The 72,089-nt window shown below is 39.5% G+C and overlaps 1 pseudogene; it reads left to right on the top strand.

Moving 5' to 3' along the window:
- The first annotated feature begins 45,121 nt into the window (after positions 1-45,121).
- On the top strand, positions 45,122-49,676 carry LOC148017891 (uncharacterized; annotated as a pseudogene).
- Positions 49,677-72,089: the final 22,413 nt, after the last annotated feature.

Raw genomic sequence — 72,089 nt, 5'->3', positions numbered from 1 at the left:
GCAGATGCGGTTGGTACACCGCCCATGAATAATAGCTAGATGACAGCTATCCTTATCTACTCTAGTTTGTGGCTCAGTTAGTATGCCACCTTAGTTAGTTGAGTTTGGTTTGAGACCCATATATAGGGTTCTTCTATTTCTTTGTATTAGACTTCTTTTTGGCTTACACAAATAAGAAGAGAAAAACTATTTTCAGCCTCCATCTCTATGTGTATTCCCCCATTGTGCAAGCAAGAAAGCTTCAAGTGAGACTCCTTCCTTCTCTCCCACAATCTTGACATGGTATCAGAGCCTTGTTCGTGGTAAGGAGCTCAAGAAAGCAAGCCAAGCTTGGGGTGTTCTGGTAAGAGGAGCAGTGTTGCTTTCATTTTCTGTTTTGGGAGCAGATCTCTGCAGGTAGCACAGCCGGAAATTGCAAGAATGCATTGTCTCAGGTTGAGACGCCCTTCGCGGTGAAGCAAGAGGGCAGTATATGCTGCGGGAGACCCTGTTTTTTTTATTTGAGGCCATTTCGGGGCCTGTTTTAGAGGCGGAAGTTTTTTGCACGCACTCAGGAAAAGGCCCAGTTTTATGCGGTGCGACCACTGTTTTATAGGTCGGTGAAAAGTTACTCTAGAAATTGCATCATATGCTTGTGTGCAGAGACATTGGGAGTTACAGAATTATCCTTGTTGCCTGTTGATGCAAAATCGTCACTAGGAAGTGACTGTGTGGTCAAATACCACTTTCGTCAGTTTTGAAGATTAGCCCTTGTGAGGCTGAAGTGTGTTCTTTGCAGTGACAAAACTTTTTTCAGTGTTCTGTAATGGCATCTGATTCTCTCTCACAGATTGTCACTGAAAAGCTTGACAAGAACAACTTCCAAGCATGGAAGTTTAGAATGACGAATTTCCTTATGGGAAAAGGATATTGGGAATTTGTTGCAGGAAATGAAGAAGAACCAGTTCTTCCTGATGTTCCCAATCAACAGCAAATGCAGGCATTTAAAGCATGGCATGAGAGAGCCAGGAAAGTTATGTACTGGCTGTCTATCAGTATTTCAGACTCTATGATTGTGCATATTCAGGATGCAAGTACGCCAAAGGAGGCATGGGATACTTTGTCAAAAATGTATAGCACAAATACTCAAGCCAGGAAAATGCAGCTCAAGCAAGAGTTGCATAATGTGCAAAGAGAAAATATGAGCATCAATGACTATCACATGAAGGTGAAGAAGATTGCAGATGCACTTGCTTCCATTGGGTCGCCAGTGGAAGATGATGATTTAGTTTCTGTGACCTTGAATGGTCTAGGAAAGGATTATGCACAGTTTCGAACATCCATTTCCGTCCGTGAAAGATTTCCTGATTTTGAGGAGTTGATTGCTCTTCTAATTTCAGAGGAGTAGAGAAATGGTGGTGCATCTTCTTCAGGAGGAACTTCAAAAGAAGCTATCTTCTACTCAAATGCTGGAAGAGGTAGAGGCAGAGGTAGAGGAGGCCGATCTGGAGGCCGTGGTAGAAATCAGAATATGCAGCAAACTCAAGAAAACCAGTCCTATGGAGGAGGATGTGGTAACTCTAGAGGCAGGGGGAGCCAAAGAGGTCGTGGTGGATGGCAAAGAGGCCAAAATGCAAACAGCAATGTTGAATGCTACTACTGTGGTAAAATGGGTCATATGGCTAAAGAATGCTATAAAAAGCAGAATGACATCATGAATGGAAAACTGCAACAAGGGAATTATGCATCTTCTAGTAGACAGGGTGATGACAGAAATGAGAATTTGTTTATGGTGCAGCACATGAATAATTATGTGACAAGTGTAGAAGAAAGCAACGATGTATGGTATGTTGACTTAAGTGCATCAAACCACATGACAGGTCATGTAGAATGGATGGAGGATGCAAGGAAAATGGAAAAACCAGGATTTGTGGAGACTGGTGATGATACTGCACATCCTATTGTGCAGATTGGAAAAATTCCTTTGTCTATACAGGATGGAAAAAAGAAATACCTGTCCGATGTATTTCATGTCCCGAATATCACCAAGAATCTGGTTTCTGTTGGTCAAATGGTTGAGCAGGGCTTGCAGGTCAGATTTAATCCTCATGGATGCTTTGTTGAGGATATGAAAAATAAAGGTCGCTTGATAGCAAAAGGAAAGAAGAAGGGCAGAATGTTTACGTTGGATGCAGACATGTCTGAATTGAGTGCAGCAATGTTTGCACATGGAACCGGTGTAGTTGCAGATATTGATATCTGGCATAAACGCATTGGTCATGTTAATGTACAATGACTTAAATCAATGCAGGCCCAAAATATTGTTGCAGGATTGCCTAAATTCAAGGTTGCAGAAATGCATAAGGTATGTGAAGCCTGTCAGTTTGGAAAACAGGCAAGGAAACCATTTCCTAGACATGTTCAAGAGAGTAAGAAGCCATTGGAATTAATCCACTCTGATGTGTGGACTACTAAAGCTGCATCTCTTGGAGGCTGTCATTATTTTGTCACTTTTATTGATGACTATAGCAGAAAAGTTTGGGTGTATTTTATGAAAAAGAAAAGTGAAGTTTTTGGGCATTTCAAAACTCTTAAAGCTATGGTTGAAAAAGAAACAGGCCTGCAAATAAAATGCCTAAGGTCAGATGGAGGGGGAGAGTACCTCTCAAATGAGTTTGCAAGGTTCCTGCAGGAGCATGGCATAAAGCAGCAATATTCATGCAGTCATACCCCACAACAAAATGGAATTTCAGAAAGGAAAAACAGGTATATTGGAGAGGTATCTCGCGCCATGCTCAATGAAAAAGACTTGCCAGATTTTTATTGGGCTGAGGCAGTTGCTACAACAGTCTATATAATGAACAGGAATCCCACTGCAGCAATACATGGGATGACCCTAGAGGAGAGGTATACTGGTAGAAAACTAGATATTTCTCATTTGAAAATTTTTGGTTGCATTGCCTATGTACATGTGCCAGATGAGTTGAGATCCAAGTTGGATCCAAAAGCTGAGAAGTGCATCTTTATTGGTTACTCTCTACAACAGAAAGGGTATAGATGCTATAGCCCTTCTACTCGTAAGTTTACAGTGAGCAGAGATGTTGTTTTTGATGAGATGAGCAGCTGGTATAAACTAGTAAATGTGATTGATGATGTAGATGCACAAAATGGTAATGCTGCACAGAATTCACAACAGCAGTCACAAAATATTAGTGGACCTAGAGCGTCCTCTAGCAGTGGTTCACATTCTTTGCCATTGACAGGCAGATTGAGATCAGGAGAATCTTCTCAAAGCAATGCAGATAGTGGTATGCAGGTATCACGAAAAGGAAAAGAGAAGGTTGATCAGCCCATGTTTGATGTGAATGCAGGTCACTCTTATGTGGATGGTGAATCCAGTGGCTCAGAACAGAGCATTGATGATGAGTTGGGTATTCCTTCTATTGTTACACCTGGAGTAAGGAAGACTAGGTTTGTTTTGAAAGCACCTGGGAGTGAACCTACTTTGCGCAGGTCTACGAGAGCTAGGTATCCTGTGGATAGGCTGAAATATGATGGATTTACAGCCATTCACTATGCATATATGGTCAAAGTGATACAGGAACCAGAACCCACTTCTTTTGAGCAAGCCATGGGAAAAGAAAAATGGGAGAAAGCCATGGATGAAGAAATGGATGCCTTGGAAGCAAATGCCACATGGGAATTGGTACCTTTGCCTAAAGGTAAGAATGCAATTGGCTGTAAGTGGGTTTATAAGGTGAAGCACAATGCAAATGGTTTTGTGAACAGATACAAGGCAAGATTAGTAGTCAAGGGGTATGCACAAACATATGGCATTGACTATGAAGAAACATTCAGTCCGGTTGCAAGGATGGCAACCGTAAGAGCAGTCATTGCTATGGCTGCATCAAAGGGATGGTCTTTACATCAGATGGATGTAAAGAATGCCTTCTTGCATGGTGATTTGCAAGAAGAGGTCTATATGGAGCAGCCACCAGGTTATGTGCATGCTGTTCATCCTGAGTTTGTTTGCAGGTTGAAGAAAGCCTTGTATGGCTTGAAGCAAGCACCTAGAGCATGGTCTGACAAGATAGGGCAGTATCTTGTCACTATTGGCTTTCAGATTTCCAAGGCAGATTTCTCACTTTATGTGAGAAAAACAGAGAAAGGTATTATGCTACTTGTCATTTATGTTGATGATTTGATTATGACAGGTGACAGTGATGAAGATATCCTTCATGTGAAAATGCTATTGAAGTAAAAGTTTGAGATGAAGGATTTGAGAGCTGCGTTATTTCTTGGGCATTGAGGTGATTAGATCACCAAGTGGGATACAGCTCTTGCAGAGGCAGTATGGATTGGATATGCTGTCCAAATATGGGATGACAGGCTATAAGCCTATTTCAGTTCCTTTGGAGCAGAATGTGAAGCTGAGCGCAGATGGAGGTGAGCTTCTGGAAGACCCTACTATGTACAGACGCATAGTAGGAAGTTTGATTTATATGACTATTACCAGGCCAGATTTGAGCTATGCTGTTGGATTGATAAGTCAGTTTATGCATGCTCCAAGGAAATCGCATTTGGATGCGGCTAGACGCATACTCAGGTATGTGAAGTCCACATTGCAGTATGGACTATTTTATGAGACTGGGGTTCAGATACAGTTGCATGGATACACTGATGCTGATTGGGCTGGTAGTATTTTTGATAGACGATCTACCAGTGGATATGTGTTCTCTTTTGGGAGTGCTGCAGTCACTTGGAGCAGCAAGAAACAGCCTACTGTTGCCTTGTCCAGCACAGAGGCTGAGTATAGGGGTGCAGCAATGACTGCATGTGAGGTAGCTTGGTTGCATAAGCTACTTTATGATATGCATCAGCCTACAGATGGGCCAGCTGTCATTTATTGTGACAACATGAGCAGTATACACTTAGCAAATAACCCAGTCTATCATGCTAGAACAAAGCACATTGAGGTGCATTATCACTATGTGCGGGAGAGGGTTTTACTAGGTCTTATTGATCTAGTTTATGTCAGCACAGAGGATCAGGTAGCTGACATATTCACGAAGGCATTGGGCGCAGAGAAGCTGCGCAAGTTCAGAGACCTTCTTGGTATGCAGGAATTGGGATTGAGCTCGAGGGGGAGTGTTGAGATATCGAGCTCCACTCGTGATATGCCAGGGTGAGCTTTGTGCATTTATGTCACCGATGTGTTAGTTGCAGATGCGGTTGGTACACTGCCCATGAATAATATCTAGATGACAGCTATCCTTATCTACTCTAGTTCGTGGCTCAGTTAGTATGCCACCTTAGTTAGTTGAGTTTGGTTTGAGACCCATATATAGGGTTCTTCTATTTCTTTGTATTAGACTTCTTTTTGGCTTATACAACTAAGAAGAGAAAAACTGTTTTCAGCCTCCATCTTTGTGTGTATTCCCCCATTGTGCAAGCAAGAAAGCTTCAAGTGAGACTCCTTCCTTCTCTCCCACAATCTTGACACTATGTCTCAAACATGCATCTTGATTTCACTGACCATGATATGTTTAAAATTCACTCCCGTCTAATCTTGTGGAACACCACATAGTCACATTTTCCTTATTCTAAGGTATTTATATATATTCCACCTATTAAATCAATTGGATTCCATTTTATGACCAATTCAAGCACTTTATCATCGACTTCTCCATTGCTTCTTGTTTATACGTATAGTTACAAATATCTAAAACACCCACATCATAGTCCCCTTTACAAAACCCATCCATATTGAGCTGGATCCCCTTGTATTGGCAAAAACACATCTACTCTGACCCTACTCAACATGCACAAGCTTTTGGTCTCCACCTTGGGGACAAAGGAAGGACATGGTACACTAGTCTAGACAATGCACAATGCCACAACTTCAACAATCTAAAAAGTCTCTTTATCAAGAGATTTGCTACAGTAGGGTACTTGGATAACCTTATCCTCCCACTAATGCATATCAATCAAAAAGACAACAAGGATATTCGAGATTATGTAACCCATGTAGGGAGTCTCTTTAAGACAATCCCATCCTGTAGAGCAACCTAGCAAGCGAGTGGTCTCTCAACTCTATTCATAAGTAGAATTATAAGTGAAGAGCATTACAAGGCCTTGATGAGCAACTCAAACCTGCAAGGAGACCTGCTAGTTAGGGTCTTCCAAGAAGCCATACACATGGATGAACTACTCAAAGACAAAGGATCAAGGGCCACAAGCTGAGATAGTGTAGCCTCTTGAACCTCAGAGAGAGCTACGATTGTTAGTGAGAGATCTAGCCAAAGTAACTAAGAGAAAGGAAAGAGTGTTGAGTTGAGCTAGGATTTGGCAGATATAAAGCTAGAATTGGCCAATATCCAAGAGATGATAAGAAGACCTAATCCATCTCATGTGCAATGCATGTATTGCTAAGGGAACCACCTCTTAGCAGTTGAGTGCATGGATGATTGATCCAGACCTTATGCTAATTGTGGTAGGTTCGGCTATGATGCTATGCATTACCATTTATCGATATTACCATAGCCACAGCCATATAGCCAGCCATACTATTTAGGAGATAGACCACTACACTTTCGAAGGGGAGCTCCCTCAGCTCTTCCAACACTTAATGATGCCAAGCCATCTATCCCTAGGATGGACATTAATCCCACATGCATACCTAGACCACATGGAACCTTTGAAACCCACCCGTTGAGTGACACTTTGATATACTATGTAGAGGAGCCGAACGAGGATGACACATATGTAAACTTGATATCCCTTAGGACACAACCTCATTTTGATGGCATTAGGTCAGGGAAGGGGTAGAGGCCTAGGAGGACAAAACCAAGAACCAATCACATGCTAGACAACTTGCATCCACACATGGCACATCTCATCTAACTACCTTGAACGAGAGCAAGCCATTTGAGAAAAGGCATACCCCAATTGCCCTCAATATGGAACCACTCATTTGTATGTGGAATGCCCCAAGTGAAAACCATCCAATTGCTCTCCGCTATCATGCCATCCATACCTTTGGGACTATTTGGAGTCAAAACACTTGATGGTAAGGCCATTCCCATCTCATTGAATGTCATGAGTACAGCATAAACAAAGTACGCCGGCATTTTATTGCCAAGACCTAGAAATCTAGATGAAGCCTCAATAGGAAAGAAGACTAGGCGAAGGAAGAAAAAGAGGGCCAATGCCAAAATAACACTAACAATGGACAATGGGACCATGCTAATGAGAGAGAAGTGAGTCCTTGATGGAGAGGTTGAGACTTCGGCACCCAGCACAATAGAGAACGGGAGTACTAATATTGGAGAATATCCTAATCCAAGGCACCAATTAGAAGTGGTTGACAAGGTTAAAGAGTGGGTGAGAGAAACCCAAGAGCATCTAAATGATGCCGAGCCTGTCCTAGAAGACAAGATTGATGAACTCTCTAGTGTGAGCACACATATCTCACTTACATGCATGGAGTTAAGAGATGCATCCACACCTCATGCAGCACCATGAAGACAAGACCTAGATGCCATAGGTAGGCAAACCACCCAAGATTAGTGGCAAAAGAGTGTAGGGCATGATGAAACGCAAGTGGCTAGTAGTCTCCTTACAACATTGATATCAACCCTTGTAACTTTGCTGATGGGGGATCTGCTTAGGCAAAGTCTCTCATTATGGAAAGAGTGAAAGTAATGGGTAGAGGAATCTAATGAGTCGAGAGTAGCTGACTTGCACTCAACTCAGTGCCTAAGTCCTTGCACGTAAATGCTTTCTAGGAGGGCATAGAGATGCATGCTTCCTACTAGTGGTAGTAGTAGGAGACGCAACCAAAAAAGAGGATCCTAGGAACATGAGAAATGGGAGTCAATTTGCTTAGCTATGTAGTCCTACAAGCTTGGGGTAATCCACCAATGGTGGAGACAACAAGGTTTAGGGTTACATTGTATTCAGAGTATTTAAGGACTAGCCCTTGAAAATAGCATGTGTCTAGTTCTCAGTGAACTTCATAATTATAAAGGGATTAGATTATGATATTTTGTTGGGTCGAACCTAGATGCAAAATGCACAAGTAATCAAAGATTAGGGTAATGGTCTTATATTCCTAGGTAATAGATCGCATGTAGTAAGAGTTGAGATGGGTACCCGGAAGACCATGCTGATCGACTTAGATGCCATCTCCACTATCTTGAAGGGAGACTCACAAGCCAAGAATTCTTATGGATCATTAACGTATATTCCATGCCTTGAGGATGAGTGAGATTGGATGCATGTGCTAGCCACCATCGACTTGCCATTCTTCAACAATGAATAGGATTATAAGCATGTTGCAATGACAGCTAGTGAGTCCCATAGAGTTACCACATCTCAGCTAAGGGAAAGACCCTACCATTAGTGCCACTTTGTATGATGGCCAAAAGCACTAGAAAAAGACCAGCACCTACTCCTTTCCACATCATGTCTAATAGAATTAAGCTCTAGGGAATCCTTGAGTATTTGACAAGGGAGCTAGCTAGTCATGGATCTGCCATGGATGAATCAGAATAGTGATGGAATAAAGTGCATGACCTAAACCTGATGTACAACTAGTCATGGAGGAGAATGGAGGTCTAGACAACAATAGGGAGTCAAAATGCAGTAATTTCAGATGACTAGTATGAAGATGAATGAGGATAGTGAAGAAGAGGTTGAGATGATACAATATGACATAAACAGCCAAGTGATCAAACATATAAGAGTGGAATTCAAGCCATGAAAAGTCAATGCCTTTAGAATCAAGAAGAGAGACTTCATAGCAAAATGCGATCGCAATTGGTTGGATCACTTAGGTGTGATAGACTATGAGCAAGCAAGATTGGTCCAGCCAAGCGATGGACCTCTCCTTTGAATAGAATCAGCCTTAGAGTTGCAACTACTAGGGGAAACTCTTTCCTCTAGTGAGGGTTGCAAGTTTAACTCAAATTCTTTTGTGCCTTGTTTTTATGATTCTTTTGGTGTCATCATATTCCTCCCACATTGAAACGTGAAGCATCCTCGCAAACCTTGTTAAAGAAGAACCACTATCTAAAAAAAACACTTCCAAATTGTTAATAAAACAACTCTAATCACAAGGCCTAGCCATGGTACGGTATAGGGACTCCAAACCATGACCACCAGAGTAAGAAAACTCGTGCCTCCATCATACTCCCACACTGGAAAACTTATATACTTGTTGAAGGATATTGTTTAATCTTCAATAAGGGATCATGAGCACAACTCCTTGGTCCAATAGGGAAAGAAAGACGATCTTATCATGTAGCTTCAAACACACTTCAAGTTTTGTTAGCATTGTTATCTACAAGGATAAAATTGTTTTAGCTAGTTATCCCCTTGCAAAAGGGTTTGCATTGTGATTGCTAGTGATAGGTATCACAAGGGTGTGTTTTAAAATTTTAGAATATGTGCTTAGGTTTGATACTTTTAGCTTTTTGTTTCTTTGATAGTGTTATGTCTCATTTTAAATTTGTGTCATTGTTTTTGTCTTTAAAAGGGACTTGAGCGTTGGCCATGTGGACATAAAGATCAAGAAGGAAAAGAGGGGTTGAAACCATGTTAGGAAAATGAGAATGGGGAGTATGTGAGGTCTATGGGAGAGGTAGTTAAGGAGGAGGTAAAGCTAGTGAGGGTTCGTAATAGGACGCTTTCGAAAAAGTTTTACAGGCATAGAGTAGAGCATGGAAACAACCCTTACTAAATTATATACATTAGTTACTTAAATGTTATATTTTCAATTCTCCCTTGGTTTCTTAAAGGATACTTTATTAAATTAAATGCTTATGTTTAAGTTCCTTTTTTTTTGAAAAGGGTAAGGATTAAGATAAAATTTATTTCTCATGAGGTGTACGGATAAGGTAAGAAATTTGTGGTGCTGTGGCTTCTTCTTTGTCTTCATCCATTCTTTCTCATCCTCGCACCCTCTCTTCTTCTTTTTCTTTTTCTTTTATTGTTTTTATGATGATACGTTACTGAAAGAGAGAGGCAAGCTGGGAGCACCATGTGGAACCAATGGGAGTGCTTCTGGGGCAAATCATACAATTTTCCAAAGTGGGAAATGAAGCGCCTAAAGAATGACTTGGTGTAGCCAGCAGTGGCATGGAGGTCGTCGACAGGTAAACGTGATGATCTCAATACAATGTGTTTGGCAAGATCCTTGAGCAAGATGAAGTGGATGGCCATTTGGATCTCGTGAGATGTGATGGTGGGCTGCTTGTAACAGGCGAGGCAGGAGGCCTCACGAGAGAGCTCTCATTCTTCTTCTTCTTGTTCTTTCACAGGGCCAAACAACATAAGCAGCTCACTCAATGCATGAGGTACATCAATGATGAGGGTTTGTGCAGGCTGCAGTTGTTTCTGGTTGTGCCCAGCGCTCCTCCATTTTCAAGACACCAAGCTCTTCTTCTCCGATGATTGCATCTATGCCAATTGGGGCCCCCCTCTTCACCATTTCTCAAACTCTCTAATTTGTTTTCTTCAAATTTCTTGGAACTGGTCATCGATTCATGTCTTGGATCGTGTTGACTTACTATGACTTACTGTTCAACTTCTTCATCTGTTACACCATATACATTTGCAAATCATCTTTTCCTTTTGCTACGATTTCACACAATGCAGAAAAGACTGCATTTTCCATAAACAATGTGCCTTTAAGAAATGCATCACTGATGATGGATGAAGGTATCAAAAAAGGATTAAAGGCGCTGGTCTATTTTCCAATATCTCTCCTGCTGCCTTCTTGCATCACCAATCCTTATCATCTGCTTTCTCTTCTTCTATTTCATCTTCTCTTATCTCCCTTCATATGTTGTGTTGTTTTCTTCCATATATACTTGCCTCTTGCATGAAGAAAAATGGATTTTTGCAACATGGAGGCAATGCCACCATTGCTCATGCCTCTTTGAGAAGGGTCAATAGGAAGTAGGTTCTTGAAATTTAATTGGAACCACTGCTAGTGCTTATTGCCAAAAATTTACGAATCTCTTGCACCACCATTACAAGTCTTGAGATTAGCCTATTCCTGCGGGTGCGTACCAAAATGAAAGCAACCCTCCCATGAATTGAAACAACCACAGAACCGAGGAAATAGCACACAAAATCTATGTATATGACTCTACCATTAATCTCAAAACTGAAAAGAAACCATAAATCTCTCTCTTAATAATGAATAGAATCATCATCTTCATATTCATCCTCCATAGCTTCAGTTATACGAGAGAACAGAGGAAAGGGAAAAGATGAATTTATGAACAAAAGAAAGAGGAAAGAAGGAGAGAGATAGATTGCCACCATCCAAAAGGAGAATGTATGAGTCCTGGAAGAAAGGAGAGAAAGAGGTACATAATCAGTCGTGCACTCCACCCCACCTTTTCCCCAAAAGACACATAAACCTTCATATTTTTATTATTTCTTTGATTTTTCCAATGCTTGTTTCCACTTGGTTTATAAGTGGTGGAAGCTAGACCACACAATTATACCTCAAAAACATGGCTTGTATTGAAATGTTAGGTGGCAACCATGAGGAGAAAGGCTATAGAAATTGAGCATGGACTCGATCCTGGACTTGTAGCTTGTTTTGTGTGTGATCTACAATCAATATCACATGAGAATCTTTATTAATGATAAGCCTTCATTGGTAGATGAAGAGATGGACAACAAAGGCACTCTCTCACATGCTAAATTGATACCTTACTTCACTAGCAAACATTCTTATGTATGAGGATTACTGTTAGAGAAGGAGAAAGTTATGTAGCTAACTAGAGTTACCATCAATATTGGTTCTTATTTATATTGAGTTATTTAGAGTTTGAGTAGAGTTTCCTTGAGGCTAATTTCCCAGAAAGAATTTGAGAGAAATCCTAGTTGCCTAGAGTATTTCTTATGAGTTTTGAGTTACTTGCTCATAAGATCTGACAAGGTTTATATTCTAGAGTTTCTCTAGCTTTCTTTTCTTGATGTACACAAGTACCAGCTCCTACCTTGCCATACTTACTTCATAAGAGGCCACCTCTTTTTTGCCATTGTACGCATAGTGCTCTAATACCTTTTGTGAACCCAATGAAGGTTTTGGTGTGACATGTTCTATGGATACAAATAAGCTTTCTTTGGAGGATGTACAATACGTATTGGATTATAGTTTGTAGATGGTTGTTGAGCTTGGGTATGCAAATTTCGATTGTGTGAGGAATCTTTTAGATTCATGTTACAGAATGGTTTCATTGCACAAACAAAAAATAGATAAACATTAGGAGGATGTTATAAGATTGTAGAAAGAGGATGAAATAGGAATATAGGAAGAGGATGCTAAAGTTATTGAAGAGGCACAAGATTTCACTCAAATTACACTATTTGCAACCAAGGTTGAGATTAGTTAGATGGAGGATACCTATGTTAAGGCTTCTAAGGTAGTGATTAGCAATATAGAGGATGCCTATACTGAGACTATTGATGCTTTGAATATCCATGTAAAAGATGTCTTGGAGGATAATTATATAGACGATACCTACATTGAGGCTACTAAGGTAGTGATTAGCCATACATAGATTAGTTATATAGAGGATACCTATGTTGAGGCTACTAAGGAAATTCTTAGCCATACACAAATTAGTTATATAGAGGATACCTATGTTGAGGCTACTAAGACATTGATTAGCCCTACTACAGAGAGGATGCCTATACTGAGACTATTAACATTAGTTATATAGAGGATACCTATGACGTTGAGGCTACTAAGGCAAAAGATGTCTTAGAAGAACTTGAAGTTGATGAGACTCACATTGCATATGCACATTTTATGAGTGCTTATAAGGAAGCCTATGATGCTCATTTGCTACTTGATTGAATGAAATAGAGAGAGATTGAGGAATTGATGCATGGACATCATACGGAGGACAAAATTCCAGTCTATGAGACAACTCAAGAGCTAAAAGATATGCACACAAAGAGACATGGATGTGATGTTACATAGTTTTAGAATGTGTCATATGCTTTGACATATGAAAGTGTGCCCTCTTCTTATCCCTTGATAGGAAAGCCAAATGTGCTTCAAGATAGTGAACGTCTAGATGCTTTCAACATGTTGGATGTAAGTGATACTTTGAATGTGTTGGGTGTGGAAAGAAAGTGGAAACAGGAGTAGCTTCTAGTGCAATGGATTAAAAGAGAAGAGGAACATTGCTATGCATTTGTTTATGGGCACATTGTAAGCATGTATATGGAGCTTCTAAAACCTCAAGCATATGAGATCCAAGGGAGGCCTTATGATCCAGGAGGGGTTGCTTGGTCTAGATATACAATACAATGTCTGCTTGTCATTTTCTTGTATAATCTAGGTGAACAACTAATTTTGTGCATGTATGGCGAAGAGCTACCTATTTGATTGTTTGACTTGAGTGGTTTCCTAGAGTGGCACATTCGAAGGATGTGCAAATTCACATGGGGTCGATGTATCATGTGTTGAGTCAATTTCAAGATGATGGGAACAATGCAAAAAAAAAAATCACTTTTAGTTATACTAAGTAGTTTATGTAAAAAAACCCTTGATTTAGTACACTCAGGTTCATGTTAGTTGTGAAGGCTACTATTGCACGAGAGTAAGAGAGTAGTTGACATTTTATCTTGCATCATTGGACCTACCATGTAAGCTAGAAAAATGGACCATAGGGATAGGGTTCACATGGAAGAGGTTTGCTAGATATGCTCAATGCCCCACCCTCATAAGTGTGACCAATGATCCATGGTGCTCAAAGTTGTAAGGCCCCCATTATGAGGAGAAGCCAAATGTGAGCCCAGATATTGGTTGAGTTCTGACTTGTATATCATATGAGGTCTATGTGATCGGATGGCAAAAAGGTGACCATTGTGGTTCTAATATTTGGGTTGGACTAAGTAGTTAAGATGGTAGGAACTCGAGGCACATTGCATCGAGTTGCAGGGTAAGGGAGTTAAAAGGGGCCCCTATTTTGGGGTCCAGGAGCCGCGAAAGCGACCCCTGGCATTGGCCCCTATGGTGGGGGTCTAGGGGCAGTGCCCCCGTCCCGACAGTAAAGGGAATATTCCCTGGCTGACTAGTGGAGGCTCATATGGTAAGTTAGTTAGGCCGACCTAATGGCCTTCACAGGCTATAAAAGCTAAACCCCTTCACAGCCCCATCGATCATCTATCTTTCACCCAGTCAGAGTTGTTCCAACTAGCCTTAAGCTCTTCACCTATCTTCTTGCTAGATCGTCATCTAAGCTTCACTGTGGAACCGCACAGGTGGATAAAGCTATCTCTGTATCAATTGTTTGGAGCTAAAGAAATTTTCTAATTCTCCTCTTATATGTTGTGTACTCTCTATCTCTATCTCTTTCACTGTGTCATGTAATTTTTACATGGTATCAGAGCCAAGGGGGCTCTAGAGATCGAAGAGTGCGCAAGAGGAAAAGACTTCAACAGCAAAGAGGAACAATTTCGTCTTCCAAAAGCTGTTCTGGCACATCAAGAATCGATGTAGGAGGTGGTTCATCTATACCAACTATTCAAACACTGGGCATTCATCCACCAACCTTCAGCGAAGGAAAGTTAGATGGTACAAACTATCCCTTGTGGAAGTTCAAAATTACAACTATCATTGATTCTTATGAGCTTTTGGAGATTATGCTGGGGATTGATGTAAAACCACAGCCTACCCCCGACCCATCAAATCCTAGTGTGATGATTCCTCCTAATGCAGATCTTCTACGAGCTTGGAAACGAAGGAATGTGAATGCATTGTGTGCCTTAGTTACAAGCTGTTTTGACACTATTCTGACTTTGATTCAACATCATACAACCAAAGCATCAGAGGCTTGGAATGTACTAAGGAGTCTGTATGAAACACGAAACCAAACAAGGATTCAAAACTTGGAGAATCAACTAGCAGCGGAGAAGTTTGTTGAAGGAGAGACAACTGAAGCATTCATCTCTCGGATTAAGAATCTACGCAACTAGATGGCTGGTGCTCGGATACAAAAGACTAGTGAGAAGCTAGCTCAGAGGTGTCTTCAGATTTGTCCACAAAAGTTTGATGGAGTAGTAACTGCCCTTAATACTCAGGTGAGACCTCAAGCTTTGAGTTTTGAGGAGTTGTGTGCATTATTGCTAGAGGAGGAGTTGAGGCTGAAAGCCCGAGAAGGAAGCAACAATGGAGATGTTGCATTCTCCACCAATGCAAAAGGCAAAGGTGGTTCCTCCACCAAAAATGATGGTGACAAAAAGAAGAAGGGCGGTAAGAAGAAGTTTCAAGGAGAGTGCTTCTACTGCAAGAAGAAAGGATATGGATTCGCAGATTGCCATGTCAAGAAGGCAAATGAAAAGAATGGTACCCTTAAAATTAAAGGGAAAGAGATAGCCAATACAGATGAAACAGAGTTGGATTTATTCATGGCGACCATTGAGGAGTTGTGCTCCTCGGCGCAATAAGAATCTACCATTGACTCATAGGTATTGGATAGTGGGGCCTCCCGTCACATGACAAACAAGAAAGATCTATACAGTTCTATGCAGCCTCTATAAGAATCCATCACTGTGATGGTTGGAAATGATGCAAAATGCCTTGCTGCGGGCACAAGTATTATTTCATTTGTTGCTGCAAATGGTGATGTCAAAATGCTTTCAAATGTATTGTATGTTCCCGAAATTACGAGAAATCTATTTTCAGTTGCTACCACAACTGATCTTGGTCATGAAATGAGGTTCAAGAAGACAGGTGCAGAAATTCTTGACAGTGATGGCAAAGTTGTTGGCAAAGGAGAAAGAAGGAACAACCTATATGAGCTAAGTGCTCTTACAGCCACCGTTGGAGTGGGCACAAGTAAGCTTTGGCATGGAAGGTTTGGACACATTGGATTTGCAGTGTTGAAGGAGATGCACAAGCAAGGTATGGTTGCTCACCTACCTGTAATGACTGAATTGAAGGAACCATGTGAAGCTTGTATGATGGGCAAGCAACAAAGAAAGGAATTTCCATAAGAAATCAAGAATAGAGCACATGCTTTTCTAGAGTTGGTACATGCTCACTTTTGCGGAAAGATGCCTATACAGGCCTTGGGGGGATCTTCTTATTTTGTGTTGATTGTCGACAACTATAGTAGGAAGATGTGGGTGTACTTCCTTCGTGATAAGGCTCAAGCTTTTGGTAAGTTTAAGGAATGGCTAAAATTTGTTGAGAATGAAACAGGGAAAAGTGTGAAGGAATTTAGAACAGATGATGGTGGTGAGTTCAACTCAAAGGAGTTTGAAGACTTTTGCAAGAGCAAAGGGATCGAGTGTCAATTAACAACACCTCACACACCTCAGCAGAACGATGTTGTGGAACACAAGACTTGCGCCATTGTGGAGATGGAAAGATGCATGCTAAAGGGCAAGGGATTGCCTAACCATTTTTGGGTTGAAGCTCTTAATACTGCAATCTACATTTTAAATCAGAGCTAAACAAAGGCTCTCAAGGGAAAAATGCCTCATGAGGCTTATACTAGTAAGAAACCATCTGTCTCACACTTCAGAATTTTTGGATGTGAATGTTATGCACATATTCCATATGAGAAGAGAAATGAGTTACAATCAAAAGCAGAACATGTATCTTCTTGGGTTATAGTGATGAGCAAAAGGCTTATAAATTATATGACCAAGAGGCAAAGAAGATCACCACGAGCCGTGATGTGGTGTTCAAGGAGCAACTACATATAGTGGAGGAGGAGAAGGCAAGTTCTTCCACTTTATCATCAAGCGAAGAAGTAGTCCACTATGAACCTATCTCGAGAGTTGTCCCTATCCTTAAGGAGGAGAAAGCATCATCTTCAGATGATGAAGAATAAGTTCACCAACCTGACATCACCCCACCGGAAAAGCCATTGCCGCATTGGGTGAAGTAGCTCTATGACCACAATAATCCTATGCCCACATTTGTTGAGAAAAAGGCAGACAAACCAAGGAGGTCTCAGAGAATAGAGGAGCAAAGGAGGGCTTCTGCTCACATAGTCAATATGGCCTTGAAGATTGAGATTATGGGAGAAGTAAAGGAGCCAATTGACTCAGAAGAAGCACTTGCAGATCTAGCATAGAAGTCAGCTATGCAAGCCAAGTATGATAGCATAATGAAGAATGACACTTGGGACCTAGTGGATCGGCGAGCAAAGCGCAAGTTTATTGGCGCCAAGTGGATCTTGAAGGTAAAGTACAAGGCTGATGCTACTTTAGAAAAATACAAAGCTAAACTGGTTGCACAAGGTTTTTCACAGGTTGAAGGGTTTGATTTTCAAGAGTCATTTTTCCCAACTACCAAAATGACCACTATTCGCACAGTACTTGTAGTGGCTACCCACAAGCAGTGGCCAGTCTACCAAATGGATGTTAAGTCAGCGTTCTTAAATGGTGACCTCAAGGAGGAGGTGTACGTGGCTCAATCACTAGGGTTTGAGGCCCCCCATTCTAAGAACAAAGTGTGTAAGCTGAAGAAGGCATTGTATGGGCTGAAACAAGTCCCCCAGAGCATGGTACCAATGGATAGATAAGTTTTTTTAAAGCTTAAACTTCAAAAGATGTGCCTCAGAGTCTAGCTTGTATGTTTACAGGAATGGTGAAAAGTTTGTAGTGATTGTCTTATATGTGGACGACCTTCTTATTACAAGTGACTATGAAGATATGATCAACCAAACTCAAAAGGCTTTGAGTTCTGAGTTTGAAATGACAGACTTGGGCTTGCTGCACTATTGTTTGGGAATTGAAGTCTGGCAAGAGCCAGGAAAGATCTTTATCTCTCAGAAGAACTATGCATGGGAGATCTTGAAGTCATTTGGCATGACCGAGTGCAAGGAGCTAACTACACCTATGGAGGTGAACGCAAAGTTATCCGTTGAGGATACATCAGCACTGGCAGACTTTGGGAGGTACAGGAGGATGGTCAGCATTCTGATCTACTTGTGTAACACCAGACCAAATATCAGTTTTGTTGCTGGTGTTTTGAAGAGGTTCTCAAACAAACCTCATAAGACTCATTGGAAGGCTAGGATGCGGGTGCTTAGATACTTAAAGGAAACTATTAACTATGGTATCACATACAGTTCTGAAACTTCTCTTGTGGGGAATTGTGACTCAAATTAGGCAGGAGACAGTGATTCCAGCAAGTCAATTTCTGGTTATTTTTTCTCTTTGGGTTCAGGAATTTTCTCTTGGATTAGTAATAAGTAGCCAATAGTGGCATTGTCTTCTACCGAAGCAGAGTACAAGGCAGCTTGTTTTGCTGCATGTGAAGTAGTATGGTTGAGAAGGATTCTATGGCATATGGGAGTGCAGGATGAAGAACCAACTGTGCTGATATGTGACAATCAAAGTTGCATCACCATTGCCAAAAATCCAGTGTTTCATGCACATACCAAACATATAGAGATCCAGTATCACTATGTGCATGATTTTATGGAGGATGGGATAGTGGAACTAGTCTACTGTCCAACAAAGGAGAATGGAGCGGATATCTTCACCAAGGCACTTACAAAGGATTTGCTTCATCTTCAAAGACTTAGCATTGGGCAAAGGAGATAGTTCATCTATGGGTGGACATTGAGGGGGGATTTTAGTTTTGCTCAATGCCCCACCCTCATATGGTACGACCAATGATCCATGGTGCTCAAAGTTGTAAGGCCCCCATTATGAGGAGAAGCCAAATGTGAGCCCGAATATTGGTTGAGTCCTGGCTTGTATATCAGATGAGGTCTATGTGACCGACTAGCAAAAAGGTGACCATTGTGGGTATAATCTTTTGGTTGGACTGAGTAATTAAGCTGGTAGGAACTCGGGGCACATTGCATCGAGTTGCAAGGTAAAGGGAGTTTTCCATGGGGCTGACTAGTGGAGGCCCATATGGTAGGTCGGTCAGGGTGGCCTAACCACCTTCACAGGCTATAAAAGCTAAACCCCTTCACAACCATCAATTATCTATCTTTCACCCAATCAAAGTTGTTCCAACTAGCCTTAAGCTCTTCACCTATCTTCTGTCTAGATCGCCATCTAAGATTTACAGTGGAAGCGCACGAGTGGGCAGAGACATCTCTATATCAGTTGTTTGGAGCTAAAGAAATTTTCTAATTCTCCTCTTATCTGTTGTGTACTCTCTATCTCTATCTCTTTCTCAGATTCTATTCTCTACGCCTTGTAATTTTTACAATGTAGTATGCTTTGAAGTGCTTGAGGCCATATGAAATCTCCAAGTGTTACATAGGAGTTGGGCTATCAACAAGATGGTGTAGTGCAAGAAAATAGTGACATCCATTGATGCATTAAGATAGGGATACTTGTGGCCAAGGTGAAGGTATGTACATGAAAAATGCATATTATGTTGCTTTTTGGAATATAAAAAAACCCATTTTTGGTATAAGATCATGGGCTAAAGCTTTATTCATGGATAGATACCTCATAAAGCAATAAGTTTGGTGCTTAGGAGAAGGAAAACAAGATAAAAATCCATGCATAAAGAAAAAAAATTTAAAAGGCAAGCTTTCTGGTTACAATTTCATGGGATATACAAGGGAGGAGCATGTAAAGTGAAAAGGAAGGAGAGAGAGAGTTTTCAGAGAGGTTCTAGAAGGGCATGCTTCTAGAACCATCTTCATTAAGAGGAAAGGAAATATAATGCGGGGAAGGCAACTAAGGCATTACAAAATGAGATTTTGATGGAACAAGGGAGGACAAGCACTGTAAGGAAGAAATCTATCATCTGCAGCATTGTATTTGTAGAGGAAGAAGACTTGAACAAAAAGAGTTGGTGAAGGTGGCAAGAGGTGAGGTCTTTGACAATAACTACTTATATTGCATACATGCTAGCACTGAAGAACATAGAGAAGAGGATCCAAACTACATAGAGGAGAGAAAAAAAAGCACCAACAATAGATGATAAGGAGCTACAACAAGTCATTATTGTGATCACATATGGCTACATGATAAGAAGGGTAGTGAACTACGTCTTGTAAGAATGTACTTTGTCCATCACTGCAGTTTGTCACCTCTAGGTAGGGCCACCATGATAGCACCTGGCACTTGTTTTATAAATGTTGGAAGCCAGGCTGCCACTTTCCTTGAGTCTAATTACCAAGAGAGAAGCTTTTGTCTATTGCCTGCATAGTACTTTGATAATGTCTACCCTCAATAGAGACCATGCGGTTGAAGAAACCCAAAACAAGGTCCCCTTCTATAAACATTATAACACTCGAATATCATTTGAACACACATTATATAGATGATTTTTTATAAGTGGACTTCTCTGGAATACTCGAATGGCCATGTATACAATGTCTCTTACCCCTATGTTTAAACCTTTATTTTAAGGTCTAAATCTTGGTTTAATATTCTGTTTTCATTATCGTGTAAAAGAAAAGGGCTGCCATGAAGAGAACAAAATGCATCCAACTGTTGACCATTTGAAGATAGATTGAAAGGGAGGATTCAAAATGATGATTTTGAAAGGAAATAAAGAGATGAGAAGGTGCATACAATGGATTGATGATTAGGCACAATCATGGCATTTGATGGCAATTGTTGTCCACATAGAAGATTGATAGGTGATGATCTTTGTCTCACTCGCGTTGATGATCCTCTTCCTATTTGTGAATAATCTACACTTTCTCCCTCTCTCAATCAAGTGATTGATGGTGCCCCCTCCTCCCAAGATTTCTCATGCCTCCTCTCATCTCAATGAATTTCAAACAACCCCTTTCTTTTTCCATGAAGTCACACTTATTTTCTTTAATATCCTTCCCTTACATTGATTAACATTACCCCCCTTTTACACACTAAAATTACTAGAGCAATGCAAACTAGACCATATACACAGAAAATGGTTAGCGCCTGAGTTGAAAGGCACTACATTAAAGGGTTGTTATAGCCCATAGACTAATGTTTATGCCCTTGACTGGATATTATGGGAGCTTTGTTATTTCTATGAGGATGCTTTTGATTACTTTGATGTAACAAAAGTTATCTCTCTATCCTTAATAATGATTAGACACTTGTTTGATGTTTTTAGAGATAAAATGATGAATGTAGATCCATCCAAAAGGGTTTCATTTAACAACATAAATGAGTGCCTTCGTATGAATGGTGAATTGGCTATGCTTTCCTTGGAAGAAATGGAGCCAAGTTTTATCTAAATATTATTTTACATTATCAATACCATATAGCATGGCTTGTAACTAGTTTTACTTTATTGTCCAAAGATACAGATCCTTTTGGAAAATTTCATATGTTAGAAAGTGTGCTCTTTATTTTTTATGTATCATTTTGAAATGATGGTATTATATCTCTTCTAAGCCAAGTTTCTCTTTAGTGGGACTATCTTTATTTGAATTTGTGTAGATAGCTTGAATTTCTTATTTCACTTTGATCATCATGGATTGTTTGGTTGAGTATCATTAGACTATGTACTCAAGTGTGCTTTTTTAGCTTCAAGGTTAAGTTAATTGTGTGTTTATAAATTTTAAGAGAAATCACTTCAAGATTCCATGTCACGATATACAAGAGTGTTAGTAATTCAAAACACTATTAATAACCCTAGTGCATGTACAAAAGAATTACTAATCATGTCATGATATTACATCATAGACTTAGGGGTGCTTAGTATAATGTATCAAGTAAACATGACACTTAGGAATATCAAGTTTTCTCATCTAATGAACTCCTCTTTTTATAATATCCTTTGAATGTTGAATGCAATTCCTACTTAAGGAATAATAGACTTGGTAATTGGGCTTCATGGGGTCTTTTCACAAGATTCAAGTGATCCTCGATGAAAGTGAGAAAGATCTAAGTCTTGTGAACTAAGAAAAGATGGACCTAAACCTATGTTTTCTGAAATCCATAAACAAATTGAGGGTGACGAGCTTATACATGGATCTTTTGACTTCATCGAGGATAACTATCTAGTTAAGAAACAACAAGAGGAGTGATGGACTCTTGGTGACCATCATCAAGTTCATATCGAGAGGAGTTATACTATCATAAACGAACTTCCTTCTTCAAATAAGCGAAAATGTTGATGAGGAACAAAATGATACTCCAAGACATCTCACATCAAAGCTAGGAAGTAAATTGCTAAGTCCAAGCATTCTTGAGACTTGGAAATAAGAATTTTGTAGAGTATGGCTAAAATTAAAACAATCCACAATCTCAAGGGATGATACGTTTGAATTACACAATGAAGATGTTGATGGAGAACCTCAAGTTTGAATATGGTGTAACGAGTGTAAGTCATTTTATGGAAAGGGCACACCACGAGGGAAGAATGCCGCATATATTTGTTTATCTAACTTCATGAGAACACACATTTTGGATGGTAAACGGCATGAAAAAAACTATCTTATGTTTTGAGGGCTTAAAAAGATGAATATAGAATTTACAATGATTGAGCAAGAATCAGATGATAGGAAAGGGATAGAGGCTTGGGATAGAGGCTCTATAATACTAGACTTGTTACGTAATATAAGTTTTTAATAAATGTAGGTTGGAATTTCAAGGTGATTGTAGCTACATTTCACAGCTTTAAAGGCAAAATATTTTCTAGTGTAAGGTGCAAGTATGATGATACATGGTTGCATCTGAGCCCTCCAAGGTCTGATTTATATACTATTTTAACTGAACATACAAAGTCAATTTTACACACAAAGGCATTTCAAAGGAGGTGGAAAAATCCAAGACATTAGTTACAGGGTCACATGGACATCCTCGAAAGGGACTAGTACATGACCCAAACCAAACACCTCTTAGCAAATTTGTGTTCTCTACAAAGGTGGGAAGCCCACCATTGGACTCTCTTAATAACCATGAAGACAATGGAAATCCATTAATAAGTTTAAGCTTGTTATGTTGGGGTTTATGGAGTCCAATTATTGTAGTGAACAACAAGAAAATGAATGTGAAACCTTTATTAGATGATCAATGCAATGGTAAGCTTTGTTTTTTAGAGCCTTTTACTAGGGCAAATCTAGAGGATGGAAAAACATGCTTCCAAATAGATGGTTGCTTTTAGCATACTGAGTGTCTAGAGTTTCAAATAATGGGAAACCATTTATAGACTTCTCTTGTAGCCATTGCAAATGTATATCTAGGCTTGATGACTTTAGGATGAGAGTATACATGGAGAAACTAGTACAACAGAAGAGAGGAAATAAGGGAACATGATTTGGTAGAAGATTAGACTATCTCACTAGACAAGAGCTTAGGAATACAACAATTGATGCCAAAAAACATATAAAAGAGCTTACTCTAAATTTATGGATGAGTAAGTCTTAGATTGTAGTTCTTTAAGTGAAAATGAGAAGCCTATGTGAGGCCAACATGGAGACTTTAACTTGAAAAGATGTCCAAAGATTTTGTAACAATATAATAGAAGCCTATAGATTGGGAAATTTCAGTGGAAAGCCTGCTTTGTTGGACTTTTTACAAGATATATCTACAAACATGGTACAATCAAAGGAAGGTCAACGATACAGTGCAAATACATAAGCTTTGTTTGAGGTTACGAAGATGTGGGGTGGACCAAGGCTGCATGAGTTCCTTGGTAATAACTTAAATGGCCCTTCACTCTTAACAATAAAGAGGGGCCATAGACAAGGCACCTACATTATACCAAGGATACATGGATATATATTTGATGCCATTGCTCAAATATATCAAAAGGAGAAAGAAAAACATGGCATCATAGAAAGTATTCCATTTATTATAGTGGAAGACGAGACAACCATAAAGAAGCGAATAAGGTAAATGTATAATATTTTCTCTTTTGGCACGTAAAAAGTATTATCGATTAACTTTTATATTTTATAAAATTTACTATTTTCATTGTAGGTGGAACCCGAAAGATGATACTCTTATTGCTTTATGGATACAAGTCTTCAAGCCATAAGTGTGGGACTTCATCCACGATAAAAGTCAGAGAAGGAAAAGTTAGATATGATGTGATTACTGAAGCATTTGACACTTGTATCATTGGTGGTTATGCAATAGTCTTTGTTGAAAATCCACTTCATGAAAAACTTTCATGCTTAGTCATGGTTTCTCATTGCACTTGTAATTGATTTGATGCAAGTTTTGTTCAAAAATAATGGATTGAAATTTTGGCATTGTGGAATGAGTAGCTCAAACGGATAGTAGGTACGATTATTGGACATGCATCAAATGGAGATAGTTGACGAAGAAAATTGATGTTGACTGATTATGTAAATAATCATGGTACTAGATACAAGTTAACATGGGATAGATGGCCTCTTTCAACTAGCTTGTCAAATGGAGAGGTTTCAGGCCTATATGATCAAGATTTTATACACAATGGAAAAAAGCTAGTCAACATTCTTGACAAACCAAAGCATCAATTGTCTCTCGGTGATTGGTGATGTCTGGGTTACTTTGAATCATGTTACCATTGTATATGATTCTTTTTCTTAAGGAAGGAGATATCAGATGATATGATAATCAAAATTGGGTTGTAGGACAAAGGATATGTAGTAGGCAAGTCCAATGGTGTTTTGGAGAGTTAACAAGCAATGGAAAACATAGAAAAGAGTGGGGCATGATAGGAACAAATGCTTATCTTAAAACTACTGGAGACTACATTGATATTTTCTTGTCCTTGCACTTGAGCTTGGTGGAGAGAGTCCATTTAGCAACAAAAGTGGCATTCTTCTTCCAAATATGGAGATCTTGAATTATAAAACACGTCTCCTATACACTAGGAAAGATTTTTATTAGTAAGGAGGCATTCTTAGATGTGCAGCTCTCATGTCACTTCATTGTATTGCTCATAAAATATATTTCAGTAAGGTTGGCAGCATGGTTGGGCAAGAGAGTACTTATGACTCGATGGACATGTTGCACAGTATAGGGATCTTAAATAGGATTTCACATTTTGAATGCAAGGAGGATGGTGTGAAATTTGGATGGGCCCATAAGAAGTCAGAACATGTATGGAGAGAGTTAAATCTCAAAGAGACCATGAAGAAAGCAGATTTAGGTGATTACAAATGTGTCTTGACTAATGAAAAGATCATTGATGCCTTGAAAATGGGACTACAAAGTGCTCAACACATTTGGGAAGATTTGCAAATGAAGCCAAAAGGTAAAGAGGATAAGAAATGGTGGCCAGAGCCTTGGTTTGAAGGCTTATTTGAGGCTTATGCCAATTCAGATCTACAAGATTTTGATACAAAAGAGGAATATTTAGTTCTTGTCGATGATGGAGTGGATTCAAAGGATGAGGTATCTACAAGTGAGATAAGACATGTGGTAGACTTTATGTTGGATGAAATGAATGAAGTGAGCCCAATAGTGGAGCTTCAGGATAGTAGGTTTCTTTTTAAGTCTACATTGGTAAGCCAACTCAATGGCAATCCCACATTGTCCAAGGATAGGCTTACAAGGGTGCAACAAGGAGTATACTATAGTAAGGAGGATAAGTATCAAACTCAAAAGAATGATGATTTGTGTAACATGCCTGTCTATCGGTTGTCCAGACACATCTAAGCAACATCACCTGGCACTCCAGGGAATGTTAGGGGTCTATTGCCTAGGGTTTCTTGATTCCACCTCGCAATAGAACATTCGTGACCAAACCAACTAGGATCGACCTGAAACTTAGGTTCCTAGTGGTCAAGGTCTCCTAACAGCATTCTACCGTTGGGTCCAAGATATCCTACTTTACGCGGAGATACCCAAGCCGAAGCAGATCTATACCGTGGTTCAAAGAGAATGGAAAATGAGGGGGATGCACTACTCAACCTCTTTGCCCGCCGGGCCTAGTCCCATTTCGGTCCCCTAAAACAGGATGAATTAGGTTCTAACCTAGCAATGCCTAAAGGTCGGAATTATGGTAAAACCTTTTGAGAAGCCTTCCAGCTCTCTAGGACCACCCTGCCTATAGGACAGACCCGTTAGGGGTTCTGCCCACCCACTTTCCTTGATAGATTTAGTTTTCTAATTAGGTCCTATCACATTTATGTGTGACATTCAAAATCATCTTCCTTAAGTAAACCTTTTAGGGAACGGCGTTTGTTCGCGTAATTTACAGTACAGACATGAAAATAGAGCAAGCACTCCTCTTGATAAAACAAATTGCTTAACTTATCTTCAATTTAATCTTTGTCTCTTGCCCCATACAAGAGAAATTATATATCCCTTCTACCCTACAGAAGCATCTAGTCCAAATCACATGGCACCATAATTTCCATCCATTATCTAGAATAGGATCTTCCAACGCCAGGGACGTTGGGCTCACGGAAATCTTCAACTCCGTTCCAAAGTAGGCAAGAGGTGTTTAGAGCTCCCTAAGCAACCTAGGAGTGAACCACAATTTTCATGGTTGGCCTTTTCACCACTTGACCATCGATCCCTGAATCGAGCAGTGCCCTCTTGGGTTGAAGCATGGTGTGACCCTTGAGATGATCCACACATGCAAAATATCCTTTCCTTAATTAATCCAATGAAGAATCAAGCACAATCAATGCAATCATCCCTCATATCATTTTCTTAGAGACCCCTACCATGCATTTTCCAACAATCACAGGCACTTGGAATAATCATCCAAATGACAATCCAACAAACTGCTAAATGTAAAAGCATGTTTGAATAACCAACAAAACCAATTGTATTTCCAAACAATGTAAGAATAGATGTGATAACATTTCCATGGCATATCTACTCTCCCCCTTGGAATCAAATTGCAATTTTATCTAAAATACACTTAACACTCCCTTCTTTCAACTAAGGCACATGTTAAGGTTTCAAACCTTGTATAAGGCATAAGTTTTATTAATCACTTACATTGGTCGATAACCTAACCTTCTTTCCAACAAGTAAAAAAGTATCGGTCTTTACTTTATCTCGAGGTTTCCTAATTCTTGAGCTCTCCACTTGCCGTTGAGACCTGGAGTTGTTGTTCGTATCTGCTGTAACCCCAAATTAGCTTGATGGAAGAAGTAGTTATCAAACAAATCTCCAGACACCTTGGTTTTAATATTTATGATTAATTTCTTGTACTACTATGCACATCATCAAGATCCCAATCTATCAAACATGAGCTATCATCTCATGATATGAGCAAGAGCTTGGGCAAAGAACTTAGAGTTTTTGGGAATGGATTTCCTTTAGACTGGACTGCCTACCATGCAATCCATTAAGCATGCAAGCTACAACATACCTTCAGTGGGGTGAAAAAAATTACTACTAATTGGAAATTTACATGTTGTTTATGCTATGCATGAATTTTATCGCGTGGCATCTAGTTGCACTTTTACTTCTGTTGATACAAGTAGTTTGCAAACTTCATCTTTTGAATATTTGGGATGAACTTTATCCTTTCAGTTAAACCATTCTCATGTGGCATAGTACGGGTCTAATGCATCTTATGCAGGAATCAAAGAAAGCATTCGTCAATTTGGAAATAAATTACTTACAACCGGTACTGCAATTGGATTAGCAGTGATGTCTTTGCCTGAGGCTTCATTGTTCATTGTGAGGTTGTCATCCGCACGTGACATTTTCCGCTTAGAGGCCATTCTCAATATTCGTCTCCTCTAGATTTTCACAATACTTCCACGCCTTGTACTCGATTAGCCGGGGCCAATTGGGAAAAAGGGTATAGGCTTGCGAGTGGAGGATAATACAAAGGCACAAAAGAATATGTTTTCAGTAAATACAAAGGCACAAAAGATTCAACTGAAATAAGAGTTGAATTCTTTAAATAAAGAAAATATGTTTGTAAATGAGTATGCTTTGAAAGTAAAAAGTATTACAAATGTCTTACCAACTATTGATGCAAAACCTAATGATGATGATTAAGTTTCATCTACTTTAGATAGCCTCAATAATGAGAAGGCCTAGACATCATTTGTTACTTTTGTATATGTATTGAAGCCATTTCCATCTTTTGATGACTTGATCTCTCTCAAGATCACTGAAGAGATCAATGTGTATGGTGAATTATCTAAAAGAAGTGATGAATAGGTCCATTTACTTAAGTTCAAGAAGGAGACATGGCAGATCCTCTTCATGAGACTATGGTATGGGACGTTTTGGTGATAACTAGAAAAATAGGTTTAATTAACAATTTGGTGAAATGTGAGTTTCAAAAGGCTATAGATTCTTTTGAGGTAGGGGAGCTCTAAAAGAAAAATGTGGATGGCAGAACAAAGGTTCTAGAAAATTTTCTATTGCTTGTCATTAATGTAGCAAAATAGGTCATATTGTATTCCATTGTTATGCTAAGAAGGATGATATCGAAAATGGTAAATTATAGCAAGGAAACTATGCATCATCTTCATGAAAAAATGAAGACAAAATGAGTGTCTATTTGCTATGTTTCTATTGTGAATATTCCTATATATGCTAAAGGTAAAGAAGCTTGGTTGCAGACATTGAAATATGGCACAAACGTATTGGACATGCAAATGTATAAATGCTAAGATTAATACAATCCAAAGGATTGGTTATAGGGTTGCTTGCTTTTAGAGTTGCAGAATTTCATAAAGTGTGTGAAGTATGTCAATTTGGTAAGTAGGCAAGACAAGCTTCTTTGCATGATAGAGATGTGAGAGATACTTGATGTTGTATATATAGATGTTTGGGGGCCTACACAAAACATATATCTTGGTGATAGCAAATATTTAATCACATTTATTAATGATTGTTCAAGAAATATGTGGGTATATTTTATGAAGGAAAGGTGCGGTATATTTTATCAAACTTGGACATCATTTGGTGGAGGTTGGTGACCATATTATTATATCATTCCATGTGACGAAGCTCATGCTAACATAGGGTGTGATTGAGTAGGGTGTATCCGTGGGGCATTTCCTCCTACATATGACCATAGTAATCTTGTGTCGAGCTTGTTTCATCATTCATGGAGGTTTGGGAGTCTCTACTCTCCCTCTATAGTTCCTCATGGGCCTTGCTTTTGCCTTTTTGGCTAGCCATTGGGATGCAATCCAGGACCTATTGTTAGTAAATGCAACGTAACTTTTTGTAGGTAACTTCGATTGGTGAGATTTTTTATGCAAGCCAGAGAAAACAAGGTCTTCTTCGAGATGAGTTATAAATCTTTGTGATATAAAATGACCATAATTTTTTGCAATGGAATCACTGTGTCTGTCCTGGAGTGGTTTGTACCCTGTCCACAGTGACCCTAGTGCACAAAAATGGGCATAACTTCCAAACTGTAGTTTAGATTGGGGATATTTTTTATTCAAATTAGAGGGGACAAATCCCTCTTCAAGGTGAGCTATAGGGTATAATCCTAGATTGAATATAGAATTGTCTATAATATGATATTCATGAGTGTCCTACAGGATTGTGACAAAAAATAGTGTGTGTCTCTTATTGCAAAAAGCCTTATATGGATAGAGCATATGTTGAGAGGTGTGATCAGTAACATAAATAGCATGGCATACTAAGCATTATCCCAAGCAACATTTCATATCCATTTTCTCTATCATCAATGCATAAGTGAATTTATTTCCATACATCTCTTCTCACTCCATGCAATTCAAGTGTCATATATGGGTGCCATTAGCATTGAGGGGGTGTCCAAAGGGGATGATTTAACTAGGGGAGGTGGTGATCATGGAGATGTACCTATGCCTCCTTAAAAGTTTCAAGATTTGGATCATCCAGAGCTGGAAAAATCTCTCCCTAGGCCAGGTTTTGCACCCCTTCAGGGTCTTAAGTGGTAAGGGAGGGTCACCTCTCTTTTGTCTTACTACCTCGCCTAGCATCTGCCTTTTTCCTCAATAGGAGTATACATGGCAGACATTTTTATTAAGCAATAAGCATGAGACGAATTGGAAAGAAGATATTGGGTCTTTTCATGAGATACCAAGAATAAACAAGGGTTGGGGTAGGGGTTACCTTAGTTGTCCAATGACTCTTTGGCTACTACTTACCTAATTACAATTGCTATTACTCACTTGAGGCTTATCTAAGGTCACCAGACAAGATGGAGTTAATGCCAGCCAATACAACGAATTTTAGTATAAGTTATAATGCACGCATACAAGAGGGATTGAACTACTAAGCCTATGTAATCTTTAATCTCTAGTCATAACTCTTGCTTGCTCCAAAAAGCTGAAGTTAATTGTAGTCCTTCCCGTTGTACCTGTGCCTATAAGCTGTGTAACTAGGGTTTTTGGGACTTGAGAAGGAAGAAAGGGGAAATAAGAAAATGACCAAATCTTGAAGCTCTAATACCACTTTTACTGAATGAAGCTGAGAGGAGAGAGGAGAGGAGCTGAAGAGAGAGAAAGAGAGCAAGAAGAAGAGGAAAGAAGACTGGAAAAGGAGAGATAAAGAAAAAAAAGGGAGGAGAAGGGATGAGGAAGCCATGGAAGCTGAGGATGAAGGTGGAGTATGTTCTTGATAATAACTGGTTGCCCTAATCTGGGACTCTTACATCTTATATACCCTGATCAATGTGACTTCATGTCTAACCCCTAGTTTGTGTTGAGATGGCAAGCTCAACATGTGCAGACATTGATGATGGACTGCCTGGATAGATGGGTCCACACGTTTATACTTAGCACGTCCGTGGTCATTATGACTCTCACATGGCCACTGACTCATTACTTATTATATTCAGGTTATTACACCTATTTATAGCTGGCATAGTTATAGCACCAGTCGACTAGTATAGTCAGCTATGTGTTGTTTGACTTAGTAGGCTACTTTTCTTTATGTTGTATCTTATCTATAATTTGTGTACATCGTATAGTGTGTGGAAGAAGAAGAAGAAATCAGCAAGAAAATGTTTTGGCCTCCATCTCTCTTCTTGTGTTTTTGAGTGAGCTTCCTCTTGTGTACACAGTGTGTGTTTCGCGCCGCAACTCAAGCAAGTCTCCCCACCACGCGATTCTTGACATGGTATCAGAACCGTGCCACTGAGAGAGGTTGATTCTGAAGGCTGAAGTGAAGGAGAAGAAGCAAGGTTCGAGTAAGCAAGCCTCGGGTAAGAAGCTCTCCCATTCTTTCACTCTCTCTCTTAGATAGTGTCTGTGGAGGCACTGGAAGCAGGGTCGAGCAAAAATCTCAGATTGTTGTGAGACTTAGTGTGCAAGCAGATCAATGTACATTTTGCAGATATTTTGGGCATCTGAGGCCATTTCAAGCCCCTGTTTAGAGCCGCAAGGTTGTGGACAGTAGTTTTAGGGTACATTATAATTTCGACTGTTTTGATCGAAAGTGGATGCACATGTTACAGATTGTGAATTTGTAATTTTTGATGTGTTTGTAGGAAGCAAACATAAGGTTTATCTGCAAATATGTTGCAAATTACATAAACTATTGAGCAATCAGTGAAAACGATTGCTTGGTGTATTATTGTGCACGTGTTGTGGAAGATTGAAGAAGACTAGCTTGCTGTGTTATATCCTTGTTTGTGATAATGGCAGAGAATATGAAAATCCCATTATTGAGAAGCTCGACAAGAACAACTACCCTTCATGGAAGTTCCGTGTGACGAACTTCCTCATTAGAAAGGGCCTTTATGAGTTTGTCTCAGGTGAAGAAAAGGAGCCAGAGCTGGGTATTCCTCCGACTGTAGATGAGTTAAAAGTATGAAAAGAGTGGAATGCGAAAGACAAAAAGATGATGTACTGGCTATCTACAGTAATTGATAATACTATGCTGGGACATATCAGGAATGCAGAAACTTCACATGCAGCTTGGACAATTTTTGAGAGCATGTTTTCAGTAAGTACAAAGGCACAAAAGATTCAACTCAAGCAAGAGTTGAATGCCTTCAAGAAAGGAAAAATGTCTGTCAATGAGTATGTTTTGAAGGGGAGGAGCATTGTAGATGTCTTAGCAGCAATTGATGCAATGCCCGATGATGATGATTTGGTTTCATCCACTTTGAGTAGCCTTTAGAATGAGAAGGCATGGAAATAATTTATTACTTTAGTATATGTACGGAAGCCATTTCTAGATTTTGATAAGCTGATCTCTCTCATGATTACTGAAGAGATTAATATGCAGGGTGATTTGTCAGAAAGAAATGGTGAACAGGTCCAAGAATTTTACTCGAGTTTAGGAAGGGGACGTGGAAGATTCTCTTTGAGAGGCCGTGGTATGGGACATGCTGGCGATAACCAACAAAACAGGTTCAATCAACAGTTTGGTGAAATGCAGGTTTCTGGAGGCAGAGGAAACTTTAGAGGCAAGGGGAGCTTTAGAGAAAGAGGTGGATGGCAGAACAGAGGCTCTAACAACTCTAGTATTGTGTGTCACTACTGTGGTAAAACAGGTCATATTGCAGTCCAATGTTATGCTAAGAAAGATGATATTCGCAGTGGTAAGTTGCAATAAGGAAACTATGCATCATCTTCACAACAGAATGAAGACAAAAATGAACGTTTGTTTGTTATGCAGCATATGATGAATGGTGTTATAGGAAAGGGAACACATGATGATGTTTGGTATGTTGATTCAGGTGCATCCAATCATATGACCAGCCATGCAGAATGGTTTGGAGAGATGCATGATTTGCAAAATACAGGTTATGTGCAAACGGGTGATGATTTATGCCTCCCAATTTCACACATTGGAAAAGTTCCCTTGTCCTTGCATGATCGTAAAACAAAGATTCTTCCAGATGTATTACATGTGCCATCTATTACAAAGAACTTAGTGTCAGTTAGTCAGATGGTAGATCAAGGGCTGCAAGTCAGATTTAATGCAAAGGGCTGCTTTGTAGAAGCCTTCAATGACAAGTGCAGGTTGGTTGTAAAAGGGAAGTAGAGTTGGACATATGTTTACTTTGGATGTTAGAATTTCTACTATGAATGCTGCTATGTATGCTAAAGGAAAAGGTGTTGTTGCAGATATTGAAATTCGGCATAAACACATTGGACATGCAAATGTACAAAGGCTGAAATTAATGCAATCCAGAGGATTGGTTACAGGGTTGCCTTCTTTTAGAGTTATAGAATTGCATAAAGTCTGTGAAGCATGTCAGTTTGGTAAGCAGGTAAGACAATCCTTCTCGCATGATAGAGAAGTGAGCAGAAATATACTTGATGTAGTACATACATATATTTGGGGGCCTACACAGAATGTATCTCTTGGTGGCAACAAATACTTTGTCACATTTATTGATGACTGTTCAAGGAAGCTATGGGTATACTTCATGAAGGAAAAGAGTGATGTGTTTGAGCACTTCAAATCTTTTAAGGCAGCTGTTGAAACAGAAGCAAGCTTAAAAGTGAAGTGCTTGAGATCAGATGGAGGGGAAGAGTACCTCTCTAATGAGTTCAGTGGCTTCTTGAGGACTCATGGGATAAAGAGGCAATTTACTTGCAGGTATATCCCACAGCAAAATGGTGTTGCAGAAAGAAAAAACACACGTATTGTAGAAGCTCCATGGGCATTAACTGAAAAGAATATGCCCAAAAAAATTTGGTCTAAGGTTTTCCATACTATTGTTTACATTATGAACAGAACTCCCATAGCTGTAGTTCGTGGGATGACTCCTGAAGAATGCTTTACAAGAAGCCTGATGTATTGCACTTGAAGGTATTTGGCTGTGTTGCATACGTTCATGTGCCAGATGAGCTACGGAAGAAGCTTGATCCAAAGGCAAAAAAATGTGTTTTTATTGTATACTCTTTAGAGAAGAAAGGGTATCGCTGTTATAACCCTATCATAGGTGAGTCCAGAGTGAGTAGGGATGTTATCTTTGATGAGATGGGAAGTTGGTGTACACTTGCTAGTGATGTTTGGGATGATTATAATGATCATGACAGTTATGTGCAGAAAGATAAACAAGAATCACAAAGTCTTAGTGAACCAAAAACATCATTTGGTACTACACCTATAGTGAGCCCTTGGTCTGGGAGACTAAGGAGTAGCCCCACACCTTCAGGTGGATCTATAAGTGTTGCAGGGAAGGACAAAGGAAAGCAGAAAGTATTGGATGGTAATAATGCATCTACCAGTCATTTGGGATTTGATGGAGATTTTAGTGGTTCGGAGAGTTTGGATGATGAGCTTTAGTCAGGACGCCTGGTGTACAGAGAGCTCATAGTAATGTAAAGGCTCCATTGAGTGATCCGGTGGTACGTAAATCTAGCAGGGTTAGATACCCTGTTAAAAGATTTGGTTTTGAAGGCTATGCAGCTCACCACTATGCTTACATGGTGAAACTAGTTGAGGATGGTGAGCCCATTTGTTTTGAGGATGCTGTTGGTCATGCTCATTGGGATGCAACAATGGATGAGGAGATGGCTGCATTAGAGGCCAACAAGACTTGGGATTTGGTACCCTTGCCTAAGGATAAGAAAGCTATTGGCTGTAAGTGGGTTTACAAAGTCAAGCATAATGCAGATGGCTCCATTAGCAGGTATAAGGCTAGACTGGTTGCAAAAGGCTATGCTCAAACATATGGCATAGATTATGAAGAGACATTCAGTCCAGTTGCTAGGATGGCAACTGTTAGGTGTGTGATTGCCTTAGCAGCAGTCAAAAGTTGGAGTTTGCAGCAAATGGATGTTAAGAATGCCTTCTTGCATGGTGAATTGCAAGAAGAAGTGCATATGGAGCAGCCAGCATGTTATGAGGATTTAGAGCATCCTACATATGTGTGGAGGTTAAAGAAGGTGCTCTATGGGCTGAAACAAGCACCTAGAGCATGGTCTGACAAGATTGGAGAGTATCTTGTCAATATTGGATTTTGTATTTCTGATGCTGATCACTTACTTTATCTGAGAAAGGGAGATGCATATTTAGTCATCATAGTTATCTATGTGGATGACTTGATTATTACAGGTGACAGTGACAATGGGATTGCTAAAGTTAAGGACTTCTTGAAGAAGAAGTTTGAGATGAAAGATTTGGGTGAGCTGAGATACTTCCTTGGTATTGAGGTGATCAGATGTGATGATGGTATATGGCTATCCCAAAGGAAGTATGGCTTGGATATGCTATCCAAGTATGGTATGACAGCATGTAAGTCTCTTTCAGTACCACTGGAGCAAAATGTGAAGTTGAGTGCTGATGTTGGGGATGAGATAGAAGGTCCTACTATGTTCAGGAGGATAGTAGGGATTTTGATTTACATGACTATCATAAGGCCAGACTTGAGCTATGTTGTTGGCCTTGTTAGTTAGTTTATGCAGATGCCTAGAAAGCCTCATTTGGATGTAGTTAGACGTATATTGAGGTATGTGAAGTCCACTTTACATTATGGACTTTTTTATGAGGCAGGTAAGGATGTACAGGTGTTTGGATACACAGATGCAGATTGGGATGGTAGCATGTTAGACAGAAGATCTACAAGTGGATTTATGTTTTCCCTTGGTAGTGAAGCAGTTACATTCAGCAGCAAAAGGCAAACTACAGTTGCTTTATCGAGTGTACAGAGGCTGAGTATAGAGATGGTGCTATGGCAGCATGTGAGGTGGTATGGCTGCAAAAGTTATTAGGTGATTTGGTTTTGCAGGGAGATGGTCCAGTTGTCATTCATTGTGACAACATGAGCAGCATACAACTAGCTAGGAATCTAGTGTTCCATGCTAGGACAAAACACATTGAGGTGCACTACCACTTTGTGAGAGAGAAGGTACTTGCAGGAGAGATTGACTTGGTATATGTTAGCACACAAGATCAGAAAGCTGACATTTTAACAAAGGCATTGGGTGTAGAGAAGCTTCGAAAGTTTCAAAGCTTACTTGAAGTTGCAAAGATAGAGTTGAGCTTGAGGAGGAGTGTTGAGATGGTAAGCTCAACACGTGCGGACATTGATGATGGACCGCCTAGCTAGATGGGTCCACATGTCTACACTTAGCACGTCGGTGGTCATTATGACTCTCACATGGCCACCGACTCATTACTTATTATATTCAGGTTGTTACACCTAAAGGGATTTGTACGATAATGAAAATTCTTCTTAGACTCCTTCATGAAATCCTAAAGGGATTTGTACGATAATGACATTGGCCACAAGGTAGCATGGTCCAAGGTAGTTGGCTAGTGTCGGAGCCAAGTAGGAATTGTCAAAAATTTGAAGCATTATGAACATTAAATATATACTAAATAGTGAAATACTAAGGTTACTTGCTATCAAGGTATGAATAAACATGGCATATCTTATGCAAATCATGGGATTTCAGTCTTGATATAGTTGGTCATCATTAGAAAAAGTAGACCTAAGGGAATGCATCATACCTGTGTGGTGCACCTAAGGGAATGCATCATACCTGTGCGGTACAGATAGACATGATAATTTGTTTTACCATGCACTCTTCTTTAGTGGACATAACCCAAGGATCATGAGGTACTTGCAAGTGATCCTCAAAGGTCGAGTGTGGCCAAAGCACCTTTATCTTGCCTACCTCCTTCAAATCCATTCATGTCCCTATAATGTCTCTATTTCCTATGACATGGTCCCATAATAAGCTGCCCACATTCCTGAAAATATGCATGGGATCTAACAAATGGTTTATCTATAAGTGGATCCAATATGGAAACTTATGGAAAACTCAGAACTGTCGCATTCCTCTTGGATGTTACTCCTTGCGGACCATTTTTAGCTCATACCAACTTTGGGCATTGACTTGTACTCAAGGTCATCCAATAAAACCTTCCCTAAGTTTATGAACCTCTAGCAATAAAGTGACATGTCCGTAATATACCATCTTCTTCATGGTTCATGACCTTCAAGAGTCTAATTGTGGCCCACACAATGCACATGCATGATAACCTAAGGTAACCAATTCCATCACAATACCCTATATCTAGTCAACACAAACTTGAACAAGTCATGTGAGATATCAACAACAGGAATGGAAGCCCACTTACATGAGCTCTCTCCAAATCTCAAAAACTCATGCATGGGTCCACATGATAATGCTTATTAAGATACGCCTCGCAATCTTGGATGTCACAACCATCATTATTTTCCATTTAGTTTATGTTATGATCCCAGGGGGTCCACTAGGGTTTACCATATGGTACCACGTGAGTGTAAGGGAGGGGGTTATTTAAGGGAAGGAATGTACATTTTATAAGGTAAGGTCCCATAAATAGAGGGTAGATAAGGGGTTTTTCAATATATTTCTTGCACGCAGGTGACATCTCCTTATTACTACTAGTGAATCCCCTCGGGGGGTCACCTATAGAACATGTAATATACCACATGAGTTCAAAAGAATGGGTATTTTTATTATGTGGGCTTACAGTTTTCCAAAAACAGAAGGGGTTTATAAATGCACCTCATGTAAAATTTACATTAGGGGTTTTTTAATTCAAAATTTTTTAGAAGCACACTTTTTTAGGGAATCAAGAGGGGGGGGGGGGATAGGGGGGTGTGTGTGGGATGGGAAGGGGATGGGTGGGGGGAAGATGGGGGGAGGGGAATCAATACTTAAATGCATATATGTTCTCATGAGACAATATTTTTCAACTAGCGTGGGGGAGGGGGGACGGATTCTATCATAGCTTTTCATCAATTCACATCAAGATCTAGACAACTTCAAAGTTTGAGGATTATAGGCAACACAGAGGAAACACAGGTGCCTTTGTCGAATGAGGCAAAGCATCCATAGTTGTTCCCTCTCGTTGCAATTTTATTAGCATTTCCCTTTAGGGCATATGCTAGTAAAATGGTGTGCGGCAAGGTAGTGCATGGCTCCAAAAAATTACCCACACTTAACTCAAGTTAAGTGGCTCACTATCTTGAGTAAAGTGGCCCACTTTATGATTTAAGAGTTGTGGATCTTGGAAAAAAAGGAGTCCTTTAAATTAGGCATTGGCTACATCAAGGCAGATTAGAAGTGTTGGAGGAGGGCAATCAAGAGGTTGCTCAACTCACTCAACCTTGTAAACTATCATGGATAGTGGTCAAAATAGAAGTGATACAATGGTGTAGCAGTAAATCGCATCTTAGTATGGATAACACCCCCCCTCTCTGCATAGAAGGCAAGAAGATCAGCCAATCATTGTCTTCCACTCATGTTAGGAAGCTATTGTTAAGGTGCTGACTTGATTTTAGCCACATTTGCAGAATCTAGGGCATTGAATTGTCAGATGTTGAGATTGAGGAGGCACTTGTTCATCTTTGGAACATTAGGGCTCCTCTTAGAGATAGAGTATTTAACTAGAAACTCATTTTAGGTGCTCTTTTTATACGTTAAAAATTAATGAACAAAGGCATTTTAGATGGTCTATGTGTCTGTGGAGGAGTGAAACGCCTTCACACTTATTCTGGGATGGTTTCCATCCCCCCCATATTTGGAGGGAGGTTCTTCCCAAATTGAGTCAATGGGGATTAACTATTCACAACCCAAAATCCTATATCCCAGCCCACAAGCTTTTGTTGTTAACATAACTAGGTGATTTACACTACTTGAGATATGGTAGCCACACATTAAACTCCTCTTAGGAGAAGGAGATGGGCAAGTTGTCTAGGCTACAATATGGCCAAAAGTTTGGTGATATCTTAGGGGACTTTGTAAGGAGAATCACTTTAGCAATAATGAGCTAAGTTAGCTAGCCAAATGGAGGCCAAATGACTTCCAATTTTGTAACTCAGAGATTCTTTTTTGACACCATTAATAATAATACAATACAAGTCTCAATAAGAGAGATGGTCTGGCAATTAGTAGCTCCCCTTTGCGAAACCTTTGCATTCAATCAAATATCAAGAAAGTGAGACGGAGTCATTATGGACGCAGTAGTTTAAAGATCCCTCGTTGTGGCAGGACAATACAACAATAAGTTAGTTTTCCCTGACAATTAAAAAATCATTTTGTGGCTTTATTCTTGTGGTTTTGAGTTTCATGTGTTCTACCTAGATTTGAAAGCAAATCTCGCAAGAACCCTAATGCTTCTACATTCAAAATGATTTTGTGGAGGTTGGACATCATAGCTTATATGTGTGCAAGCTATTGCTATGTATCATCATTGATATTTGCACATTGATTTGGACCTTCATGCTCCAACTCTATGATGCTATGTTCCATAGCTTCTTCGGTCATAATAGAGATATTTAATTGTACAATGTGTTGAAGAAGGTTAAGGATTCCTTCTAAGGCTAGGTATTTTCTCTCAATGGGGGGCAATATTTTGAATCTAGAATGAGGGTTTTAAGTCCTAGACCTTCTTGTTATAATTTGAGTGTTTTTGGTCTTTCAGTCTATTCTTATCTTTGCTTTCTAAGTCTCATTCTTTTTGTTGCTAGCTAATCAAGTTCAATGAATTTTGTGACAATTTTCAAAACATACATGGACCATCATAAGCAATGATTGCACATCTCCTTAATTCCAAGCACATTCAAGTGCTTAGAATGTAAGAAAACTATAGCTCTTTTTCAACAACTTTTGAATTCATCAATCAAGCAATTTATAACACACTAGATAATCAAAGAATAAGTCAATCAATGTTGTTTCACTTGTCTAAATGAGTGTTACCTTATGCCTCCCTTAGCTTTTATGCTCTAGCTTTTGATTCCCTTTGTTCTTTGCATATCACATTTTGTTTCAATGTTTGATCCTAAAAGTTCACCTGCATAAAGATGTTTCCACATGAAAAGGTGTGATCTAACGTATATGCCCTACTATGTGCATGTTAGTATGTATGAAAGGTGAAGGTTTGGGTATGCATTGGGGTAAGACTCCTAGGAGGGATGTGTGGGTCACTATTCATGTAGTGATCTATGAGCCAAGTTAGATGATATCAAGACTATGTGCATTAGTGCATGGGTATATGTGCAACATTGATGCACGTAGTACTATAGGTGTAATGTGGACTAAGTGCAAATGCATGTGGATGTTTTTGTCATAAATGCCCACCTTCTCTTTCTCTCATAATTTTCCACCCTCTAAATTACCCATCGGCTCCTCTCTCTCTCTCTCTCTCATGCCTTCCTGCATGCTCCTACCTTCCTCTACTTCCTCCCGCCTTCCTTCCGCCTTCCTTTACCTGCTCCTGCCCTGCTCTTGCCTTCCTGTACTTGCTCCCGTCCTGCTCCCGCCTTCCTCCCGCCCTCCTCTCGCCTTCCTCCCACCTTTCTCTACCTGCTCTCGCCCTCCTTCTGCCTTTCTCCCGCCCTCCTTCTGCCTTTCTCCCGCCTTCCTCCCGCCTTCCTCTACCTGCCAATGATGCTTGCTGTGGATACTGTCGATGATGCTGTGGATGCCTTCCTCTTTCGTTGACGTTCGATTCTTGCTGTGGATGCTACCGATGATGCTGACGTTTGATGCTGTGGATGCTGACGTTTGACGAGCGTTCGATGCTGTGGGTTTGATGAGCGTTCGATGCTGACGTTTGATGAGCGTTCGATGTTGACGTTCGATGCTGCCTCCTGCGGATACTGCCTCCTGCGAATACTGCCTCCTGCGGATGCTGCCTCCTGTCAATGGTGTCTATCGACGACTCCTCCCACGTGTTGTCATTGATGCCTCCTGTCGATGCCACCTCCTATCGATGCTGTCCAATGATGCTACTTCCTCCCATGTAGTTCGATGCCTCCTCCCACATTCGATGCTGCCACCTGTCGATGCTGTCAATAATTCTGTCAACGTTATTTGATGCTACCTGCTTTGTCGATGCTATCCATTTTAGCCTCATTGTCACCCACAACTATTCTCTCTCTGTGCAGAATAAATCTATAATCGACAGCTCGCAGGTACACCATCATTATCTTGTAAGATAAATATTTATTTAGTTGAAAAATGCACTTTTGAGCAGCTTAAATCACATAATCAAACCATGCTTGATCCATGGTATAACTAGGCATCTCCTTGAGGAGAGTAGGCTGGTGCTTTAGGCCTACCAGCATTGCTGGGAAACTGACTACAATAGTCCTTTGTGGCACTTCCATGAGTACCACTACACCAGCTTCAATTTTGGCCCCATCCCCCACCTTGATGTCGCCCTCATGTCGCCCAGAATGGTTGCAGTGGCACCTATCAGAACCCCATTTCCTATCTTAGGATGCCTGTCCCCACCAACTTTACCTATCCCACCTAAGGTTGCATGATGCAGAATAGCCACATTGACAACCCACAAATGCTGTCTCTCCAATAACAACCCCTATGGCATGATCTAACAAAATACATTTTCCTATGCGGCAGTTGGATGTATGTTGGTAGCAAAAACGTCTGCAACCCTGCTTTGTAATGTCAATGCTAGTAGAACACGCCCTTCTATCCACAGCTGTGGGAAATTTTGTGTGCTTGGCATGCTTGAAGATAATAAGAGGTATACGCAGTTTCAACAATCCAACTTTGTGTTTTTATTTTAAGAATAATTAAGACATCTACTTTGAGATGCTTGGTCTATTATATGTCACAAAGAAATGCTTTCCAACATAGATGGTTTTCTCGTACTGGTGTTTTGATCTTTCTATTCAGTGCATCTCTCCTATTTTGGTTGAATTAGCATGAATGGAGATTTACTTCTGCAATATTGAAAATAAGATAAGATATTATTGCTTAGACCCTCCCTAGGACCTACAAAATGATTTAAAAGCTTCAAAATTGTAATGAGAATCCCTTTGATTAAGAGAAAGGGGGGATAAGAAGAGAATTGTGAAAAAGAGTTTTATGACAAATGTGCAAAGTAACGTGTATAATTTAAAAGATTGCTTATGTACCAATATCTTAATAGATACATGTATGTATTTATGTATATGTACTTCTATCTTAATAGATTTATGTATTTATGTATATGTACTTCTATGATTAACACTTAATGCTCCCTTGCCTCCTTGAATGCATAACATAGGTACACACATGATTAGAATCATCACTATGTATAAGGGTCTCAAGGGATGAGTGCGCCTTGGGGGATGAGTGCATCATAATATGTTTGTCTTGTGATGATTTCATAGGGCCAAAAGGTGCTTGTTAAATAGGCACTTAGTCGTGAACTCGGCAAGTGAGTGTCTTTTGATAAGTATGTCACAATTGACTTGGCACTGTGTCGTGAACTCGGCATAGAGGTGTCACTTTGGTTGTGATACCCTCCCTTCCCCCCAAGGTGTAGATGGGCACTTGGTCGTGAATTCGGCTAAATAGTGTCTTGACAAGCTACACATAAAATAAATGATGGGCATTTGATCGTGCATTCGGTTTCGTAATGTCCTGATACACTAATTGTTTGCTATTGTTCAATGGGATGGGCATTTAGGTCATCTATTCGGCCAAAAAATGTCCTGATCTATGTGTAGTTTTTTTAAAATCTATCATGTTCTTGCATTTGTATGTTTTTAATAAGTTATGACTAGATGTAATTTGTGTTACCTTTTCAATATTTAGATGGTATCATGCAATTGAAGTTCATATGCAACACGAATATAAATTAAGATTGATATCATACAATTGTATTCTTAATCAAATATTATATGTCATACAGTTATATTAAAGTTATGTAGCTTAACTTACAATTGGTAGCTTAAGCCTTGGCCATTATGCTTATACACTTCTTTTCTTTATTGTAGAGAGTTTACAATTTGTGAAGATGGCCTTGAACATTGCCAAAGCACTACGCATTTGCTTGATAGAGGCTATATCATCCAGCACAGAAGAGCAGATATCACTCATCAATAGTAATGAAATTGTCTTTGTTACTTTCTGCAATTCAGCATGTACATCCATGCAGACCATGTTGCAGTAGCAAGGGCTTTCGCACCTAGTCACTGATGCACTTTGGGATCCCGAGAAGAACTTGCATCTTTGTCGTACATTGCTTGGAAATGCACCCAAGATGGTTGAAGATCTTAAGGAGTTAGCACCAGTGTCTGCATTGAAGGAGAGGTAAGTCTTTTGGAACATGAAGTGGAGAGAAGAGGTGGCACGCTTAAAGCGAGCAAAGGACTTGTCCGGGACAACCTCTCTACCAAAACGTCTAAAGACCACTATAAATGCAAGTCCCAGTTTTAGTCCAACAAAGAAGAGAGAGAATCTGTCAGGGGCAGGAACTATGTTGCGCACATTGAGGAATCACCAATGCGCACCAACGATTGGCATTCCCTTTGATGCCATCAAGCTAGGTAGAGTCATTGGTGAAGGTTCCTTTGGACAGTGTGTCCAAGTTACTATTGATAATATTACTTATTTTCCTTTAGAGTTAACATATTGCGCCAAAATGTACAAGGGCTTCAACAATGTTAAGCTGCAGCAATTCCAAGTGGAGTGTGGGATGCAAAAGGTCAATGCATCCATTGTACGATGCATTGCCTTTACTTATGAGCCCCCTTGGGTTACAGTCTTTCCCTTTTTCAATGGTGGTACAATAGATGATATATTGATGTGGGGCCCTTTTCAAAAATGTAAATATAGGAGAACCATCGAGCACCTCCACAAGCCATCAATGGGGTTCAGACCTGATCCTGACAAGGTGCCTTCTGCAGAGGAGAGGGCTAGGATCGTGGGCGTCATCAATAATATGCCAAACATTATTCATGCATTGGTGGATGGGATGAAGGCCGTGCATAGTGCTAGTATCGTCCATTCGGACTTACATGCCAAGAACATGGTGTTGGATTTCACCAGAGATAACACCCCCAGGGTGGGCATCATAGATTGGGGTCTCATGCTTATTTCTGGTATGAAAAGACGAGCTCTCAACTGCCCATCTAGGGGACCAAATGAGCCCATGCACATCATAGATGAGTGCCGACGGAAAGGAGTGTTGGAAAGGAAAAGAAGGCCATGGATTGCTCCTGAGATCTATGATCCATTGTGTGAGTCTGCTTACAGCAAGGAGTCAGATATATACGTAGTTGGTTGGCTCATCGTCTGTCTCGTTGAGTTTTGGCGCTTAGGCCAACGTCTATGGTTGCGTAGGGAGCCGAGAGATACCCCAGATGAATTCATCATGCACTTAATAGAGTTCAAGGCAAGGGATCGCATGTTGTTAGATGATAAGGCCATGCGAATGTCCTTTGCAGACCTTGATGACTTTTTGAGAGCACACTGCAGCACTGATCCTGCAAAAGCACAAAGATCACTTGTAGAGCTTGGCCCTATTCTAGCTCACCCTTTTTGAACAACCCACCTCTTGTAATCTCCCCTTGTATTTTGTAAAACAACCTATCAATTTTTGGAGTCTCTATGACTCATGAAACCAAGGATAGTTGTATATTTTTTGTAAAGCTATATGCTCTATAGAATACAACTTATAATTTGTGCTTTAAGATTAAGTTAGTTATGTGGATGTACGTCTTCAAGAGCAATTATTTCAAGTTTTTGTGTCTTTATGTGTCTTGTCAGCAATTTGCACGGTTGACTTTCTCAAGTTTTGAAATTTAATAACCACATTGTTTCATATTTAGTATCATGGTGTAGATTTTATATCTATAAATAGTCTCTAGATAGCATACGTGAAACATTAACGAACCATTTAATGCATATACAAAGTTTCAATCTCTCTTATTTTCTTCGCTAAATATGATTGTGCAAGTGGAGTGTTGTATACATGTGATTTTTTTAAGTTGCCAAAGAGATATATTGTTGTTGTAAACACACAAGCATGCAAGAAAGAGAACTACTTCAATGGTTTAAAAAGCTATGATTTCACATCATATCCATATTGCATTTTAAATTACTAATGATTAGAAAATAATAATACATTATAAATGAATGTTTAAAAAACTAATGACCAAGTGTACCTAGCAATTATAGATGATACCAAACCTCTTAAACTTTCCTCGACAAACTATTGCTTTTGAAGTGATGCAATAACTTGTCACCTCCAGTAGTGCAAGTAAACATTCTCCTATGAGAAATACCCTAGTTTTGTAAGGTTAGTCATCAACCTGATCAAGTGCTCAGAATGTATTGGTGAATTTTATATATTGTTATCATTTCTAATGCTATATACTTTATTTTCTATGGATAGGCTTTATTAGATAAATACTTAAGTCTTTACTAGATGCATTGCCTTAATAATTACAAGCTAAAAACATGGGGTGTATTTTCCATTGAGTAGAAATTGATGCATGTATTATGTGATGGAAACACTTCTATTTTATTTTTTAAATATTAGTGTATTTTTTATATATGAGAAGTAACTAATTTTTTATTTTTTTTGTATTTGGTTATAAGGTTTATCATTCATGGCTTCAACAACTCGCATGAAGGTGTTTGATTATGGGTCTAGCGAGAAGAAACTTTTGGGTTATGTCCGAGTTATGGTTGATTTCACGTATAGTGCAATACGACAAGAGATTACACAAGATGAGCTTATATCTGGTCCCTTTAAATTCATAATTGAAGATGAAGATGATGACAGTGGTTGCACCATAAACCCAGTACAAGAAGAGCGTTGGCATGTAGAGAATGTCAAGTTTATTGGTATAAAGAGAGATTCAAGCATGGTAGATAAGGTTGGGGATGAGAGCAGGCCTAGAAAACACATATGTGAAGGCTTGAAGGATACTCTTGAGGACACTAACTTCAATGCAAGTGATGAAGGTGATCATAGTTTGCACAAGTCAGGTGACAACCTAAAGCATGTTAAAAGCATGCTCAAGAGCACATTGATTTCAAAGTCTACTCTTGAAAGTTGGCTAAACCAATGTGAGAAGACTCGCAAGAAGTTGAGGGAGTGAAACCCATCGAGAGATGATAGGTTTGAGCTTGCCACAGAAGATCTTAATGGTGCACCCTTGGCTCGAGTATGGTGCCATGAATGTGAAGCTCCTTATGGATCGAGAGTCATTGGCAAGCAATCTGCTTACTCGTGTCTTTCTAATTTCATGAGAACCCATATATTAGAAGTCCAAGCGCATCAAATAAGATATTTGACAAATCAAGGGTTGAAGGTGGGAGCGACATCTAACTCAAAAGATGTAGAAGAAAGCAATGAAGATAATATGGTTGCGGTTTTAGCTGCAGTAGAGGAGATGGATATTTTTAATAGCACTCATGAAGGCAAGTGACATCTTTTTAACCATTGAAACCTCCAATAAAATGTTACTTTCATATACGACAATTACCGGTTTATGAAAGAGTTGAGCTTTAGTAAGGTTGGGGTTTGTTTTAAAATCACTTTTGTATATGTATCTTAGGGATAATTTCTAATCATTTTAGAGATTAATTTGTGAGTTTTGACTTGAAATCACACAGGATCTGATTTTGAGCTTATTGAGGCAACATTGAATGACTACAAAGATAAAGGGAGAGTAAGAGTTGTATGTAAGTATGATAAGAAATGGTTGCATTTGTGCCCTTCAAGATCGGACTTGCATACAATTTTCACAGAGCATATCAAGTCAAAGTCTCACATCATGGCTATATCCAAAAAAACATGTACCAACCATGTAGTTTTGACAAATGCTAGAGGGCGACCAAAGAAGCTCTTTCATGCAGATCCACAACAAAAGTCACTGAGCTCTTTTCTTTACCCAACCAAAGAAAGTACCGTATCAACAAATTCAGAAGGACCTTCTACTTGTACAGGTGACCCATATATGCCTTCTTCTTATGATTTAAATTTGCACTGTTGGGGATTATGGCAAAGGACCGTGCCTTACAAAGCATGTGACGTCAACATAAAATCTATTCTACATGACCTTAAAATAGGAAAGGAATGGTATCCAGAGCCATATACAAAAGCTATCTTATATGACGGATCTCTTGAAATTAAGGTAGATGGATGCTACAGACACATAAATTGCCAACGTATTTCATGTGGTGGAAATCCCTTTGAAAGTTTTACTTGTGAGTATTGTAAAAAAATTCCCACTTGTGATGATTTTCGCATGAGAGTATACAGAGAGAGTACTGCTATTGAGAAGAGAGGGGTTAGGAATACAGGAGGAGGAAGGCGATTAGATTATCTTAGCAGTGAAGAGTTGAAAAATGTGACAGTTAAGTCCAAGAAAGACTTGAAAGAATCCAAGAGAAAGCTATGGTGGTTAGAAGCAAGAATTGTTGTGCTTTCTGTGAGGATTAGGTCCTTGAAAGAAGCAAACTTTGAATGCTTTAATAGGAAGGATGTGCAGCGCTTTTGTAATAATATAGTTGAGGCCCATCGACAAGGTAAATTTGGAGGTAAACAAGCATTGTGGGACTTTTTTCAAGATGTAGCAAAGAATATAGTACGAACAAAACAAGCACAATGATTCAATGAGTCCACAAAGAACATGTTTGAGCTCATTAAGCTTTGGGGCAGGCCATGCTTGCATGAATTTATGAGTACTAACCTTGGAGGGCCGTCCATGTGCACTACAAGAAGGCAAGGGAAAAAAGCAATTCACTTCATGCCTGGAGAGCATGAGTATATATTTGAGGCAGTGGGTAAGATATACATGGATGCAAAAAGTCAACATGGAGTAATGTCAATGGTGCCGATTATCATTGTTGAAGATGAGACTACCATCAAACGTCGCATAAGGTGATCTTAATAGATCTAATGTCTTGTAGTTTGCAATGTTTTTTACTTTCAATCATGTAAAGGAAGTTTGTAAGATATTGAAAGTTAAAGAAATTTTTTTTTAATGCAGGTGGAATGCAAAGGATGACACTCTTATTGGATTCTGTGGAAGTAAAGGAGAACGTCACCAATGCCTTACAAACGACACAATTATTGTAGGAGAGGGGTCACATGGTTATAATACAATAGTGGATGCCTTTCAAAATCATGTGGTGGGAAATTATGCAAGACTTTTGATAGTAAACCCTCTTCATGAGAGTCTTCCACGACTAGCTTTGGTAGTGCAAGTCACATGTAACCGCTTTGATAGTGTTTTTATTAGAAATCAATGGAATCTTGTGGAGCATTTATGGAGTGCAAAGCTAAAGGATACAATAGGTCCAATAATTGGGCATTCTTCAGATGGAGATAGTAGATGGCGCAAGCTCATGCTTGAGGATTACCTTGGAGATCATAGCGACCGATTCTTTATTAATTGGTGTGGATGAAAATTAAGAGGGAGAATAGTGGAAGGGCATGTGTATGGTTTACATGATCAAGACTTTGTACATTGTGGAAAAAAGCTTGTTAGTCCACTTGATAGCCCTACTCGACAACTTGCGATTGGTAAAGTTTGGATTACACTCAATCATGTTGCAATGGTCTATAACTCATTTTCCATTGATAAACACAAGCTACAGGATGGAGATATACAAAGAAATGATCGTCAAAATTGGGCAGCTGCCCAAAGGATTGCAAGCAGACAAGTGCAATGTTGTATGAGACAATTACAAAAGAAAGACAGAAGTGTGCAAGGAACTGTGGCATATTTGCATATTGTGGCTGATTACATTGATGTTTTCCTATCACCGTATCTAAACTTGAAGGATCGTGTGGTGATGGCAGCTAAGGTTAGTTTCTTCTTCAAGCTTTGGAGGTTGTGGATACATCAACATGCAACGTACAACTTGAAGATAAATTTCATAAGTAGAGAGGCCTACACAGATATTCAACTCTCATGCCATTTTGTTGTGCTTCTCATAAAGGTTTTTCGTGACTTTTATCCTACTCTCAAGTGCCCATTGCATCTCACTGGATCGGATGCAGCTGAAATTTATTTTAGTAAAATTGGAGGTATGGTGGGACAAGAGAGAGCCTTTGACTTTGGAGATTTGTTGCATAGTGTTGGTACTTTGAATAAGATTGCCATGCATGAATGTAGTTCAGATGGGCTGGTTTTCTCAAGGGCTCATAAAAAACAAGAGCATATATGGAAGTGCTTGAATCAAAAAGATGGAATTGTAGAAGTAGATTTAGGCAACTATGATTGTGTGTCTTCAGATGATGTAATAGTGGATGCCTTGAAAGAGGGCTTGCATCAAGCACAAATGTTGTGTCAGTCATTGGGATTGAAACCTAGCAAACCAGATAACTTGAATTGGTGGTTACACCCTTGGGAGGATACAGATTTGACATGGTCAAAACTAGATGTTGAGATGGGGGAGGCTGATGAGTACGATGACTTTGCACAACCAAGCAGTGATGACAAGCAATTACAAGAGGTTCCAGATGGGGATGATGAGATCATTGCTCTTAGTGAGATTCGACATGAAATCGATGGGCTCTTGGATGAAGTTCATGACTCGGGCACTATTGCAAAGAGACAGAAGATCAACCCAACAGTAGAAGTTGATGGAAAGTATATCTTTAAGTCCACATTGGTCAGCCAATTGAATGGGAATTCAACATTGTCAAAAGATCGACTGACAAGAGTGAGGCAAGGTGTCTATTTCATTCATGAATCAAAATCACAATCATCAAGTAATGTGAATTTCTTTGGGATAGGTTGTGATTGTGCTGTATATTTTGTGTATGACACACAAGATCAAGGTAGTAGCAAGCATCCAAAGAGAGACGGAAAAGCCACAAACTTAAATAAAATGGATAAGTCTCGTGGTACATGGTATCTTGGCCGAGTCCAAAAGATGAGGAAGAAAGTAGAATGTAGATATGTGGATTATAAACGAGGCTTTGATTTGACAGCTCCACCTCAAGGGATAGAAGTTCAGCTTGGTTGGTACCAAAGGGTAAAAGGACAACGCATGTTCACGTATGACTTAACTGACTTGAATATGATTGCTATAGAGTCAGTCATCGCATTGGCAAATTTAACATACAATGCATCAAATGGTAGATACCAACTAGATGAGAATGATTATAAGATATTTAATGACTTTCTCAAGCACGCTGAGTAATCATTTTCATGCTCAAAGTAAGTGATTTTAATCTATGATAAACTTTGTATTGCCTTTCTAAATAAGGTCATTATCTTTATTGTAGTGTCTTCTTTCTTGTAGGTAATGGACGTTCAAGCTAGAACTTGGCAACGTTGGGGTATACTCTTTGCAGCTGAAGTATTGCAATCGAAGAGTTCTTTTGAGATATCTTCAAACTAGTCATATGGCAATGTGCTACATTGATAGAAGTTTGTAGTTGAAGTATTAAGGTGAAGTATCACTATTTCATCATGGTTGAAATATGGTGCATATATTGTAATTAATATCTAATCTTTTTCTTTTGATTTTAGTTATACTATATTGATGTGTGAGTGCTTGACGAGAGGAAATTTGTTTTTGTTTTGATTTCAGACCAATTTTGTGGCATTTTGATCTTTTGGGATTCTCAAGCAGCATATTGCATGGAGATGGCTAGCCATGGAAGCAATGAAGTCAACATACTTATGTATTATTCTTTTTATAATATACAACCTTTATCATACTACACAATCCAAATGTATAAGACATGCTTTGGACATGTGGATCTTGGAGTCTTTTGTGTATAGCTCTATGTTGCAGTGCTATTGTAAAAGTTTCATAATATTAACATCGTGTTTGGATATCCATCTTGGATCATTGTGAGAATTCCATGGCTAAAATATTGTAGTATCATGTTGTAATTTGAATTATACAGAAGGGGCCATGAAAATGCACATTCGATTCGAATTTTAGATTTATAGAGGGGGTATAACTATTGCCTTCAAAATTCACAAAAGGGGTATATAAAATGGTGAAAATTTTTTAAAAAGGGGTTTTTAAAGTATCCTTTGAATGCACGTTATATAGAGGGCTTCTACAAGGTGACCCCCCCGAGTGAATCCCCCGTGGTTACGATAAACAATATGTTTTTGTTTTTCTCATTGATGATATTTCTCCATTTCAATCTCTACTTATCTTTCTCGCTCCTCATTCTTATATTTCCTACCATTCCTTTTCTCTGTTCTTTCTTTATTTCTCTCTCCACCCCTCTTTCCGTCTCCCTTTTTCTTTCTTTGTTTTTATCCTTTCATCCCTTTATTTCTCTCCCCCCTCTCTCTCATTGTTTCTCTCTCTCTACTCTCTCTCTCTCTACTTTACTATTTTCTCTTCCCATCCCTCTTTCTCTCTCTCTCATTGTTTTTTTCTCTCTACCATATCTCTACTTCTCTACATTCCTTCTCTCCCCTTCTCTTTACCTTTATCTAGTTTTATCTATCCCCCTTGCTATTTTTCTCCCCACTTCTTTTTCTCTCTGTCTTTTCCTTTCTTTGTTTGCATGCCTCCATCTCTCTTCGTCAATTTCTTTTCTCTCCCCATCTCTCTATCTTTGTCTATCTATCTCTCTATTTATCTCCCCACTTCTATTGCTCTCTCTCTTTCCCTTTCTTTATTTTCCTCCCGTCATCTTTCTTTGATTGTCTCTTCCCCCTCTCTCTCTCATTGTTTCTCTCTCCTCTCCCTCCCTACTGTTACTTCTCATGTCTCTTTCTTTTCCTCCCTTCTTGTCTCTATTTCTCTCTCTTTCCCTCCCCACTCTCACTCAACACATCTTGTTTACAATCAAAGTCAAAGATAGAAAATAAAAAACTTAAAAGAAAACTTGAAGGATATTGAAGTCCCTCTCTCCCCACCTCTCTTTGTATTTCTCTTTCCCCTCTCCCTTTATTTTTTTATCTTCCCATTCTCTCTCATTCTCTCATTGTTTCCCTATTTCTCTCTCTGTCTCTCTCGCTCTCTATTTGTTTTTTCTCTATCTATCTTTTTCTCTCTCACTATAAGGATACGGAGCCATAGTAATGACACTTTCCAACCCAAAATAGTGGCGTCGCTATTTGCATCGCTATTAGCATTGCAAATGCGACGCTATTAGTGAATCAAATAGCAACGGTGCTCAAATGGAAAAACGCGGGCTGAAAACCCAGCGCGTTATTTTGCGTGAACAAACAAAAGAGAGAGCAAAAGGAAAAGCGAACTCCATCTTGCATTTGAGAGGGAGAGGGAGAGAAAGAGAGAAAGAGGGAGAAGGAAAGCTTCTCACCGCCACTGCCACCACTGCCATTCGTGAAGAAGAGGAGGAAGTGTACGAAGGGCGAAGAGGAGCCGTCATTGCGAAGTGGAGCCACTGAGTGCATCCTCGGGCCTTTACAATGAATGCACTATTCCTTTTTTTTTTCTCTCTCTTTTTCTTTTACTTGTTTTTGTTTAAAATCATGTGTATTGAGAGAGGGAGAGGAAATAAGAGAGGGAGAGAAAGAGATAAAAGGAAAGAAGGAACGAGAGAGAGAGGGAGAAAAAATTAAACATAATAGGAAAAGAGAGAAAGAGAGGGAGAGGGAGAGGGAGGGAGAGGTTGTTGTTATTGTTTTTGCTATTTTATTTATTCTTTTTTTTATTATTATTTGTTGTTGTTGTGGTATTGGTAGCGGTAGCGGTAGTTGTTGTTTAATTTCTTTTTTTTTTTGTTATTTTTGTGGTAGTAGTGGTAGTGGTAGTGGTAGTGGTAGCGGTAGTGGTAGTTGTTGTTTAATTTATTATTTTCTTGTTTGTTGTTGTTGTGGTAGTCGTAGTAGTAGTAGTGGTAGTGATAGTGATAGTAGTAGTTGTTGTTTAATTTCTTCTCTTCTAGTTTGTTGTTGTTATGGTAGTCATAGTCATGGTCATAGTCGTCGTAGTCGTGATTGTAGTAGTAGTACTAGTAGTAGTAATAGGAGCTGCAGGAGATCTCCACACATATGTCTCCAGATTAGATGGTGAGATTCGAAGATATGGTAGACCAAGAGCTATCTCGGACACCATCAAGCCGCTCTATTAGATCTACTTCGACGCCCTCTGATGCTTCAGTTTCTAGCAGACGAGGTCAATGCTCCAGACTTGGGCCAGACAAAGAGAGGAGTTCAGGGGGATGCTGCAGAGATCTGGATGCAATGAGCATGTGGTTGGCTCGGGATACATGTGCTACTTCTCGCTCTCGTGGCACTTTAAGAGAGCATGGATCAGGTGATTGATGTGGAGATATGGACGCGGTGTCTCCGTCTCATCATTCTGCTGAAGTTGTGTTACCTTCAGGATTCATCACACCTGTGGGGATGTCTACTTCACTCACTCCGGCTTTTGCTCAACCGTCCATAGGTGGCACCCCTATGGGTGCTACTCCAATAGATACTACCCCGTTAGATACACCATATATACAAGGGTCTCCTGGATATGCCTAGGAGCGTTGTCGTAGGTGGGAGAGGACCCATTTTAGACGTAACCCCCCCATAGGGGTATACCTACCTTGTAGATGATAGGTCAGGAGCCATCATCATGAATGATGAGGGGAGGAGAGTGATGGCTCGCATGAGAGAGTTGTGCCAACAAGTTTTTTGGCACAACGTCTTGGATCATTGGAAGAATATACTGGAGGGAAGCAAGAACTACATAGTAGCATCCTTGCATATATGTCACACAGACGATCGGACGCACACAAGGCACTCAAGAGTGGGGCTTCAAAGCCCGAGTGGCTAGACGCAAACGACTGGCGCCGACTCAAGGAGGAGGCTATAGATTCTCCAAGACGTTGGAGACAGCAGCGCAAGGCGGCGAGGGCATGACTAGAGGCCGGAGTGGTCCATCATCTTGGGACTGGCAGGCACCGTACATATCTAGAGGACTTTGTAAGTTTTTCTTTTGTTTTTTTTGCTTTTTTTTTTTAATATCCTTTGTATTGACAATCGTGTTTCTAACACTTGTATTTTATTTTCTTTATAACACTTCATTACAAATCGTGATCCCACCAGCCTTGAGACTCAATATGCAGAGAGGCATGGTCTCACTGCATTGATCGACAGATTGTATGGACATGGCGGCCCTGTAAGTCACTCATCTTTCTTGTCCGTAGTTACCATGTTTAATTAGATTGCATTATTATATGGTGGACTGATGTGTAGTTGTTTATTTTTTTGCAGATTCTGTTCGATGCTCCTTTGTGGCGGGATGAGGTTTCGGATGGCAATGATCTATAGCTCGTCCTTGGATCCCTAGAGCTCACATACCCTTCTTTTTTGGTCACGTGATCTGTGTAGATATTTTCTATGTAGTAGTAGTATCTTACCATGATTATACCAGTCGCTTTCATTATGTGATTACGTATTTATTTCATGTATCAATGTTACAATTTAAGTATACTTTGTCTTTATTTACACGAGAATTGTACACATTTTTAAAAATATTTTGTATGGCCCAAATAAAGCACATAGTGCTATATGTAGCAGGGCAGTAAATTTTTTTTCCCTGTTACCGTCGCTATTGGCGTTGCAAATTTACTACACACATCACTATTAGCATCACAAAATGCATCGCAAAGCATCGTTATCAACGTCATTATTTGTGACGATGATATCGACGCAAATAGCGAGATTGATAATGACGTAAATAGCGACGTTGATAACGATGCTGATACCGACTGTTCTATGGCATTGCGAATAACGAGTTTTTTGCGACGACCACTACAAAAGAAAGGCCCTATAGACGCGCACTGTATACGCAAAATAGTGGGCACGTTTATCAACGTGTGTATCCGCGCTAGTATATAGAATGCGTCTATATACCCGCGTTTTTAAACGCGCCTATAGATGCAAAAATAAACGCACATATTTTTCATTTCTCATAAAGTCCCTAAATATGACCAAACATCTTAATAGCTAGTATTTCTTTGAATACATTACCAACTTTACTTCTTTCCGAGTATTACAAATATACATACAATCATTCAAAGCTAATTATATATGCTACAATGAATGATCAATTTCATCTTCAATGAGATCGGCCCTTGCTAGACTATCTACCTCTAGGTCTATGTTACTAATAGGCAATGAAACAAATAAGTCTATCCCACTGTCAGATGTATTGTTATGCTCAATTTCTTCATCATCATCTGCAACCATATTGTTATCCTCTTCTGCGCTTCCTTGAACATCCTCGCGGGGATCATCTTGCACTGCATCATGTATATCATTGATCATGGCATCATCATGTGCATCATCATTGATTGTTGGATTGTCATCAACTATCTCTATGGTGGTAGCATTGCCATATATTGGTTTTGAACGATTAGATATGGGGATGATGTGCCACCATCGATTATTGTTTACCATTGGGTAATACACAACCTGCATTTAAAAAATAAAAAGTAAGCAACTTAGATATTTATTGTATTTTGAGAATATATTAAGAAGTAATATATATAAAAATAAATAGCTTCTAATATATCTGCTCGCATTGTTGAGGTAGTACAAATGTGTCATTCTTGCCTTGGTGAAATTTTGTAGAGTCAATCACTACAAAACCACTTGGATGATGTCTAATTGTGCAATGCTCGCCCGTTGTTACTACTTCTTTAAACCACTTCACATCTATTACATATATAAAAAATCGCCTAAAGTCAAGCTTCAAAATATCTTGGATCAAGCCACAATAACCTTCCATGGTGCCATTAGTATCCTGGAAGTTTGCAAGGATACCACAATCATGGGTATTTCTCTTATCATCTATACGTTGAGTTCGAAAATGTTTACCTTCACACCAAATAGCATTGAACAATGTGCACTAGTAGTACATTGTTGAGATCATATTAATGATTTAGTTAAAGATGAAACATGTGAAATTATTATATCATATATAACTAAAGATAATTTAATTATAAGTATGTCTCACCTTTGATAAGGAACCTCGTGTGTATTTCCACTCCTCTTGCGATATATCCATCACCTCCTCTTTTTCCATCTTCTCCATTTCTTCATGTAGCCAATCTATATCAATATGACGTGGAAGTGCACTTAAATGTTATGGATATGGGACATTACATCCATGTCTAGCACGAAATGCTTGCCTTTCGCTTACTCTTCTTGCCCTTGCTTCTTTATATAGTGTCACCCATTTGCTTATTACTTCGTTGTTAAGCACACAAAATACATTTAACTTATGAAGTTCCTCTTTCATTATCACTTTGCTCCTTCCTTTTCCTTGAGGTGTTATAGAGGTCATCCTCAAATCTTCATCATCTTTCCATAGTCGTGGTAAAGAGGGGTCCACTTTAGTAAGATATTCAAAGATTTGTGCAAGGGATGATTGCACTAACCAACCCTTAGCCATACTTCCCTCGGGCCGTGCATTTTGCCTTACAAAATCTTTTAGGTTTTTCATAAAGCGCTCTAGAAAAAATATCCACCTTGCATGAACTACCCCACAAATTGCGATCTCATCAATCAGATGTACAAGTAAGTGTACTTGAGTAGTCAAAATGGAGCGAGGAAAAGTTTCCTCCACCAAAAAAACCACCTCAATGGGTAATACTCCAGCCTCTTGCAACGTATTTGGATCGATTTCCTTTAAACTCACAAATCTACCAACATGCAATTGAGAATGATGATTAGTTTTGTCCATAAATTCAAGCGGGTTTACTATGTGATGTACGCAATATGTAAACTAAAAAATAAGTATAAAGTATACATATCTCGCGAGCTCACCCATCTTGTAAATGATATCACACACATCTTTTGAAATACAATGGGATATACTAGTAGGAAGGATGAACTGTATGTAAATATTCATATATTGTTAATTAGTCTACATAGTTACTCCACTAATTAATATATTTATGGTTATGAAAATCCTTATCTGAATCATTTTGTGCCAATCATGAGACTTTAAACCGGATAGTTGCTCCACACCTCTTTTCTTTTTCTTTATGAAGGCTCCCTTGAGGCATCTCATATATCCTGTGGGAGATCGAAAGCTATATATCTGTAACTTCACCATCTTTTCTTCGGTCTTCGACAACATCCAAGGTGCACGCAATAACTCGATCTTTCCTCTGGGTCCGATGCGTGGCCAAGCTCATCTCATACGTCCAATGCTACGTAAATCCTCCCTTACATTGACAGAATCTGGTGTGTAGATCGGATGCTGTACACTCGCGTAGTGAATGTCGGAAGGTCCCCAAGAACAATAGAACTCTACTTTTTGCACAAATTACAATGTAAAAAGCATGAACGACATGAACAAGAGACCAATTGGGTGCAATCTCCCCCCATGCCTTGTGTGAGCGCTCCACAAAGCATGTATTTGATGTATTATTCATCTTCAAGCTCAAATAATAGCCCAAATTACAAAATAGCAAGCTTTTAGCTTTTGAGTTTGCTTTAACACAAAATAGGAATAAAGCTAATGGGTAGTGCCCAAAGAGTCTGGCATGCCCAATACAATGTCCAAGTAGAAATAACATAATCGTGTGTCCATGCGCATACAAAATAATAATAAATATCCGACGCCTCAATAAATAGGCATGACAAAATATAGGTGTCATGCCTAAGGTATGCGCCCATCAAAATATAATCCATAAATCGAATACTCGCTATCCTCCAATGCTTTCCTCCGCCACTGCTGCTATCTCTACACATCAACTGAAGCATTCACAATCGTTAGTAAAATAATACAATTAGACCGACAAAAGTGAATACCTAGCAGTCTTCAGCTACATAAATAAATCAACTGGTTAGAAATAAATCCTAACCTTAATTTATTACGAGTGCGCACTCTAAACTCATAAACGTTTATTAATTTAATATGCATTTTGCGGAATCACCTGCTATGGAATCACCCATGTACACACTATATTAATGAAACGCCCGAAAAGGACAGGCGTCCCCATCAACTTCTCGCACAAAGAATCCACTTTGTGTATGAGCCCCAGTCATCAAAGTTTACGGAATCCACTGTAAAACCTCACGGAATCCACCGTGGCACAGAATCCACCGTGAAATATGCCTCCTGGCATCATACCCCCGGGGTGGGATAGCAATTGACCTCAATTGCTATTAGCTCAATGTGGAGCTAATAGAGTGGGGAAAGTATTTAAGTCTCTAGCATGCATCCATTGTGCTTCCTCTACAGGATGGTTCTTAAATTTGACTAGATATCTAGAATACCTTGGACCAGTTCTAGTGGTCATAAAATCAGTATCAATGATAGCTTCAGGTTTAAGTATTGCAGTCTCTTCCTCTAACAAAGGTGGATTTTCATAAACAGGATGTATAGGTAATTGGTCTCTAAATGGTCTTAGTAAACTAATGTGAAATGTGTTGTGAATTTTCCAGTGAGGTGGTAATTCTAACTTGAATGCATTGTCATTTATTTTATGAATGATCCTAAATGGTCCATAGAATCTAGGGGCTAATTTAACAACTGGGTATCTATCTACACTTTCTAGTCTACGTTTTTCTATTCTCAACCAAACATAGTCATCAACTTTGAAATTCATTGCTTGTCTTTTCTTATTGGCTTGTTTGGTATATGATTGCTGGGCTTTGGCAATCATGGCTTTAACCTCTTCAAAAATAGTATTATGGATACTAGCAATATCATCATCACTCTGAATTCTATTTGACAAAGATGCAACAGGTGTAGATAATCTATAACCATAAATCACTTCAAACGGTGCTTTCTTTGTAGATGTGTGTGGTATATTGTTATATGCAAACTCTAATAAATGCAAATGTGTATCCCATGTCTGAGGTTTAGAAATAGTATAAGCACGTAAAAGATCTAGAATAGTGCTATTAGTGGCTTCTATTTGTCCATTAGTTTCAGGATGAAATGCAGATGAGAAATCAATCTTTGTGCCAAGGTTAGCAAAGAGAGTAATCCAAAAGTTGTTACAAAATATAGAATCACGATCATAAATTATAACTTTTGGTAATCCATGGTTAGTGAAAACAGTTTTCAAAAACAATTGTGCTGCTTGTGATGCTATTAAAGTTTTCTTACATGGAATGAAATATGCTTGTTTACTAAATCTGTCTACTACTGTCCAAATCATATCATGGTTAGATTTAGTATTAGGTAAACCAGTAATAAAATCCATAGAAATTTGTTCCCATGGTCTAGATGGAATAGACAAAGGCATAAGTAATCCATACTATTTACCATGATGTCTCTTAACTCTTTGACAAATTAAACATTCAAAAACAAAGTTAGATACATCAGTGTCCATATGGGGCCAATAAAAATCTTCAGTTAATGTTCGTAAAGTAGATATGATACTTCTATGACCTTGATATGGAGGACAATGAATTTCATTCAAAACAAAAGATCGGAATGGAACTGTAACACACAATCTCTTTTCATAAAACATAAATCCATCGTTATATGACAGTGAATCAATAGGAATCAAGTTATTTTGAGCTAATTTATTCCAATCAGCATGAAAAGTAATATCCTGATGATAAGTATCTTTCATAGCAATCAAAGAATCAAAAGATATAACATAAATATTATGAATAGTAGGTCTTCTACTTAATGCATCAGCCACTACATTTTCTTTTCCGGGTTGATATTGAATGATAGGATGAAAACTCTGGATAAAAGATGCCCATTTGATATATCGTCAGATATTTGGGGTTGGTTAAGTAAATGTCTAATACTTTGCTGATCGGTCTTAATCATAAATTCTGAACCCATTAAGTAGTGTTTCCACTGTCTTAATGCTTGTACAACAGCTAATAATTCTTTGTCATATGTGGAATATTTCAGTTCAAAGGGTTTCATCTTACAACTAGAATAGGCTATAGGATGATTATCCTGCATAAGTACAGCTCCTATTCTTGATCCACTAGCATCAGTTACTACTAGAAAGAATGGTCTATTAAAATCAGGCAACTGTAGGACAGGGGCATGGGTTAATGCATGTTTCAATAAGTCAAAGGAGTTCTGTTGATTTTCGGACCAATGATAGACAATACATTTCTTGAGAAGTTTGGTTAGTGGTAAAGCAAGTAATGAAAAATTACGTACAAACTTCCTATAGAAACTAGCAAGACCAAGGAATGAGCATAACTCATGCACATTTTTAGGTACAGGCTAGTTCAATATTGCATCTATTTTCTTAGGGTCAACTTTAATTCCATCAGATGATACAATATGACCTAAATACTCAATTTCTGTTTTAAAGAATTCACTCTTTTCAGGATTTGCATACAGTTGATTATCTTTTAATAATTGGAAAACCAATGACAAATGCTCATAATGTTCTTTCTCATTTTGACTAAACACTAAAATATCATCAAAGAAGACAATTACACAATACTGATATTTCAAAAATATACGATTCATCATTCTACTAAATGTAGCAGGTGCATTAGTCAATCCAAATGGCATCACTAAAAATTCGTAATGACCAAACTGTGTCCTAAATGTAGTCTTGAATATGTCTAACTTATCTAGTCTCACTTGATGATAACCAGACTTAAGGTCTATTTTACTAAATATAGCAGATCCTTGTAGTTTGTCCATAAGGTCATCAACTCTAGGAATGGGATACCTATTCTTTACAATGATCTTATTTAAAGCTGATAGTCAATGCACATACGATAGGTATTATTCTTTTTCTTGACTAACAGAATAGGTGCACCGAATGGAGAACTACTAGGTCTAATCAATCCTCTATTTAGTAATTCCTCAACTTGACTCTGAATTTCTTTTTGCTCTATCTGGTTATGCCTATATGGTGCTTTGCAAGGTGGTTGGGTGCCAGGAATCAAATCTATTTTATGGTCTTCTGGACCTGAAGGAGGTAAACCCGGTGGTAGATCTTTGGCAAAACAGTCCTTAAAATGTGCAAGAAATTCTTTATGCCTAGGATGCATATGACTTTCTTTAACTTGCAGTTCATTCACCCAAATGAGATAAGATTTACTACTCTTGCGTAATGCATGTTTAGCTTGAGTATGCGAAAGCAGTGGAAAAGCATTAGATGCATGCATACCATATAATGTAATAGGTTTTCCTTGAAAATTAATATTCATTGAATGTGTGGAATAATCTATATCTGGGTTATGCTGATGACGCCAAGGCATACCTAAAATAATGTCACTCGACTGTAATGGAACAACTAGAAAATTTCTTCTTTCAGTGTATTGACCAATTTGAATCTCTAAGTCATGCACTTCCTGTGTACAATTATACCTAGTGCCTAAGAATGCGTCTTTGATGCGATAATTCGTAGGTACAGTCTGTAACTTCAATTCTTTTACTAGCTTTGCTGAAATAAAGTCATGAGTACTACCGTCATCATGCAAAATAATCTTTTGCTTTCCATGCACTAAACATTTCATAGTCAATAAAGAATGTGGAGTTGGCATACCTGGTAAAGTATCCGAAGGAGTAGTAGTGTCGTCTTCATCTTCTGTGAAATCAGGCATATCTTCATATTCTTCATCGTCCATTGCTCCAAGGTAGTTGATATGGGCAGTTGGCTTCTTCGAATGGCAATTTGCTGCTAGATGTCCAGGCTGGTGGCATTTATAGCATACTATAAGTTTGGCTTTGGTTACATTGTTTGCAATGGCAAGAAGTCTAGGGACATTAGGATTTGGCTGTGGAATAGGCTTAGGGTTTGGATTGACATTAGATGGTAAAGCAGGTGGTTTTGCCCAATTCTTACGGAAAGATGATGAAGTGAAACGACCTTGATTAAATCTTCTAAAATTTGAGTTGAATTGTTTAGATCCATAATTACCATTGGCTTGGAATTGCTGTGGATGTCTGTCTCTACCTTGCAGCTTGTCTTCAGTGTCGTGAGCTAGTGAAATGGCGTCTTCAAGAGTAGCAGGCTTGAACATGTTAACTTCAGCGTAGTAATGCGCAAGGATTCCAGACATATACTTGCGCTTGTGTGTCACTTCAGGTACGTCTTCAAGCATGCGTAACTGGAGTAATGCATTCCAAAACACTCTGTGTACTGAGGAATAGGTTCACGATCCCGTTGCTAAAGAAGATCCCACTGCTTTATAGCTTTCTCATGAAATTGTGGAGGAAGGAAATTCTGCATAAACTTCTTCTTGAAATTCTCCCAGGTAGTGGGACAATCTATAATCTTGCGTACTACAGTCCACCAAAGAGATGCTCTATCCACTAAATGATTAGTGACACACTTGATTTTATCTTTTCTGCATAGGTTTCCTCATGAAAGTAGTCGTCAAACTGACTAATGAATGCAAGAACAGTTTTTCTCTCTCGCGTGCCATTGAAAGTACGGAATTTGAAATTTCTTTTACTTATCTTTGATTCCTTGCGGATAGTTTGAGCTTCGAGAGTCACGTCGATAAGATCTTCAGATTGAGGTTCTTCTTTATCGGTAGACGATCTTTGTAAATTTGCCAATTGAACTTGCAATGCTTGCCTAGCACGTCGTTCTTCATCCAATTGCATCATAATTAAGTCCAGCTTTTGCTCCATCATAGGTTCAGGTAGGTCGCCTTCAGCCATTAAATCATCCATATGTGGTTCCGTCTTCCTGCAAAACTCAAAAGACCTTTCTCACTCAAAATCAAGTTAGCGGAATGAGCGTAGCTCAAGTTCGGGAATACAAGGTTTATGTATTTTTGGGTGTGGCTTTCACAATCTTCGGAAAATCTGTGTTTTATCCTTCTTCATATGCTGAAAATGCTTCAGCAAACCTGCGTATGGGTAGAGTACCTTCCAATGAACAACTTTGCAGTTCGGAGTTTCTGCGCAGGAACAGCCCTTCTATGAGTTTTGGATAGAAGTCAGTTTTAACTCCAGTTGACTTGTCTGACTTGCAGAGTACCAGACTAATGTTGCTTGCAGAGTTTGTAGACTTGCAGAACTTGCTTGCTTTGTCAGACTTGCAGAACTTGACTTGAAGGAACTTTGAAGACTTGAATGATTGAATGGCTTTAGGTGACTTATGGAATTAAGAGGCTTAATGCTTTTGATCAATCGTTGATTTTAAGGACATGAATATATCCTCGGTGCAATTTTCGGCGCTCAGAACAGCCCGACGTCCTTCATCATGAATCGTTTTTTTTAGAAGCTTTAGTTAAGCTTCTAATTGACTAAGCTTTATAACTTAAAGTTTAAAGCTTTTAAGCTTGGCAAAGAATATGGCTTATCTTTGGTTTTTGTCGACTTGATGAAGAAGATGTAGGAGTGGTCCTCCGCCTCTGCAGACTAGTCCTTCGCGATCCGATGATGGAAACAGGGGTACTTGATCGCCAGGAATCTGCCTGTATCGACCGTTCACGACAAGATTGACCGTAGAGCCCGATCGTTCGAGGAGCTCCGCCTTCACACAAGATGGGTAGCGATTGGAAGCTCTTGATCTCAGCTTTTCTCTGATACCACTGGTGCGCAGATCGGATGCTGTACGCTCGCATAGTGAATGCCGGAAGGTCCCCAAGAACAATAGAACTCTACTTTTTGCACAAATTACAATGTAAAAAGCATGAACGACATGAACAAGAGACCAATTGGGTGCAATCTCCCCCCATGCCTTGTGTGAGCGCTCCACAAAGCATGTATTTGATATATTATTCATCTTCAAGCTCAAATAATAGCCCAAATTACAAAATAGCAAGCTTTTAGCTTTTGAGTTTGCTTTAACACAAAATAGGAATAAAGCTAATGGGCAGTGCCCAAAGAGTCTGGCATGCCCAATACAATGTCCAAGTAGAAATAACATAATTGTGTGCCCATGCGCATACAAAATAATAATAAATATCCGACGCCTCAATAAATAGGCGTGACAAAATATAAGCGTCATGCCTAAGGTATGCGCCCATCAAAATATAATCCATAAATCGAATATTCGCTATCCTCCAATGCTTTCCTCCGTCACTGCTGCTATCTCTACACATCAACTAAAGCATTCACAATCGTTAGTAAAATAATACAATTAAACTGACAAAAGTGAATACCTAGTAGTCTTCAGCTACATAAATAAATCAACTGGTTAGAAATAAATCCTAACGTTAATTTATTACGAGTGCGCACTCTAAACTCATAAACGTTTATTAATTTAATATGCATTTTGCGAAATCACCCGCTATGGAATCACCCATGTACACACTAAATTAATGAAATGCCCGAAAAGGACAGGCATCCCCATCAACTTCTCGCACAAAGAATCCACTTTGTGTATGAGCCCCGATCATCAAAGTTTACAGAATCCATCGTAAAACCTCACGGAATCCACCGTGGCAGGGAATCCACCGTGAAATATGCCTCCTGGCATCAGAATCACGAGTCCCGATTAAGTGATCCCATAATGTAGAGGCAACATTCTTAAATATATGCATGGGATCCAACAGGTGATTGATCTTGAGTTCAATCCAATATAGGAGACGAAAAAATATAGAGAATCTAAGGCACAAACAATATATTATTTCTTGTTCTCATAATGCTGTGTACTTTAAAGACAAACAAAAGAAGTAAACTAGTAACCGACTCATGTCGAGTGGAGGATGATCATTGGCATGTGTCCAAGTGTCCTTCCAATCTTGAATAGTCAGAGATTGTGGAGTTCTTCCATTAGTGGGGGGTGCATATTTAGGGTGGTCAATAGGAAGAAAACGATGATGATTGTCATAGATAACCTTCTTCAAGCGTGTCGGTCTAGAAGAGACCAGAGAGGGACCGCAAATTAGGCATGCATGATATCCTGATGTAGTTAAACCTGTAAAAACAAGTGGATTAATGATGACATATATTTGATTAAGGGTAAGAATGAGTAAAATAGAGTATGCAACTACCTGAACACTCTCCATAGCCTGGAAAGTCATGCATGGTCCACAACAATATGCCCTGTAAAGTGAAATCTCTAGAGGACAATGATGCACTCATATCTTGCACCTCAATACCTCTCCATAGTATTTCTAGCTCCTCGATCAAAGGCTCTAAGTAAACATCCATGTTTTTTACTTTGTGTTTTCCAAGAATCAAAAGGGACAATATTACATATCCTTTTTTTATTGCCATGGATGGAGGGATATTATAGTTCACCAATACCACTGGCCATACACTATATGAGGTGCTTTTGATGCCAAATGGATTTATTCCATCTAATCCTAGACCAAATCTCAAATTTCTGGGCTCTTCTTTGAAAGTAGGCCACAAATTGTCTACGTGTTGCCATGCTGGTGTGTCTGAAGGAATTCTCCACTTTTCATCACTTGAATGGTGACTAGCACGCCATGACATGAGTCTTTCAATAGATTCACACTTAAACATAAGTTGAATACGTGGAACAATAGAAGAATATCGCAAAACCTTACGAGGCACATCCATTGATTTCATCTCCTGGTTGTATCTTGGTTCACCACAAATAGGGCACTGTCGTGCAGATGCATGATCCCCATGAAACAAGATGCAATCATTGACACATGCATGGATTTTAATGTAATCGAGACCTCCAAGAGATGTCAAGAAACGCCTTGCTTTCTCCCTTCTAGTTGGTAATTTATTTCCATTTGGAAGCATTTGTGACAATAACCTGCATATATTGTGCAAACAGAGTTAACAAACCGCGAATATTGTCTAGAAGCATTTATAAATTAATATCAAATGATACATACTTCAATAATGCATTCAAGTTAGCATCACTCCATCCATAAATGGTTTGTAAGTTCAGTATCTCGAGAGATGCACGTAGAACGGAGTAGGTGCAACCTTCGTACAATGGAGTTTTCGACGCTATGTGTAGCATGTCATCTGTCTCTCTAGTGGCGCCCTCCCCCCGAACCTCATGGAAAAATAAATCGTGGACTATGTTGTCCAAAATCTCTTCCTCCAAAACTTGATGGGGCATTTAAAGAGGGTTGCTATCGTCATCATTAGTCTCTACCCTTCTTGAGGACTCTGCCTTCTCGCGTCGACGCTTCGCAGCCTCTCCATGCCCTGGAGGGACCATTTGAGGATGTGGTACCGCATCCTACTAAATAAAAAAAGAAGGTTTTGTTTAATGGTGAAGACGCAACATAGACCAATAATATTTGTGCAAATAAAGCAATAAAAATTATTGGGTCTTTTTCTTGGTCCCACTCTCCGTACATGCTGAGGTGTGACATTGTGATTCGATGTGCTCGAAAAAAACATCCTCAACAACGATCACACATACATTTGATTTTCTGTGTAGCCAAGAGTCTCGATTGTGAAGACGCAATGTTTCATCCTCATTGGAGGATGTACTGTTTGTTGACTCACCATGTCCCATACTAGTAGAAGATGATGACATAATTACACCTGAATCATAAGGACATATATGATTTTATTTGGTATATATGTCATATTCTCTAAATGCATTGATACTTACAACATGGAGGCAAACATTTTGATATTGAAAGACTAGGAAAGTCATGTTGATCCAAAAATAACCAAAAGCTAGCATTTAATCAGTTTAATTGTAACTGCACGTCTATAAGCGCGGGTAATATGTCTTATCTGCGCAGATACACGCGGAATTACACGCGCCTATGGACGTGCCACGCAAATATTAAAAAAAATTTAAAAAATTTATGGCTTTCTTTTCAAACCAGTGCTTTCCTGCGCTTTTTGCGCATTTTCTGCAATTCATGAAGACAATGAGGGAAGGGAATAAGAGTAAAAAGAGGACAGGAGGAAGGGAGAGCCAAAGAGTAAAGAAAAAGAGCCAAACAGCAAGGAAGAGAAGAAGATTCAAGCAACTTACCAAGAGAAGGAAGAAGGAGGACAAGGAGCTTGCAACCTAGCCGCCACCCATCGGAACAAGCAAAGAAGGTGAGTTCTTCTTCTCTCTCTCAATCTTGTTTGCTTTCTCTGTCTGTTTCTCTCTCTCTCTCTCTTAACATGCTATAGAATGTCATCTATGGAGGTTTTTTTGTGCATTTTTTATAACAGTTTGCAAAATATGGTCCGACTGTGCGCGTCTGTCAGCGCGTCTAGATGACAGTGTATGGGATATGCAAGGGAGGAGCATGCCAAGAGAAAAGGAAGGAGAGAAAGAGAATTTAAGGAGGTTCTATAGGGGCATGCTTCCTCATATTTGCTAAGAGGAAAGGAATTACAATGTAGAGGGTCGAGGAAGGCACTACAAAATAAGAGTTTGATTGTTCAAGTTTGATTGATCATGTTTGCATATGAAAAAGAATACTTGAACAAAAATACTTATTGAAGGTGTCAATGGGTAAAGACTTTGACTACAACTACTTATATTGCATGTAGGATAACATTGAAGAAAATGGAGAAGAGGATTACAACTACCTAAAGGAAAAAAAAATCACCAAAAATCGATTATAAGGACTACAAAAATTCATTGTTGTGATCACATATGGCTATATGAGAAGAAGAGTAGTGAACTATGTCTTGTGGTAATGAACTTTGCTCATTACTACAGTGTGTCACTTCTAGGTAGGACTTCCATGACAATGTCTCCCACTTCATTTATAAATGTTGGAAGCCAAGCCGCACAATTATAACTCAGAAGCATGGATTCTAGTGAAATAATAGGTGCTCGGGTAAGTTACTCATGAATATATGTGTGCATTCAAAATAAGGTATTTTAAAAACACCATTTTATAAATATTTTACATACAGAAGGGTGTAATATAAAGGGATTATTTATAGATTAAATAGAAAAAGGCCATGTTTTATTCAAGAAAAACTCACAGATAAGGATATTTATAAATAGGCCTTGAATACACGTGGTGTAGAGAATATACATATAGTAACTTCCACAAGGTTAGGCGGCAACTACGAGAGGGAAGGCTACATCAATCAAGCCTAGCCATGTAGCTTGTTGTGTGTGTGAGGTGCAATCAATATCACATGTGAATCTTCATTAATGGAAAATCTCCATGAACAGAAGAAGAGATGAATCTCAAAGCTACTCTTTCACCAGTCAAATCGATGCGTTACTTCACCGATTGAACGTGTATCTTGTCAACACCCTTCATGAATTTTCCTTGATTATCCTTTGAATATCTTTATTCATACGGATTATGTCACAAAGTGGTGTGAAGCTAAAGCCCTGAAGAGGGACGATGGTAACAGCATAGCTCTATTCATGTACAAAAATATTATCACCCGTTTTGGCAGTTCCTTTGAGGTGGTAAGTGACAGAGGTACTCATTTAATTAACAAAATCATGGAGGAGCTGACGGAGCTGTATAAGATCCGCCATCTCAAATCCACTCCTTACTACCCAAGATCCAATGGCTAAGTTAAAGTCACCAATCGCATCCTCTGCTCGATCCTAACAAGAACGATTGCCACACATCATCACGATTGGGACAATCAACTTATGGAGGCCCTCTGGGCATACAAAGCCTCCCATAAGATAGCTACAGGATGGATCCCTTTCCAGCTAGTGTATGGTACAGAAGCCATCTTCCCTGTTGAGCTAGAATTGCCCTCTTTGCGAGTGGCAGTTAAAGAATGCTTGGGAGATTATGAGTCACTGCAAAGCTACCTCCTACACTTGGAATGTTTGGATGAGACTCGGTAGATGGCCCTATAGTATATGGAGACCACTCAAGCACGATGCAAGGCCTATCATGAAAATTTCATCAAGCACAAGGAGTTCAAAGAAGGTGATCTTGTCCTAGCCTATGATTCGAGATTTGGTAAGTTTCCTGGCAAGCTTCAACAATGGTGGATGGGCCCGTAAAAGGTTCTTGCTGTCAATCATAATGGCTCTATTCAGATGCAGACTATTGATGCCTCTGATGATCCTTTTCTAATAAATGGCTATCGTCTGAAGAAGTAATTCCCTCCTTGGGGATCTTGACAATCATAGTCGACCTACCCTCTCCCTTTTGGGCGTCGCATTATCATTCTCTTCGTGCTTCTAATAGCCCTTATGATTCTCCTCATGAGGCGATCTCATTCTGCTAGCCCCTCACAGATACCTCTCAACCCTACCTTGTTCTCTTCTCGTCTGATCCAACAAAGGTGGTGAGGTTGGTCCTGACACATCGTATTTCTACTATTTTCTTTATTAACGAAAAAAGAAAAAACAAAGATGAAAAAAAGAAAAAGAAAAAAACAAAACAGACAAAACTGTTATGGGAGAAAAGAAAGAAATTCCCTGTCATGACAGGCCTCGTTCCAAGAAAAGGTGGAAACACCCTTGGGCGGGAAGCTGACTGTGGAAAAGGTGGTAACACCCCGCAGTTCAGGATATCTGACTCACCAGCAGAATCTTTCCAGCAAGTAATTTGAAGCCACCTCCCTTGGTGCACTATCTCTACAATATCAGTATGTATGCCCTTCTTTTGATAAACGACCTTTCTTACAAATCATTGAAGTACGAGACTTGTTGGCTGCCTCCCTAAGTACGCCTCGTCTTCAATATCCTGATTACAACAACAGCCAACATGATCTTTATCAACAACCCCTTGAGTGATGTGAGCTTTCATCCTAACAGGATGGGGACGTGAGTATGGGCTGCCCTCTGTATCTATCAGAGAGTGAGACAGGGGGTGGGCTGAGTGACCAGTCTTTCCCTTTAAATCAAATGAGAGGCGAGATGTGTGAACAGAGTGTTGCACGCACGGGTTGGGCCTCTCAATGCACAATGCACGATCTATTCCTGTGCACTACGCCATAAGGCTCCCTGGCCTTCCTTCTTGCACTATATGCCGGCACAAGGTAGGATGCACTGTTGCACCATCAAATGCGCACAAGGCATACAACCTGTGCACAAGTGAGAGTGATAATTAGATCAATGGGTTTCAAGAATGGGCTACCCTCTGTATCTTTCAACAGAGCGTGAGAAAGAGGGTGAGTTGAGTGTGACAGATATTTCTTCAATCAATTATTAAGAGGTGAGGATTGAGGGACGTTACGACCATTAGAGTCAGGTACATTTCTGTTTCCCTATGCACCCATGAGATGGGTCTCTCCCATCATCACAAGACACACCACTCTGTTCTGGGCACTGCACTATAAGGCTCCCTGGTTTCCTGCTTGCACCTATGCACCAAATGGGTTGGACGCACTAATGCACCATCAACTGTGCACCCTGGCATACTCCCTCTATCCCACTCCCTTGTGGATTCCTAAACTAGGTGTGAGATCTAGGTTTCCATCAACATTACCTCGAGTGATGTAAGTTATGGGGGGAGTGACTGTTCTCTCATTCCATTTGAGTGCCCGCGAGTTGAGTGACTATCCTTCATCAACAACATCTCCTCCAACGAGCTTCATCAATCATCTATCTCCCTGGGTGCTGCTACATGGTCCCTGCTATGCTAGCTGAACGTTGCAGCAAGTCGTGGTACCTCCTAAAGCAGCCGACTCCAACCCTTCTATAAAAGTGACGGTTCCTTCTACCATACGCGAACCGGGCCAAGTCTTTCTAACCCTATTATTATGATTGCAAGTGTATGTTATGTTTTAAGTGTGGAGACGCCAGAGTCCAGTCAATTGATGAGTCCTAGGTTGTGTTGCTAGATCTAGCCCTATCCATTAAGGTTTTAAGTGTGTGGACGCGTCCTTGCGCGTCTATGATGCATACCCCCCGTATATGCCTCATTTTAATCCTGCATGTATGCCCTAATGTGATTTTATCTTGATGAGGTCCCTTCTCCACCCACTCGTCCATGTTCAACCCACCCTTGGGGCCGTTCCTTCTCTTTTTTCCTTTATCCCTTATTGTGGCGATTTTCCATGTGAACGTATCGTACGTTCATCGAAACCCACATCCCCCTTACAGCCATGTTTGTCCCTTTGATCTAACTATTTTTCCTTGTTACCAACCCCTATTCCCCTCGAAAGTCCTTAAATTATTAATTTTTGAAGCATTTTTTGTAACTTGACCGGTTTTTCATGTGAACACACCTTTATTGCTTTCGAACAACAATCCTCTCCTCCATCTTTCTCCTAATATTTTTCCCTTTTGCTCCTTGTCCTTCTAATGCACACTTCATCTACTATTAATTTTGCGCATTTCCGGGCCGTTTTCGTGCATATTTTTAGCATCTTTCCATGTGAACATGCCCTATTTTTACCAAAATTCCAGTTTTATTCAACTATTGTGTCTTCCCAGCCTTTCTCCACCTTTTTTCTTTTTTCTCCACCCTATTTCGGCTCTGGATTTTTCGTTTTTAATTTTTCAATCTATTTTCAGTTCCGTTTTTTGTGTTTTTTGCATGAGAACCCCTTCCAACTTAACAGGAAGTGAGTTTTGATGTGATAGCCTTGTGAACCCCTTCCCGCAGACATTTTCTCTTTTTACTGCCCTTCATTTCGCTGCTCAATTATTTCTGTATTCATCTTTGAGTTCATTTTTGGATCTTTTTTTGGGTTTTTTCCATGTAAACACGTCCTCTCTCGATCGGAATTGTGTTTTGACATGATAGCTTTGTCAAGCACGTTATTTGACACAATTTTCTTTCTTTTTGTCCCCCATTATGGAGTGTTGATTTTCCAATATTAATCCCTGTATGTATTTTTAATGTCGTTTTTCGTGTTTTCCCCAGGGGAATGCCCTGATTTGATCTTGACCACCCCATTGTACTTTTTCAGAGTCTCCCCCTTACCTTCTGGCCCAGTTTTCCTTTTTACCGCATTGCGTTCCAATGAAAGGTTTGTGAGTTATTAATTTTTCTTTGTTTTGCCACGTCCTCGTGCGCCTTGCCTTGTGCGTGAACGTGCGTGCTTTTGAATTTATGCACCTCGACATGCCTCGTTCTCTTCATGCCCTTTTGTCCCGATATCCTAGCCCCTGTCATTTCCCATCCCTGCAAATTTTTTTAACCCCGCCTCGCACCTGCGCGCGGGCCGAGATCTCCTTCCCATTCTTTCTTTTTTTCACTACTTTTCATTTTTTTATAAAAAACAAAAAACAATTTAAAAAAAACAAACAAACACCACTACAACACAACCCCTCACCCGGACAAAAAAAAAAGAAACAACAACAAAACAACAAAAAGAAAAGCAGACACGCAACAAGATAAAAATTTAAACAACATATATCAATAAATAAACATTTTAAAAAAAGAAAATAGAAAAAAATTAAAAAAAAGTAACAAGAAGAAGAAGAGAACAAAAAATTAAATCCCCCCTCCTGATGGTTTCCCTTCTTCCCTCTCTTCTTCTTTCTCTCTCTCCATGTCTTTCTCTCTCCCTGTTCTCCTCCTACCATTCTTTCTCACTCCTCCTCCGTTCTTCCTCCCTCTCCCCCTCCTCCATTCTTCCTCCCTCCTCCTTTCTCCTCCTTCCTTCCTCTCCCCCTCCTCCATTCTTCCTCCCTCCTCCCTTTTCCTTCTTTCTTCCTCTCCTCCTCCTTCCTCCCTCTTTCCCTCCTCCGTTCTTTCTCTTCTTCTTCCTCCTCCTCCTCCTCCTCCTCCTCCTCCTCCTCCTCCCTTCCCTTTTCTTCCTCCCCTTCCCCTCCCTATTGCTTGCTACCGCCGCCCGCCTGTGCCCGCCCGCACCACTGCCCGCCTGTGCCTCTCCCACCCCTTCCTCCTCTCCCACCTCCTCCTCTTTCTCCTCCACCACCACCCCCTTCTCCCACTTTAAACCCCCCCCCCCCCCCCA

The sequence above is a fragment of the Lygodium microphyllum genome, chromosome 21 (genome assembly GCF_053477565.2).
Source record: "Lygodium microphyllum isolate KBCC chromosome 21, Lygodium_microphyllum_v1.1.10, whole genome shotgun sequence".
NCBI lineage: Eukaryota > Viridiplantae > Streptophyta > Polypodiopsida > Schizaeales > Lygodiaceae > Lygodium > Lygodium microphyllum.
The sequence above is the reverse complement of the archived record's forward strand: the minus strand, read 5'-3'. Positions and strand labels throughout refer to the sequence as shown.